The 71546-nt window shown below is 35.4% G+C and overlaps 6 protein-coding genes, 1 long non-coding RNA gene and 1 pseudogene across 9 annotated transcripts; 6 read left to right on the top strand and 2 right to left on the bottom strand.

Moving 5' to 3' along the window:
- The first annotated feature begins 2526 nt into the window (after positions 1–2526).
- Positions 2527–10710, top strand: LOC146957888 (Galactose oxidase/kelch repeat superfamily protein). Its single transcript, XM_085739558.1, has 15 exons — positions 2527–2760; positions 2844–2982; positions 3781–3809; positions 3948–4044; positions 4132–4187; positions 4288–4395; positions 5647–5703; positions 6800–6891; positions 8060–8144; positions 9134–9286; positions 9441–9541; positions 9719–9883; positions 9981–10093; positions 10206–10287; positions 10421–10710. Exons 1-15 carry the CDS (start codon positions 2601–2603, stop codon positions 10484–10486), a joined length of 1503 nt encoding a protein of 500 aa, XP_085595684.1. The 5' UTR covers positions 2527–2600; the 3' UTR covers positions 10487–10710.
- An 8580-nt stretch (positions 10711–19290) lies between these two features.
- On the top strand, positions 19291–21501 carry LOC146957889 (uncharacterized). The gene is made up of 2 exons (XR_015024483.1): positions 19291–20661; positions 20840–21501. It is a non-coding gene; the product is annotated as an uncharacterized LOC146957889 (long non-coding RNA).
- Positions 21502–23673: 2172 nt separating this feature from the next.
- On the top strand, positions 23674–24496 carry LOC146957890 (uncharacterized). Its single transcript, XM_085739561.1, has 2 exons — positions 23674–23840; positions 24000–24496. Exons 1-2 carry the CDS (start codon positions 23745–23747, stop codon positions 24354–24356), a joined length of 453 nt encoding a protein of 150 aa, XP_085595687.1. The 5' UTR covers positions 23674–23744; the 3' UTR covers positions 24357–24496.
- A 579-nt stretch (positions 24497–25075) lies between these two features.
- On the top strand, positions 25076–35003 carry LOC146957891 (protein RAE1-like). 2 transcript variants are annotated; one of them, XM_085739560.1, is made up of 13 exons: positions 25076–25203; positions 25276–25384; positions 25543–25671; positions 26560–26600; positions 30445–30588; positions 30678–30755; positions 30927–31262; positions 31516–31596; positions 32054–32182; positions 32283–32360; positions 32909–32980; positions 33417–33497; positions 34638–35003. In XM_085739560.1, the coding sequence occupies exons 5-13, from the start codon at positions 30454–30456 to the stop codon at positions 34689–34691; spliced, it is 1044 nt and encodes a 347-aa protein (XP_085595686.1). In that variant the 5' UTR covers positions 25076–25203; positions 25276–25384; positions 25543–25671; positions 26560–26600; positions 30445–30453; the 3' UTR covers positions 34692–35003. The 2 variants fall into 2 exon arrangements, with proteins under 2 accessions (XP_085595686.1, XP_085595685.1); XM_085739559.1 differs by lacking the exons at positions 25076–25203; positions 25276–25384; positions 25543–25671; positions 26560–26600 and having other exon boundaries at positions 30291–30588.
- Positions 35004–36171: 1168 nt separating this feature from the next.
- On the bottom strand, positions 36172–41056 carry LOC146957892 (F-box/FBD/LRR-repeat protein At4g00160-like; annotated as a pseudogene). The gene is made up of 5 exons (XR_015024485.1): positions 40936–41056; positions 39544–40344; positions 39271–39408; positions 38803–39089; positions 36172–36747 (listed from the first exon to the last, which is right to left on the bottom strand). The product of XR_015024485.1 is annotated as an F-box/FBD/LRR-repeat protein At4g00160-like (transcript).
- A 4758-nt stretch (positions 41057–45814) lies between these two features.
- On the top strand, positions 45815–46431 carry LOC146957893 (histone H2B-like). Its single transcript, XM_085739573.1, has one exon. The coding sequence runs from the start codon at positions 45902–45904 to the stop codon at positions 46313–46315; it is 414 nt and encodes a 137-aa protein (XP_085595699.1). The 5' UTR covers positions 45815–45901; the 3' UTR covers positions 46316–46431.
- Positions 46432–61654: 15223 nt separating this feature from the next.
- LOC146957894 (uncharacterized) lies at positions 61655–63072 on the bottom strand. The gene is made up of 4 exons (XM_085739574.1): positions 62732–63072; positions 62300–62410; positions 62056–62136; positions 61655–61949 (listed from the first exon to the last, which is right to left on the bottom strand). Exons 1-4 carry the CDS (start codon positions 62972–62974, stop codon positions 61866–61868), a joined length of 519 nt encoding a protein of 172 aa, XP_085595700.1. The 5' UTR covers positions 62975–63072; the 3' UTR covers positions 61655–61865.
- A 2903-nt stretch (positions 63073–65975) lies between these two features.
- LOC146957895 (uncharacterized) lies at positions 65976–67022 on the top strand. Its single transcript, XM_085751287.1, has one exon. It carries the CDS (start codon positions 65976–65978, stop codon positions 67020–67022), a length of 1047 nt encoding a protein of 348 aa, XP_085607413.1.
- Positions 67023–71546: the final 4524 nt, after the last annotated feature.

A 71546-nucleotide genomic window follows, 5' to 3' on the forward strand; every position in this document is an offset into this window, starting at 1 on the left:
TTGCATGACTTTTGCTCCATGTTTTTAACTCCATGAACCGAAAACAATTATTTTCTCCAAGGTATGATCAGAAGTGGAAGTGCACGCATAGATAAGATAGACAAAAATGACCAGAGATAGTGGAAAATAGAGCCAAACGTGGGGCATAATGCGCACTCACCAACGACAAAACACCCAACAGAATGGATGAATATAACAATCATGACTGTAATTTATAGGCCACGATGTCTTGGCCAATAGGATACAAGTTCTTCCTATAAATACCCTTTGTACATACCATTTTCGATACAAAAAACTCAATGTACGCACTTAACGCTCTTTGAATGAGTAAAGAAACTCACAACCGAAAGACAAATTCATTTCATTGACATAATTGTTTGAATTAAAAAATATCATAGTTGAGAAATGTTAATCAAATATTCATCTTTTGCTCAAAAAAAAAAATCAAATATTCATCTAACTTTCAAATTCGGCAACAAATACAGTACAATATTGATTTGTAGTCATTCTAACCACAAACCTTTTACATTTTTTTTTCTTTTTGAGGTACATATATTCTTTTCCTTCTTGATAGTATAGCTCTGCAAAGTTTATTCTAAAAAAAAAAATCATAACAATAATATGAAATGGATTGCAACAATGGTGGATAACCTTTAATTGTCACATAGAATCGCATATAAATTGGAGTCACAACCCTAATTTTTTTTTTTAGTGAGAAAAACTCGGTATCCTCTCTAAGTTTTTTTCTTCTTCATCCACAAAAAATGATGGGCATTGGGTCATTTATTGACTCGTAATCATCCATCCACACCTAGGTCTCCCTCTCTCACTCTAAATGAGTGGTTTTCACATAGCTTAGGTTATTGTTTCGTGACACTTTTTGTGATTAGGTTATTGTTTCGTGACACTTTTTGTGATTTTGTAGTTTTAGTGTGATGTAGTTTGGTTGACTGCCTTGGTGCTTCGTTGTTTGATTTTATGCCTTGACGATGTTCATTTAGTTTAAATCGAGAAATCAATTTCGACCAATTGCATCTTCAATTAATGACGCAGGCCGTCAATGTCCTAGATTCGAAGACATATATATTCCGATCACTTGAATTTCCTTACATTATTAGTAGATATTTTGACGTTTTATATTATTAACTTGGATGTTGTGAGCTTGTTTGTAAATTCGTATTTTTTAACGATGTTGAATTTGTGTTTGTATTTGATGCATTTTATCGATTTGAGTAAATGGATATCATTTTTTAGTCAAAAATCATTTAGAGGCCATGTAATACACTACTTAGAGGAGTTAAAGGCCGGTCCAACATATTATAAAAAAATCTAAAACAAATTTCATAGTGAGAACTTTAAAAAAACATGCCATATAAAAAATGACATTAAAAGAAATCAAGTTTTGCTGTGTCTAAAATTTGAACATAAGATAAGAGAATTTGAGGCTTTTGTCTTAATCGATTGAACTAGACAATTGCCTCAAATTTTGAGGTTTAAAGTCCTAACTTGAAACGAGTTACCTTTTAGGTCTGTCCCCATAGAATTGCATCTTTAACTAGCTCAATATTTTCAAAAATATTCCTTTGTGTATTGTTGATTATGTTTTCAGATTTGTCACATTTGTCATAACAATTGACAAAAATATTTAAAAGAATATGTATGAATTTCGATTTAGAGAATAACCTGCTGTAAAATAAAAGTCCTTAAAGATGAGTTTTTAAATTCACTTAAACTTTTATGAGAACATCTTAAAAAATTAACTAATGTAAGTATGATAATTGTTGATTTTTCTTTTGGTACAATTATAATTGTTAATTTCTATGGGGAACCATAGTGAACCGTCATAAATATTCCTAAAGGCTTAGAAGCCCTCCAGAAAGGCTCTAAGACCTCCAGAAGGGCTCATGCGCCCTCCAAAAGGGCTCCTGAGACTCCGGCGTGCTCGCCTTAAGGCGTCACCCATCTAAGCTTCTAGAAACCTCTAGAAACCGCCTAAAGTACACAAATACCCCTGTTGCTTGGGAACCAAGCAACCGAAACCCAAGCCCATAGCAGGCTATAAATACTACTCTTGAGAGCATTCTCGAGGCATCTAATAATGAGTCTAAACCCTAGAATCCTAGTATTCCTTACCGTACTTTTAGCAAGTACACATAGAAATATCTTTGAGTTGGATAAAACCACAATGAATAACACAACTTTATCATTTATTAGATTTAAAATTGATGCATTTTTAGAGTTGAATGCAAATTTAAAACTTATAGTTAAGTTGAAAAAAATGATTTATCGATGTTCAGTGTTAAAGACAAATGTAAACATATTAAATTATTAAATTCGTTTTCTAACTTCTTAGTCAAACACTCCTGAAAAACAAACAACAAATGAACAAAAATTTCTTAGACAAACACTAAAAAAATTAGTAGCAGTCAAAGCCGATAACAACGTGGTAAAAAAAAATTACCTACAATTTATTTTTTTTAATTTTTAACTGGAGCTACAAAATCTGTTAAAACCTGAAAGAAAAATAAACCCAGAAAAGAAAATAGAATAGAGAACGTTGATCGAATATCGTGATCGGACTCGGAAAATTGAAACCAAAAATGTATTACTGGGTTGGAGCATCATCATCTGATTACGCAGGAACACCTCCTCAACCTCGCAGTGGTCATTCCGCTGTTAATATCGGAAAATCCAAGGTTGTCGTCTTCGGTGGTCTCGTTGACAAAAAATTCCTCACTGATATTCTTGTCTATGATATTGGTTGGTGACCCTTTTCTCTCTTCTTTTGTGGGTTGTTGTCAAAATTTGGAATTTGATTCGTTTTGTATTGTTGAAATTTTCAGAAGCTAAGCTATGGTATCAACCAGAGTGTACTGGAAGTGATTCAGATGGACATGTGGGTCCCACCCCACGAGCATTTCATGTTGCCGTTGCTATTGATTGTCATATGTTTGTTTTTGGTGGCCGTTCTGGTGGTCAAAGGTCTAGTTACTGTTTCAGTTTGTTTATTTCTCACACTATCTTATCATTACATGTTTTGTAGATCACTTAGAATACATTGAGAAAGAGTTAATCTTGATTATACTTAGACCCTATTTGGATAAGCAACTTAATTATATACTTGTACTTATCATATAAGTGCTTATGTATAAGCTATTTCTATAACAAAAGATAAATGGCATGTTTGGATTGTCTTAATTGAGCCTATCTACTGGCATAAGCATTTGTGAGACTGTTTGGGAGAGATTATGAAAACAGTTTATGATATGCTCATAAGTTGTTTTTGGCTCACTTCCATAAGCTCATAAAGATAGCTTTTGAAAAAGCTTATACTTTATATGAAAATTTAGTATGACTTTATTTTATCTTGTGTTCTATAAATAAATTATACATAAGCACTTATATGATAAGTGCTTAATTAAGTTGTTTATCCAAACAGGGCCAAAACGAACTCAAACTACTTTCATATAAGCTATTAGCTGTTTTCATAAGCTATACTAGAGAGCCTGTGGAAATAAGCTGAAAACAACTTATGGGTTGACATGTCATAAGCTATTTCCTTAGGTCTCCCATACAGTATCACAAATTCAAACATACCCTATATCATAAATGAATTGTTAATATTAGACTTAAGTAAAATAATTTTTGCTTTCATAGTTTTTATGGTGAAGATTAATGCATCTCAACTCACATGCTCTTGCTATTTTATGTGTGTATTGCGTGTGGGTGTGCGTGTGCGTGTGCGTATTTGGTTCTCATAATAATGTCTGAATTTTACAGGTTGGGGGACTTTTGGGTTTTGGATACTGGTAAGACATTTTGTATTATATTTGCTGGGTTATTGTTTTGTGATAACTTTCATTTTGTGAGACTTGAAATGTTTGAAATTGGCACTAATGTTTTCTTGGCATGTTGGCACTTGGAATGAACGATGTTGTTTAATCAAGATATATGGCAATGGTCTGAACTAACTGGCTTTGGTGACTTGCCTTCTCCGCGAGATTTCGCTGCAGCTTCATCTATTGGGAACCGGAAGATTGTTATGTGAGACCTATAACATTTGATTTGACTACTTATACCAATTGACTGGATAAGATTAGGACTAAATTAAAACGTTCGTTAATGGTGCAGGTATGGTGGATGGGATGGAAAAAAGTGGCTATCCGATGTTTATGTCTTGGACACAAGTATTTTTCTATCTCTGGGATTTGAATTTTATCTCTTGAAAACACAATTTCCTTTAATGCAGTTCTAACAAGTGGTAATGCCGTCTTCTTACTTTCATAGTATCCCTTGAGTGGACGGAGCTCTCAGTTTCTGGAACATTGCCACAGCCTAGATGTGGGCATACTGCCACAATGGTTGAAAAACGGTTGCTTGTTTATGGTGGAAGAGGTGAAGTCTCATAATTCTCCTTGTGTAAGAATTGATTTGCTTGTATGTTGACATCTTTTATGAGTTTATACCAGTCCTTTTATCCAAATCAAAAGGTCAAATACTTATGGGTGCCCTTAGGGTATTTTCTAAGAAATCAAAAGAAGAATATATTTATTGGAAAGGCATTTTTTTAGATACCAATGTTTCAAACGTTGTCCTCAATAAAGAATTTCTATCTCTTGATTCTGTCCCTCAATTTTTGTTTCTATTTATACTTTCTGATTTTTCTTGTTAAAACAACATGTCTTTGTGCCTGTTTGGTACTGAGTTTTTTCTACCCACGTTTCACTAAAATCACGGCAGCAACCCACTTTAACCAAAAGCTCCAATTTGTAGCTTTAAAAAATCACGGCATATTTTGCTTTGGGAATCCCCCAAACTTGCTTTTTTGCTTCCAAACTCCATCCCAAACAAGCACTTTGTTTCTCAAACAATGATGAATATGTGCATCTTACTACTTTCACTATTATCTTAGTTCCAATATAGGAGAAGATTTGAGTTAAAAAATATAGGAGAGGATTCAGCACTTCCTTTGTGTTTGACTTTAGTGGCAAGAAGATTAATGAAATTTCAAATTTGCATGACTTATATGCCCATTTTCCTTAATGTAGCTAATAAAATTGAACTGGAAGGTCCCCGTGAGCTTAGCTCAGTTGGCAGGGACATGCATTATTATATGCAGGGGCCGGGGGTTCGAACCCCGGACACCCCACTTATTCACCTTGAAAAAGGTGAATTCTAGCCACCAGGCTACTTGACCAAAATCTTATTCACCTTGAAAAAGGTGAATTCTAGCCACCAGGCTACTTGACCAAAAAAAAAAAAAAATTTAACTTGAAAGTGTTGTCAATTTTTTCTATATTCAAAGTACTCTGCTGTCGCACGGCTGACCTTCATAAACCCATCTGAAACTCCAAAGTTCATTCTAAGGTGTAACCACTTTCCCCCACGCGTATCTCATGATAAATTTAACTTCTGAATCAACATTTTTAGTTTAGGATAGTCTCTTTGGGATTTTGGTAAGCACCGGGTGTGCCTACTCTGGAGACTGGAATAACCCCCCAATCCTAATAACCATGTTGCTTTGATTTCCCTAACTTGCATGTAAATAAATGGAGGGAGCATATAGTATATTATTTGTTGCGGATGCGATTTCAATCTCATACGAAGTTATTAATTGAAATGAGTGTTCTTGCCTGACTTTGACAGGAGGAGGTGGACCAATTATGGGTGATTTGTGGGCCTTGAAGGGCCTTATAGAAGAAGGTATGTATACATATTTTTTGCTATATTTATATGTTTATCAAGTAAGATGTCGTTTATTTACTATTTAGTCGTTTATTTAATATGTGGTATGTTGGTTGCTAAATCTTATGAAAGTTGTTGAATTTATTCAAATTTAAAATTAAATGTGATCTCTTGTCAGTATGAAATGTTTTTCACTACTTAGTTTCTTTTCTCTGGATAGGAAAATGTTTGGTAAGTTAGTGGTTATGTTAGTTTCTAGGGTTTGAACCTTGGGCCTCCATAAAACTCCTACGGTATCCCTTCACTCAATATTTTGCTTCTGCACTTGTTGTGCCAATACCTTGCTTCTTACTTCTCCAAGACATCAATCAGTCTAATAAGTAATAACAACATAAATTCCTGCAGTAGAATATTGCATACATGTTTGTAATGTAAATTATTGGAGTATGTCCTCTATCTTAAAGTCCCCGGTTTGGTTGCCATTTAATAGTATCCAAGTAAGAATAACACTTGGAACTTGTAGAATTGATTGAGCACACTTACAGAAGATATATATGTTCAAGTGGTCTTAGGACAGTTTAGTTTGCGAACAAGACTTCAGTCCATTTAGGGGTGGAATAGGCTTCCTTTTTATAGAGAAAATCTTGACTTGTGAATCCAAAGGTGTGTCCTTAAGTTAGCACTTTGACATGTCCCTTCCATACTATATAGAGCATATTTTCTCTAGAAGATTACAACATTGGTAGAAAACCCGACCAACATTTCAGGTTCGTCCAACTTAACATGTCATTAGAAATGGAGACAGGACATAACAGGGACAGAATAGATTCAACAGAATATGGAGAAGATGAAAATGGTAGATAAAAAAGCATAAGTGGTTGAGGATTATGAACACATATGGCAATGGGTCATTGGAGGATTGGCAACAAATGGCGTGTATTCTGTAATGTGTTTTCGGTTGCAAACTACAATCTGCGTCCCTTTGTCTCTGTTTTGATTAGAACATGGTTATATTTGCACTATTTCATACTTTTTTTTATTCTAAATTTAAATATGTGTGGCTCCTTATTCAATTGGCTATGTACTTATAGTTTGTATGTGTTGTGGAGGGAAGAGAATGAAACACCCGGGTGGACTCAGTTAAAGCTTCCAGGTCAAGCTCCATCTCCCCGTTGTGGCCATTCAGTTACAAATGCTGGACACTATGTAATCACATTTGCACAATCCTTATTTATCTTTCTACTTTTGCTATATCTTAGATTGCTTTTAGTCTTTTATTGTAAAAAATGGATGTTTGTACTGTTCCTACCTCATTCGGTAATAGAATAATCTGCATTTTTTTAAAATTTTTTATTGCAGGCTAGGTATTAAGGTAGTGTTTAGCCCAACTTTTTACAACTTAATTGCTGTTCTAAAGTTAAAGATGAAATAAGAGCTTCAAAAGTAAAGTTAAAGTTGTTTGGTGTTTTTTTGGCTTTAAAACTATTTGGAAGTTGACAATTGTTTGGTAAATTTTAATATTGTTGTAAATAAGTAATTATTGTTGTGGGCACATATGATGTTAATATTAGCTTTTCGTATTAGGCCTATTAAACAAGCCCAGTAGTTAGAGCCTAGTCTATACATTCAGATTAGTGTTTCTACTCTTCACACAATTGATTTATAGTACTACAGAATATTTTTCCACAAATATAATTGTTTAAAATTACAGCAATGGGTACAACATAGCAAGTCTTACGATATCTCGAATATCTGGTGAATCTAACAGTATCTTGAACCTTCCATGGAGCATGATGTTAGAGTCTAGAGAGAAGAGAGAGATTTGAGAGAATTAACTTTTGATTGTAGAATGTAAAAACTGAATGTGTTATTGATCTTCTGAGTTCAATAGTGTTTATAGCTACTGAAAACTTGCAAAATAAGCTAATCAAATTAACAAAAGTTCAACTAACACTAACAGCTACTCCTACTAACTAAAAATGCTGTTGATAACTGATTATCTGTTGTGCCAAGCTAGCATAACTGACTGGAAGACTCTGGAAACACTTCACAGTATTCCCGATCGAGAATTTTTTGGACAATGCTCATACTCTCGTCGAATATCTTTTTTTAAAATGTGTTTGGTCTATCTTTTGCTTTTAAGGAGAAGAAAAACCTAAAAAGATCTAAGCCAAACACTGTCTAAAAAGGCTGGCTGTTATGTTCATGTCAGACATGTGAAGGTGGTTGAAGGCTTGTTGCTAGTAATAAAAAAACTAATCCTTATCCCACAAGACTTGTTAATACATCCATATGATTGTATGAATTTACCGCTTTAACTTTGAATCATATCATTTGTTTGTTTCTTTTATTAATGTTGGGGTGGATTTTGCAGCTGTTGATGTTTGGCGGGCATGGGACCGGTGGATGGTTGAGTCGTTATGATATCTACTACAATGATTGTGTTGTATTGGACAGAGGTGAGAACTTCCAGTCTGCCTGTCTGGTATGATGGCAGGCTTATGCTTTTCTATACCGTTCTTGTTTTTGGAACCATGAAATTCTTTCTTTCTATTGTTGATCTGTTCCATTTAAAGTCGACTTGTTAGAGTTCTCTGGCATCATTGCACATTAATTTATAGTTGGGACTGCAAAGTGCTTTGTGGAAGAAAAGAAAACTAAATGAATATGATGCATGTTCGCTACATGAAGGGTGTCTGTTTCTATTTTCTTTCTTCTGTGGTTGGAAATTCAGAGATTCCGGTTTCATTAATCAGAAGTCCTTGGTTTTTTTATTTTATTTTTTATTTTTATTTTTATTTTTATAATAGTTGACCTCTAGTATCCAAGGAGGGCTATTAGCTTCATTTCATGTTTTTATTTTATTTATTTGTACTACTTTTGAAGAATGCTTGATGAACATTAAAATTTATGCAAAATAATAAATATCTGGTTTTCATCTCTTGATTTGGAAGTTTTTTTTCTTCTTTCTTTTTCAGGCTGTTGTTATAATCAGTTTAAGAACCTTTGTGCACTTCACAAATCTTGATTCTAGGAAGTTACAAACGTGTACACTTTCTTACTTGTGGAACCTTATAATAATTGAAACATTTTTGAGGTTCAAGAAGAATTATTTATGTTTCAAGTAAATGAAAAGGCATGTAGAATATTGAATATTTGATGATAATACCTTATTCTTGAAAAAAAACAAATGAGCTAATGATGCAAAATCATGTCTTTGAATGAAAAATTGTGTATGTTACATGTTGCTTTAACTTTTACTGAAGAGGGAAGTTTGCAAAACATGGTATTCAGTTCATATTCATTATTTTGAAACAAATCACATATATTAACCTTCCTTTGTGGTAAATTATGTCATGCAGATAATCAATGATTTTATTGGAGAAATACGAAGTTCAGTTACTTAAATTGTTCGGCAGGCTAATTGTTTGTACTTCTGTTTGTATAGTTTCAGCAACGTGGAAGAGGCTATCCGTAGGCAATGAACCCCCTCCTGCCCGAGCATACCACTCTATGACAGCTATTGGTTCACGGTATCTGCTAATCGGCGGCTTTGATGGCAAATCAACTTATGGCGAGCCATGGTGGTTAGTCCCTCAAGGTATTTATTGTGCTTTTAAGGTCTTCAAACTTCTTGTTGTTATTATTGTTAAATTCAGATACAATCTCATAAGATAAATGTTAAAAGAACTGACTAGTCAAGAGTCAGAGGCACATAAAAAACTAAATTCCCCTCACTTTGCTTGTTTTACCAGATGACCCAATTGCAAATAGGTTAACTGCATCTCCACCTAGAAATATTTCTGAAAGTAAAGATGCAGCGTCACTTAATGGTAACTTTCAACCTCAATTCCAGGTATTGGTTAAACTTGTTTTGCCTTATCTTCATAGCACTTTTTTGTCTTCTCGACACTTCTCTTAATTTGAAGAGAATATCACAAACTTAGGTTAAATTAGTAGATATAATACTTCCTGTCATTTAATAGATCCAACTCAATTTCTTGAATTAATTTATTGCCATCACCTTTGCCAGGAAAACCAAGTAGAGAAGTTTCCTCTCTCAGAATTGCAACGAAGATTACAAATATCAGTTTCACAGTCCAATTCTATGCTTCCAATTGTGAATGAGTTGGAAGACAAAGAGCTTCTTGAATTAGCATCAAGATTAGCAGGTGAAAATGTTTCTGCAAATTCACTGGTAAAGTAAAACGTTCCTTTAGTTATGACAAACTTTTCTGTACGTTGGTATCATAGAAGTAATTTGATTGAAATGGTATTCCATTTCCGATAACAAGGCAATTGAGGCACTCCGCGAACACTGGAAGAAGGCTGAACCAAATATGATCAAACTCAAAGAGCTTGGACCATTGCTCCGGGATTACCAACGTCTAATTCACCGGCTTCATCTGTAAGAACTACATTGTTTATTCATTTTTTAGTTTGTGAGTAATTCATTTTATTTTCAAACTTTACTGATGAATAGTTTGGCTTGTGTTGTTTTCCTTTCTTAACTTCATTAGAGAAAAGAGTGCATCTGACCAGCAACCTGGATTTGATGAACATGTGACGCATCGATTTTTTCATGTCAGAAACATTTCACAGGTATACTTTTTGTGATTAAATGGATTATAAAAGGCAGGGTTATTAGGCAGAGACACTGAATAAACTATTATAATTCTACAAATTACAATACCATTTTTTATTTTCTGATTGTCTTCATTTACTCTTGTTGCAGTTGCGCATGGATGATATACCAAAACTTTTGGATGAGTACAAACAGCTTCCTGTATTATATTTCTGATTGTTACACTTAATTTTATTTTATTTTAGAATTTGTTTAAGTTTTGTTATAAACGTATATATAGAACTATTGACGAACTTTGAAATGTTCTATTCACGGAAACTGAAAAATTAACATAAATATTCGATAGCCAAGTAACGGGTCCAAATCAATGAGTTGTCATTGAATCCCTGTGTAAAAATTATTGATCAGTCGTATGATTTTTCAGTACTTCATTTCAAACATACCATTTTGTTTATCACAAGTTCATTTTGCAGAGTCTTTGAACTTACGACTCTAACGGTGTTTGGTTTTGGAGTTTCAGTTGTGGAGAGAGATTGGTTTAAGAGTAAGGAGAAGAGAAATAAAGCCTAAAGAAGTGTTGATTGCTTTAAGATGTGCCATAAAAAAAAAACAACTACAATGTTCTATATTTGGCTTAGCTTGGTTATGATTCTATATACACACACACACATATAATCAAATATTCAAGGAATCCGAAAATGAAATCTTTCTCATAATAATGATCGAATGGAGTAAATAATTTTGTTTCTCAACAACCCTAATACCCCAATGACGGCTCACCAATCATCTCTTATTTTGACAGACTAAACATTACCTCTATCTCATTTGGGTCTTGTTAACGAGTGTCCCTGGACCACTCTTTAAGGATTCTAAAAGAAGAAATAATTTTATAAAAAAGTCAAAGATTTCGATTTCCGATGCATTGATTACACATATTTTCATGATAAGTTACCATTTAAGGGCCTTAGTCAGTGCCCCGGGGGCATTGGTTAACATTTCTCATCTCATTTTAATAAGGATAAGGATAACCTTAATGGAGTGACGGAGAGAAGAATGAGTAGTTTGGTGAATATTCTTTGCTATTAAATTTGAAGTTGTACTCCATTTATAGGGTTGCTAACTTACTCCTATCTAAAAAAATGAAGGAGTAAGTTAGCAAGCCTACTATCACTTACTTTTGACAAAAATGCCCTCAACATCTTTTAAAAGCATTACTATTTTATTTTCAAGTTATGAATTTCTCTTAATTTCTAGAGTTAATCGACGATGTTGCCGCAAATTGGATCAAATTTTGTCTAAGATGCTGGCTAGGTGCCACTCTTTTTTTTTTTTTGGTTAATTAAGAAATTAGAATAAAAAATTTTGTGCGGTAGTAGGAAAAATGTCAATCATGGATCAATTAATTTTTTTTTTACCAATGGCCAATAATTTTTTGACATTTTTGTTTTGATATTACCAGCAAAGTTTCTAATTGTTTTTTTATTAATAAAATGAATGAACGTTAGTTTGCAACAAGTGGCGTGAATGGTTTTTCTGCAATAATAATATATAGTTACCAATTCAAAGACTATTAGCGCATAATCAATTCAATTCATAAGTGTACCACTATAATTGAAAATGTGGTGACAATGTAGCCAAAAACAAGTCTACCACTTCAGAATATTTTTCCTATTCAGATTAGTGTTTCTACTCTTCACACAATTGAATTATAGCACTTCAGAATATTTTCTACAAATGTGATTATTTAAAATCAGCACGACGGGTACAGCACAGCAAGTCTTACGATATCTCGAATATCCGGTCAATCTGACAGTATCTTGAACCTTCAATGGAGCATGATGTTAAGAGTCCTGGGAGAAGAGAGAGATTTGAGAGAATTATATTTTGATTGTAGGATGTAAAAACTGAATGTGTTATTGATCTTCTGAATTCAATAGTCTTTATAGCTACTGAGAACTTGCAAAATAAGCTAATCAAATTAACATAACTACAACTAACACTAACTGCCACACCCATTAACCAAAAAATGTTGTTGATAACTGATTGTCTGTTGTGCCAAGCTAGCATAACTGACTGGAAGACTCTAGAAACACTTCACAGTATTTCCGATCGAGAATTTTTTGGACAATGCACATACGTACTCTCGTATAATATCTTTTTTTAAAATGTGTTTGTTTTATCTTTTGCTTTAAGGAAAAGAGAAACCTAAAAAGATCTGAGCCAAACACTATCTAAAAAGGTTGGCTGTTCCGTGCATGTCAGACATGTGAAGGTGGTTGAGGGCCTGATTGATGCTAGTAATAAAAAACACTAATCCTTATCCCACAAGACTTGGTATTATGGCAGACTTATGCTTATCTTATCTACACCGTTCTTGTTTTTGGTACCATGAAATTCATATATTCTGGCAGTGATGTATATACATTCCTTAGATTTTATTTTCAAGTGTTAATGCACTGCATTATCTTGGGACCAATCTAAATAGTGCTATTTAAATAGTGCTATTCAACGTGTCCTGTTTACTAATAATTAACGTAGTTATCTGGGTACCTACAGAAGTGGAGTTTTGCCATGAAAGCTGCATGCTGCAGACAGGAGATCACCATCCATACTGATCCAAAGAACTATGAATATGTGATCATCAGTGGGGCTCAGAAAAAAACTGAGCAGTGGCGGAGCTATGTTACTAGGGAAGGTCATGGCACCCCCAAACATTTGTATACATATCATATTATGCCCTATGGTGTTACACTATACATGCTTAATGCTTTATCCCCGTACGGTAAATGCCAATTTTAAACATGCAACCTGAAGTTGCATCTTCGAACATGTTTACTACTAGAGAAAAAAGGAACCCCATCTACTATGCCAACATGAATTTATAGTATATTGGGTATAATATTCTTATTATGTGTGAATAAAATAAAAATGTTTATAATAAAATTAAAACAGAAAAATTTAATCACATCATTTAGCGGAAAATATTTTAATGGTCACAATCATTTGGACACACAATTTGAACACAATTGCATAAAATAGATATAGCTTAATCATATTAGAAAAGCATCGGGGCCTGCGTCAAGGGGATCCTCTTTCCCCTTTTTTATTTTTATTGGCTGCTGAGGGATTGAATGTTTTGATGAAATCCGTGGTGGAAAATAATTTGTATACCGGATACGGTGTTGGCATGTCAAATTCGGAGGTGGTATCTCATTTGCAGTTTGCGGATGATACTCTATTGATAGGTGAAAAAAGTTGGGCAAATGTGCGAGCTTTACGGGCAGTTTTGACTTTGTTTGCAGACATGTCAGGTCTTAAAGTGAATTTTAATAAGAGTTTACTGGTTGGCATTAATATAGGGGAGTCATGGCTGGTTGAGGCGACCTCCTTATTAAACTGTAAAGTGGGTAAAACTCCGTTCTTGTATCTCGGTTTGTCGATTGGAGGGGATCCTCGAAAGTTAGCATTTTGGGAACCTGTGATAAATACCATAAAAACTAGATTGGCGGGGTGGCAAAGTCGCTTCTTATCCTTCGGGGGCCGTTTAATTCTTCTCAAGTCTGTCCTGACATCGCTTCCTGTCTATGCCCTTTCTTTCTTCAAAGCTCTGTCAGGTATCATTTCTCTCATTGAATCTATTTTTAACAAATTTTTTTGGGGTGGGAGTGAGGGTAACAGGAAAATTTCCTGGATTGCTTGGAGCTCTATCTGTTTACGAAAGGAGGAAGGAGGTTTGGGGGTGAGGCAGTTGAGGGAATTTAATATTGCCTTGTTAGGCAAGTGTTGTTGGAGGATGTTAGTGGAGAGAGGCGGATTGTGGTATAGGGTGTTGGTGGCGAGATATGGAGAGGAGGCAGGGAGGTTGGAGGTTGGGGGCCGGAGTATTTCACCGTGGTGGAGAGAGATAGCGAAGATTAGGGACGGAGTGGGTGAGACTGATGGGGGCTGGTTTGCAGAGAGGGTATCGAAAGTTATAGGGGATGGAAAAAATACTCTTTTTTGGTTGGATAGATGGTTAGGTGATGAGCCTTTGTGTAGGAGGTTTGCTCGCTTATTTGATCTTACAATAAATAAGTTTAGTACGGTGTCAGATATGTTTGCTCGAGGTTGGGAAGAGGGCGGTGAGGCGTGGGTTTGGAGGAGACGTCTGTGGGTGTGGGAGGAGGAGTTGGTAGAGGAGTGTAGGACTTTATTGGCTAATGTTGTTGTGCAATCTAATGTTTCTGACAGGTGGCAATGAGAGCTTGATAAAAATGACGGATACAAAGTTAGAGACGCTTATCATGCTCTGACACACGTGACAGGTCCCAATCTTGACGTGACAACGAACCTTGTTTGGCACAATCAGGTTCCTCTGAAAGTTTCCATTGTTGCTTGGCGGTTGCTGAAAGACAGGCTACCAACTAAAATCAATCTTAGAAGGCGTGGTATTGCTCAGGTCACAGACACTATGTGTGTTTCGGGTTGCGGCAAAGAGGAGTCGGCTTCTCATTTATTCTTACATTGTCATGTTTTTGGTTCTCTCTGGCAGCATATTCGATCTTGGATTGGTGTCACAGGTGTTGATCCCGACAATGTCAGTGACCATTTTAATCAATTTATACATTATACAGGTTACTCAAAAGCTCGTTGCTCATTTTTACAATTATTATGGCTTTTGTGCATTTGGCTGGTGTGGAATGAACGAAACAACAGACTGTTCAAAAACACTGAAACACCCATTGAGCAGCTTTTAGACAAAGTCAAATTTCATTCGTTGTGGTGGCTTAAAGCCAATAAAACCACCTTTGTGTACGGTTCTCAAAGTTGATGGTCGAACCCTTTACATTGTCTGGGTATCGACTGATTTTATTTGTAATTATACATTGTGACAGTTTGTTTTGCCGGGTTGGATCTTTAGTACACCTTGTACTGAGGAGTTTTCCAGCACCGATGTTAATATAATTCCATTTTGATTTTTTCAAAAAAAATAAATAAATTAGAAAAGCACATTTTTAATTCTTTTTTCTTTACCTACGGACATGTGTGGGTGCGCGCCTCAATATAGTGTCTCAAATGCTTGTGACCATATAAGATTTCCTGTTGTGAATTCGGACTCAAAATCACACCAATACAAACTATGATGTGTGGAGCAAAGGAAAGTAGTAACCAATATCAAAGTAAACACAAGCAATAACAACAATAACAGCACCTAGATCTAATCTAGGAATCAAAGTGAAAAGCACAAAACCACAAGCAAAAGATAAAGGGAGAAGAGAAACAAAACACACCAAGAAATGTTCACCCAGTTCGGTCCAACTTGACCTACTCTGGGGGAGAGATTGATCTCTCCAATCCACTATCAATGAGCTCTTACAAAGAGATACAAATGGGTTACAAGAAATTAGCTTCAACAAGCTCACAAAGAACAACCCTAATTTCTACCCATTTTCCCAATCTCACCAATGAACAAGACACTCAATGATTTTCACTCACCCAAGGTGTTTACAATGTTTCCAAACCCAAGAGAACTCTAATCAAAGACCCTCAACCCTAAAGTTACCTCCTTTGATTTCCCAAGTTTCTCTCTCTTCAAGCTCTCCTTCAAAATCTGCAAAGAACACTTAAATAGTACTCTGCAACCGTCAAAATCGTGTCACGTTTTCCCAAATCATGACACGTTTGGTGCGTACGACCAACCTTATCCTCAAAACTTGCCCAGCAAGCCGAAAATCGTGTCACGTTTTCCCAAAATCGTGTCACGATTGGACACCCTGCAAAACATGCTCACGGCATTGCAAAAATCGTGACACGCTTCACAAATCGTGTCACGATTCCAAGTTTTCCCAACTTCACAATTTTGAAGCCAATTACAACATTCTCCACCTTGACTTCTAAATTGATGATGATGCCACTTTAACCATCAACCACCAATCCCCTTTTTCTTTACCTTGCATCCAACTACACCAAGTAGCTCCACAAGTCTACACCAAACCCTCTTCAACCACGGAACGTCTCCCGCTTCCTTGAAGATCACCTTGCATCCAATCACCCTTGGTCTTTTAGGCAATCACACAAGCCACATTATACATTCTTCAACCCCCGGAATGCCTTCCGTACTCATGAAGAATTCACATGCTCACAACTACAGCATAACACCCAAGGTGTCCATAGTCGTACCATTCCCGGTGTCACCAACTCCACCTCAAGTTGAGCTTTCTCTACCTCAACTTCCAAATGCGTACACACACTATGCCTTCACCTTGAAACTCCACCTCAAAGGTTGATCACGAGTATTATTCACACCGCCTCTCCAGGCTGATGTTGAGTGTTTAACGTCTCTCCAGACGAACACCGCTCTACAAAGAATCAATAACAAGGTGAGAAACCTCACCTTCATCCTCCCAACAACTCACCACCAAAGCACCCGCATCCTCATACTCCTCGGACACAACTTGTGCGGAGTTCTCATTGTCCTCCGGACAATCCCTCTTGAAGTGACCAAACTTGTGACACTTAAAGCACTTATACTTATCCTTGTTACCGCTCTTTGAGCTTCCTCGGTTACCTCTACCTCCACCATTTCCTCTTGAAACACTAAGGCCTTCACTGTTTTCATCCGCTCTCAAGTCCTTGGACTTGGTCAACTCCTTGGTTCTCAAAGCCGCTTGAACTTCTTCCAAGGTGACAGTGCCTTCTTTGCCATAGAGCATGGTATCCTTGAAGGATTCAAATGATCTCGGTAGAGCACACAACAAGAGTATAGCTTTGTCTTCGTCTTCAAGATTCACCTCAATGTTCTCCAAGTCATCAAGGATTTTGTTGAACTCCGTTAATTGCTCCATCACGGTCTTTGACTCCACCATCTTGAATGAGTAGAGTTGTTGCTTAAGGAATTGCCTATGAGCCAAAGATTTGGTCATATACAATGATTCCAACTTTGACCACATCGACGCCGCGGTAGGTTCCTTCGCGACATCCCTCAAAACTTTGTCCCCGAGGCACAAGACAATGGCACTCCTAGCCTTGTCCACCATCTCGGTCTTCTCCGCTTGTGTCATGGTGACCGGCAACGCACCTTCACCCTTCAAAGCTTTCTCACACTTTTGTTGTATCAACACCGCTTGCATCTTCACCTTCCATAACCCGAAATCATTACTTCCGGTGAACTTCTCGATGTCCCACTTTGAACTCATGGTACTCACTTAACCAATTCACTCCTATGCCCCACGGTGGGCGCCAATTGTTGTGAATTCGGACTCAAAATCACACCAATACAAACTATGATGTGTGGAGCAAAGGAAAGTAGTAACCAATATCAAAGTAAACACAAGCAATAACAACAATAACAGCACCTAGATCTAATCTAGGAATCAAAGTGAAAAGCACAAAACCACAAGCAAAAGATAAAGGGAGAAGAGAAACAAAACACACCAAGAAATGTTCACCCAGTTCGGTCCAACTTGACCTACTCTGGGGGAGAGATTGATCTCTCCAATCCACTATCAATGAGCTCTTACAAAGAGATACAAATGGGTTACAAGAAATTAGCTTCAACAAGCTCACAAAGAACAACCCTAATTTCTACCCATTTTCCCAATCTCACCAATGAACAAGACACTCAATGATTTTCACTCACCCAAGGTGTTTACAATGTTTCCAAACCCAAGAGAACTCTAATCAAAGACCCTCAACCCTAAAGTTACCTCCTTTGATTTCCCAAGTTTCTCTCTCTTCAAGCTCTCCTTCAAAATCTGCAAAGAACACTTAAATAGTACTCTGCAACCGTCAAAATCGTGTCACGTTTTCCCAAATCATGACACGTTTGGTGCGTACGACCAACCTTATCCTCAAAACTTGCCCAGCAAGCCGAAAATCGTGTCACGTTTTCCCAAAATCGTGTCACGATTGGACACCCTGCAAAACATGCTCACGGCATTGCAAAAATCGTGACACGCTTCACAAATCGTGTCACGATTCCAAGTTTTCCCAACTTCACAATTTTGAAGCCAATTACAACATTTCCTCTTATATGGAATAAGCCAATCCAAACGGTGCCTTAGGCTTACTAAAATTTGGCATAAGCAGCTTATAAAATTGTGGTAAGCTGTTTTTATTGATTTATCCAAACGCTTTTAAAAAGGCTTATGTTAGTAGATAAGCTCACATAAGCTCGGAATAAGTCAATCCAAACGGGGCCTTAAGCTTATTAAAATTTGGCATAAGCAGCTTGTAAAATTGTGGTAAGCTGTTTTTATTGATTTATCCAAACATTTTTAAAAAGGCTTATGTTAGTAGATAAACTCACATAAGCTCGGAATAAGTCAATCCAAACGGGGCCTTGGTGTTGGTTAGACATGGGAGAAGTTCCCTTTTCTTGTGACTAAAATGTGTCCGGTTCACGCTAGTAAGTTTGGACGGGAACTTGATGTCATGCTTTTTTTTTTTTTGAGGGAAACTTGATGTCATGCTAAAGTTGCTCCAAATTTGCTTTTTGAACAAACGGTTAGAGTGACATAAAGTCTTGTGTATGTATCTGTTTTGATATTTCAGTTTTAACCTTAAAAAAAAAAACAAAACAATATCAATTAAATACTTATTAAAAAAATCGTTTTTTTGAATGCATAAAATTGAATGGAATGAGCTTTAACCAAAAGCTGTTGAATGCTACTTCAAAAAACTACTTTTCGACAATTTATTTCACAAGCAGCTCTCATCAACTCACGATGGGAACCTTTTCTTTTATTTTTAATTTTTTTCTTCTATTTAATTTTATTTAATTTTTTTGAACTAGTCCATTTAATTTTTTGTAAGAAGGTTCCATTGAATTTAATTATTTTTTAAGAAATTTTATTATCTTTTAATATTTATATTTCAAATGAATTTGTATTTTTGTGTGTGTATTTCATCAAAGCCTCATCTTTCTTTTTGATTTCATGATTGAGATTTTGGCAGAAATTCAATATCAGATTATTTTAAGGACTAGAAATTGTGGTCCAAGATGGACCTATTTGTTACACCAGTTACGGAACCTGATAAATATCACAAATTGTTTGAAGATATGAGTTTGTTAGCAAAATGTTGAAGTTTGTGATTGGAATGTTCCAAACCAACAACATATGACAAACTTGCTTCCGGTTCTGTTGTTAAAATAAAACATAATAACCATCTGGGAGGTTATCTCCCGAACCAATTATTTAGGGGGTAAAAATGGAAATATGGGGGGTCTGTTAGCAATGGAGGGAAGGATATATAATAGCAAAATCCATTCCTCTTCTCATCCACCCGAGCCTCGGAGAAGACAACTGTATTTTCAAAATTTATTTAGGGTTTCTAGATATGGCGAATTCTCAGTCGCTTTTCATTCGAGTTGGAAATGGCGAGGAAAGGGAACTGAAACTGAGATACATCAGCCCTAGAGACGCACGTTTGGTGTCAAAGTTTATGGCTTCTCACGGCGCCGAAATAACTCTGGCTGCTAATATGGATTCTATCGCTGATCTCAGATGCTGGGCATACACCTTCTTGGCCGATATTTTATTTCTTCTCAAAAACCATTCGGTCTTAGATATCCTTGATAATCAACGCTCTTCACTATTTCAGATGGTCGGAACACTTCGGTCGCTCCGTTTTGCTGGATCTTGGGTCGATTCTCTGGAGATTCTGTTTGTCAACAAGGCTGAATATGACTCTTGCCACATGAAAAAGCTTGTGAATCTTGAAAGAAGGTTGATGCTCAGATACAAGATTCTGCGTGCCCAGATGAAGCTGTTCGCTTGCGAGCCCAAAAAATTGTCCAGGTTCAGGCAACGGATCAGACTTGTCAAATCTGAGCTTGCAAATGTTATTGGAAAGAAGAAAACAGTTTCCAATGCTAGAAAGTCATTGAACTTCTTTTATCCTATTTACTGAACCTACTAGAGTCATGCTTTCTTTTGAGTACACATTGTCGTTGTTTTTTTGAACATGCACATTGTCTTTGTTTATTATGATTGTCTTTTCTTTGCTTTCTCTGCATATGTATTTTTATTTTCTTCACTAATCTCTATAAAGATGGAGACTTAAAATGTTAAAATAAGGAACTACGCAAACAGCGCTAGCAAATAGGCAATTGCTTGGTCCGCACCAAAATAGCAACACCTTCGTTTAATTACCCACAAAACTTATTATCACCCCATCCGGGAAATCCCTAATTACTATCCCATCAATTGAACTCCTGTAAAATTTGTATGTTGGTCTTATACTCTTGTTTAGATAGACTTGATTCTGAAATGTTGTGGTTTTTATAACTAGTCATAGATAGAGACAGGTCAGGGAGCCAAAGGAACAAAATGCTGCTATGGGTCCTGCTGTCAGATGGCGAACATGTTTTTGGTGCTACTCCTTCGTTTTATGATTCCTTATTATGATTTGTGAGTATATCCACCTCCTCCTTCTTCTTTCTTTCTTTCAATTCTTATTGTATGTAATTAGATGGTTTGCCCAATTGCAACATGTCATGTGACTGATTTGTTGTCTGGAAGAGAAGCACCTTGTCCACATTAGAATCATTTCTTTCAAGGCTTGATTTCATTTCATTTGTTGTCGCAGCTTCTTTGTGGCAATCTTCTATTTCGAGTCAGTTGCAAGAGAAACTCATTTTAGTTTTGTTCACGTCACCACGTTTTTTGTTAATATGGGTGTGGCACAGGGCCGTAGGGCACTACTCCTGGGACTTAATTATTTCCATAGTACTCAACCAACATGGTAGGTTGATGGTGATATCTGTCAGGATCGCATGATCGATTGTTGGTTACTGACATGATAGGTTGTCTACGATATCCATCAGGGTCTCTAAGATTGATTGTCAGTTATATCTAAGTTCTTGATTGCTCACGGTTGAGGACTTGCACAAATCAGGACTGTTATGACTTAAGATTGTTGTGTATGTTGAACCCTTAGAAAGGATGCTATCTGTTTTAGAATTAATGGTTATGTGGATTTAATACCAAAGAATAATATCATTGCCTTGATGATGTTTTCTCCCTCACTGAGATTGTAAATCTTATCCCATGTTGTTTATTCTTGTTTCGGGTATTAGTATTCATTGGATGACCGAGGATTATGACAATCCATCGGTTATCCAATGCGTCGGTTGGAGCCGGATCACGATTCGAGTATAGAGTTAGGAGTGTCCTATATTTTTATATCTTGTAAGATAAATCGTATATAACTTTTCTTAGTTCATTTATAATGTAAATGCTTAAGTTAAATCGTCGTTGTTTTTAATTTACGAGTTTGAAAAGAAAAGTGTAGATTAAAAAAAAAAAAAAAAAAACTAAATCTCCAAATTTATGACACATAAGTTTATTCCGTATTTAGCTGTGTATTTTAAAAAGTCTCTTTATAGGATTTTCATAGAATTGATTTAGGTTAAAAATGATTCTGACTAAAAATGATTTGTGTTTGGATACATTGATTTGAACTATATAGCAATCAAACACTAAAACTCCAAAACCAACTTTAATCCCTCTAGAAGTGGAACCATACATACACTTAGGGTTCATTCATCATTTTTGTGCTGAACATTTGTCTACAATTCGTTCAATCACAGCTATGTGTTATGGATTTGATATAATTGTAACTTCTCTTAGCTATATATCTTTTCTTACTTTTCATAAATCTCCTACTGTGTTCATTCAATTAGAATCCTGTTATTTCTTCTCTTAGCTATAATTGTAATTTCTTGACTTTTCATGAATTCTTCATCTTCTTTCTTGTTTGTTTATGAAATTAATAGTTACTTTTCGTAACATTGATGTTGATTTCCCAATAGAATCCTGTTATTTCTTCCGTTCATTTGGATTCGGATCAGCGTTGAGTGCACACAGAGTCTTCCCTCTGATTCCGTAATGCCTTTAGATATCCAGTTCTCTTGGCATTCAATTCTGCTTTGTGCTTGGGAATTTCGAATTATCCCAACTTTTTTGTTTTATATATAATTGGAATTTCTGCCCTTTGAATTCTAGCTTCTCAATTTTATTTTTAAGATAAAAGTCGTGATGCTTGTTGAGAATTTATTTGGTTTCTGGTTCTGATGTGCTTAGCTAGGTTGTCGATTTCTTACTGTATCTTATTCATATAATGAAATTTAAATTTAAGTATGTACTGCACTTCCTAGAGTCTGTTTGGATTGAAAAATAGATTATGCAAATGAATAAACTTTTATGTAAGTTTATAAGTTTCATTAATGAAAATTGTATCTTCATAAGTTGTTTTTTTTATAAACTACTTTGACAAACTTATGAATAATACATAAAAACTTATTTATTTACATAAACTCAAAAATAAGTTAATCTAAATGGCCCCAAAGTATAGTTACAAAACACTCTTCTAAAGTCAAAAATAAGACAAATGATGACGTGAACATGTGTTTATATAAGGCGAGACAATCCTCATTTCACAATTTGGTTTTGTGGGATTGTGTTAGATCCAACTGTAAATTTTAAAATTAATAAATTTAAATTACTTTATTAAATATAACAATTAATTTATTCACTAATTTTTTATTTTATTTTCAATCATGTCTTTTTTATTTATTTATTTTCATTCATGTCTTTATACTTTGTAACATTATTTATATTTTATTCGCTAATTAAATATGTAAGTGGTTGGAGGGGCAAAAGTTATGGTGCATAAGTCCTTCCTTATGCACCATGCATAAACATATTACAACCGTCAGATCAGGGACACGTGTTATAATCTTCTCTCATTTCCATTACCGTCATCTTCTCTCTGCATCTGCACCTATCTCAGAATACCGTGCACTTCTCTCTTTCCGTGAATCAATTACCGATTCTACCCATCCATCACTCTCTTCATGAAAACGGTCTATGTTCCACAATCACCACCCACCGCAACCTCCGGCAACTGCAACCGCCAAAGTCCAGCACCAAGCTTCCTCGTCGACACAGTCACCACCGGCTTCTGCTGCTGCTTTTCCTCACTTTTTCGACAAACCTCCTCCACCGGCTTCTCCGTCTTCAGGATTATTTTGATACTAATGCAATTTTATGTCATGCAACTTTAGTTTGTTGCATGTATTTTATGATGAAGTTTATTATTTGATATTTTATGATGCATAAAATTATAGTAAAATAAGTTAAACATTTTTGTTTAAGAAAATTAAAAAGTAGAGTATTATTTTAAAACTAAATTACGAGGATTTATTATTTAGTCATTTAATACTTAAAAAAATAGAAAAATAAGTTGGGTAACCCATTACCCAATTCAACCAAACCCAAAAATTAACGGGTTTGCCCAAACCCACCCAATAGTATAACGGGTGGGTATTTTACCTCATCTAAAGTCTAAACCGGAGTACCATATTTGATTTGGTTTTGGGGTTGGCTAAACCCAACCCAAACCCACCCAAGAACACCCCTACTTGGAAGCGCATATAAATTATGGGGGAAGAAATACGTGTTGAATCAAGTTTTAGGGTATTTGGAGAAACATGTCGAAAAGATCTAAAATTTTGGAGTTACAGTTCCAGCACCTTATGCGAGATGGCGAAGGTCCTTTGCCTTTCGAATTCATGGGCGATAATGAAGTCCGTTTTTGTGCAGAGTTTATTGCTACTCATCGCGACCAAATAACTCTTCCTCCTCCTTCTGAAGATTGTTGCGAGTCTTTCCTCGAATTATACTGTCTCATAGATCATCTTCGCAGACTTCCAATCTTGGAAATTATTGATTACTTGTCCTTTCAGGTGACCCTGACAATACGAAAGCTCAAATTGGCTAAGTTTGGTGGATCTTGGTTTGATTCCCTCGAGAGTCTCATAGCCAATAATCTACAATACAACAGCGAACACCTTCTCCAGCTGGGGGATCGAGAAAATGAGTTGAAGAGTGAGAGCAGCATCGTGGGTGATCGGTTGGTGATATTCGGAGACATGCAGCAGAGAGGTGGCCTTACTAGTGAGCGTGCCAAGATCCTGCGTTACCGCCTCAAATGGTTCGAGAAACAGGAGAAACTTATCAAATCCGAGCTTGCAGCTATTATTGAAAAGAGGAATGCTATATCTCAAGCCAGAAACTCCTTGAATTTCTTTTATCATGCTTGAAAGGCATGCTGTTTATATAATAAGGCCTTATCATTTTATTATTATCACTAGAATTCATATTTTATCATTTCCTTGCGTTTGTAGTTCAGAAAGACAAATTATCTTTTATTGCTATATACATGTTTTATTATTTTGCTAGACACATGTTTGTATTTTCATTTTGCTTTGTGGCTGTAATTTAGAGTTCTGTAGTGATTGCTCATTTTGCTTATTCATGTTTTATCATTTTGCTTATTTCGCTAGACACATGTTTGGAGAAGACATTTGTTTGTTTGAGAATACGAATTGTTGACGACATTGAAGGAGACACTATATGGCTTTCATAGTTTGCAAGTTGATGATGATTGGTTGTGGAGGCCTGAGCAGAATGATGTGTGACCCACTGCTGAACCAAACTTCTGAACTGAACTGAACCAAACTGCTATTGAACTGAACCGCTATGTAGAAGTTATGAACTGATTCATACTTAAAGGAGCAGTTATTAACCGAACCTTTTTGATAAAAAAAAAAAAAAACCAAAACTGAACTTGAACCCAAATTGAACCAAAAACGTTGATTTGTTCACTGTTTTTGCTTTTGAGTTCTTTTACAGTGTTTGTTTGCTAATTTTTTCACTGTATTGTTAGTTTGTTTGCCAAATTGAACCAAAATTTCTATGGGTTTCATCTTCACAACTTTTTAGCTGCAATCAATTCTTTCAATGTAGCTATAATTTGTTGTTTACGTTTTGAATTTGTTATTGGCCCATCGAGTAATCTCAAATGCTTCAAAGCTTGCTCAGGTTCGGAGGATGAAGAAACCATCTTTTCTTTTCTGTTATTCACAAAACAAACTTTGATAATGTTGAGTGAGTATGTTTAAATTGCAACAAGAATACTGTTCTTATTTCTGAAATGTTTACTTATGTGAAACAGTTCAGTTTTTGACAGTTCAGGGCTTGTTTCTCGCGGCTGGAGAAATGGTCTCAATCTGTAATGTGGAAACTGCTTCCTCGTCACATGGAAATCATAGAAGAAATTGACAAACGAGTAAGTTGCCTGTTTTTCCTTGTTTCTCTTCAATAAACTGCATGCATTTCAATGAACACGAGTAAGTTGCCTGTTTTTCCTTGTTTCTCTTCAATAAACTGCATGCATTTCAATGAACTACTGACATATTCATTGTGTAAATCTTAAAATGCATGCAGTTCACTACAATGATAAGTAAAACCTGACTGGATCTTGAGAGTGAACTTTCCAACATGCGCATTTTGGACAATAATCCCCAAAAGCCAGTTGTTCGGATGGCAAATTTGTGTGTGGTTTCTGCTCATACTGTAAGTGATACACTTATTTGATTCTCATCCATCTTACCCTATTGATGTCTTCTATCCTCTAATTTCTCCAAATACACTTATAAGGTTGATTGATCAATGTAACGTACACCATCTAATTTTTGAATGATCGATTTTTGGTTTATTACATTTACGACTTAAATGTGTTGTGTTTAATATGATTTATATATTTTAGTTTAGTTTGATGGCGAGATGGCGGCCACCCCAAACTTTTTTGTCTGGCTCCGCCACTGTGTCAGCAGCTTTCAGACTGGGATTTTTTGCTGGTGTAGCAGCAGGTTTATTTTCAGTTTTAGGGGTGGAGCTTTAGGGATGTGTTTTGTCTTACAAGCTGTCCACCCCCTTTTTTGGGTTACGGTGTTTTTGTGGGTACTGATCTTCGCTTATATACGAGGTCTGATTGTATGTTCCGTTGCGATGGCTCCCCTGTTTCGTTTTATATCAAGGGTTGTTGCCTTAATAATATGTGCTGTTTCAAAAATAAAATAAAAAAATCGCCGCCTGTATACATATGAAAGATCATAACATAGTTTTTAGTGTCTATTTGACTAAACACTATCCTAGCTTTTTTTATGCAGTTGAGAATAGTTGAATTGTCATATTGCCTTGTGATGGAACTTTTGGAAGGAATGTTTTTCATTTCAATAAAACCCCCGAGAATTGCAAGCATGACATTTACCTCTTAACTTACCCTGCAATCTGCACTCTTCCTCAGTGATGCAAAGTTTCTTTCTACTTCAATTTTCTATCCTTTGGCATTCAGTATCTGCTTAATGTGGGGTGTTATTGAGTATGTTGTCTTGTTAAAATTTCAAAAGGCCACAGGTTGGAAGGTAATCAGTAACACTAATTAAGGAACTTATCTTGCAGGCCAATCTTTGGAAAAAGAAAGGGAACACATAAAAGAAATTGTAAGTAACCTTCTAGCCATTTTTCACAACTGTGAACCTAGTTGAAGATTATTTGTGTTTGAATATTTGACATAAACAGTGCCATTGTTCTTTAAACAACCAATGATGCTGCTAATCTCTCTTCTTGCTTAGCTTCTTTTATATCTAAGTCAATGAATTACCGTAAATCATTCTGGTGATCATGGATTAATGATCTAGATGCTAAGTATTGGTCTATAATATACACCCTCCGGTCACTAATATAAGCAAAAGTTTGATTTTTAGATTCATTCATTAAATGACGTATGTAGTCTTTATTATAGAATGAATGAATCTAAAAATCAAATTTTTGCTTATATTAGTGACCGGAGGGTATATAATACTCCGGAACGGATTTATAAGCAAAATAGGTAGTTGAAAAGTTGATGTACGTGGACTAAATTTTTAGCCATACATCAATTTTTCAACTACTCTTCTTGCTTTTATTTCATTTCCGAGGGAGTACTTGTTAGTTATAACTTTCCTTAAGCTGCTTTGTTTTTAAATATCAATTATACATCCTCCTCTTGTAATTAACAACATCCCTTTCTTTCACTTTTGCAGATTTTACAACCACATTTCACAGTTCACATTTCACGGTTCTCCAAACGTGAAATGTGGAGATTTTTTCGTATTGATTGTCTTGGGTTAGTTTAATGGCTATACTGAAAGGGTTGTCTCGTTCATCTCTCCATTGGTATATCATTAATGGTATACATGCGAAGGACTTAATTAATTGCTTCTTTCACCTTAGAATAAATTTTAAAGGAAAAACGGTTTTTACATAAAATAACAAGGGTAAAAATAGAATAAAAAATTGATAAATTAAAAACTCAAACGTTATTTTAAATAGCATTTGAAACATAAGTTTTAAAACTGAAATACGTTATAAGCTTGTGATGAAATAACGTTTATCAAACATGATCTTTTTTTTTTTTTTGACAAAATCAAACATGATCTTATAAACTGTAAGTTCTAAGCTAACATATTTCAAAAAAAAGAAACTATAAACTAACTTGTTGGCACAGTTTGACCTAATGAAAGCGCCAATGATGGGACTATGGAGATGAAATAACTTCAAATGATTTTTGGTTCCATGAATATCAATTTCATAGGATTTGGCTCAGTATTGGTACCTTAAAACATGTTTAAAGTTAGGAGTAGAATAAGTGTCGTGATGCTTCTAAATCAATACTTCAAGTATGGATACCTTTGAACCATATAATAGGACATTTGGAAACGCTAGATATTATGAGGTCTTATTGGAAGTCCTGACCCTTGAATGGATTGAAGTATTAATCCTATGAATTACTTTAACTAGGTAAATAGTTCACTTCTATAGGAAGGGTAATATTATTATGCTAAGATTAAGAACTTAAAAATAAGGCAAGGTAGTAAAATTAATATTTGCTATGACTTATATAAATAGTGATTTATGTTGTTATTGTTATATCATCATATGTTGGAACTTAATCGATGAAAAGTGATTGTGATCAATCAAAACATCATATATCAAGAAAAGTGATAGTAATAATTTGCAAGCATAATAGACTGTTTAGGTTTTAGCTAAAGATGTAACCAAAGGAAAAGAGAAGGCAACCTATCTTGAAGATTATCTTTGATATATGATGTCTTATAAAATTTCATGTTGATTGACTAAGTTACCACATATATAGTTCCCATTGTATCATTTTCTTAGTGTTTAAGACACGTGTATTAGTTATATGTGGTGATGAACCTTAGTTTATTCTAGTTTATGTATCTTGTAATTGTTTAATTAAGACAATTATATATTTTGAAGTGACGAATGTGGATTTACCAATTTAGTAAAACATATCCATTGTCGTTCTCTCATGTAATATTCTAAACAAATTATTTAGGATGTTACATTTTAGTATCGTAGCATAATTTCGATCAAAGAACTTGTAAATTGTGAGTCAGGTTTATGCCATCAATATTTTATAACCTCTTTTAATTTAGTTTATACATTTAAGGTGTTGCAGATCAGTGGCGGATCTTGCTCAAAATGTTAGGGGGAGCTGCAAATACGACTAAAATGTGATCATTGAAATTCATCAGAGATATGTATATTTTATAAAAATTCAATATTAAATTAACACAATAAAAAATAATAAAAATATGTATCCAAGGAGAAATAACACAAAATAAAACACACGATGAGAACCCACAACACTACATTTGTGCATTTTGCAGATAGATATATAGAAGCATGATGGATAGGCTTTTATCGTAACCCATCTCCATTGTCATCTTCTACCCCAATATCTGCTTCTTACATCCAACTCAATAATTTTCCAGCCCATTCATCTTCTTCAACGAGTTTCGTTCAACAACTTCATTCTCTTACTCAAGTTAGAATTGTGAATTTCCAGAAACCAAATCACAATCCCGCACTGTCGTTGATAGGATAACGAAAGAAAGAAAGCTCAAGAGCTTTAGGAAGGAAAGGAATTGAATTTGGAATCTGCGGCGACCGGAAATTCGAGAGTGGCGGCAGAAAGAGTTGTTGTGGTCGCTTTAGAAAGTAAACTTGGGGGTGCCGTGAGGGAGAAGATGACCGCAATCACATAGGGTGAGCACTGCAGTAGTAGTATATAAAGAAAATATGGAAAAATTTGGGGGGAGCCGTGGCTACCTTCCGCTCCCGAGAAGGTCCGCCACTGTTGCAGATGCCTGTAGTTGATTGATCATTAGCGATCCAGATCGCATAGGACTCTCATGTAGCAATAGAGGATCCGGGTCCCTTATTTACTGGCATTGCATTTGCTTGGGAAAAAAAATCAACCATGACATTTGGTTTAAATTTGAATGATATAAATAATAGTTTAAGAAAAAAAAAATCAACCATAACATTTACCAATTAATTATTAATTTTACGTGTTTTTTTATTTTATTTTATAAATCATTGACATTTTATTCAATGTCAAACTCAGTAACTCACTTATTTATTTTTTTCATTTTTTACAAATACATTAAAAATAAATTATAGATAATATAAACAACTTTTTAGAAATCAAAATAAAATTTAAATTTTAGTTCTATCAATATATAAATCACAAATAATGGAAAAATAAATAGTAGGAATTTAGTAATATCTATAATGTTTGAACATCCTTAAATCATTTATTGTTTTCCGTTTGTTTTTCTTATGAGGGTTTAGCTTAGTCCCCCTCTTCTTGTATAATCCCTCTGTTTCACAATACTTGTCTATTTTAAAGAAATTACACATACCAAAGAATCAAATAAATGTTGTCATTTTTGATAAAATTCTTTGTGTTTTTTCTATAATACCCTTACTCATTTATTATTTCATTCTATTATTTCTCTCTACAGTAAATAAGTAAGGGTATTATTGACAAATCAATAATTAATGTTACATTGAAACTTGAAAGTGACAAGTAAAGTGAAACAAAATTATTCTTCAAAATGGACAAGTATTGTGAAACGAAGGCAATATATTTTTTTCAGGATGCCAACCTGGTTGGGATGTCGGTGTTTTCTCGTCTGTGCTTAGAAAAAAAATAATAAATTAATTTTGTTAGAGAAAAAAAACAAAACAAAAAAAATAATAAAATAATTTTGTTAGAGAGGAAAAAAAAAAAAAAAAAAACAAGAAGAACTGAAGTGCTTAAAAGTTCGGCAGAGTTGGTTGTCCGCTTAAAATCTCCGTCATGAAAAGTGCGTAAAACGTAGGCAGAGTTACTAATATGGCGTAGCTATAAATACTCTCACAAACCTCTTTCTTTCTTCACTTCAATTCAAACCCTAACCCTAACCTCTCTCTTTCTCTGCATTGATCAAGAAGTGAACAACAATGTCGAGTTTCGGAGCCACGAATACCAATCCTAACAAATCCCATGAAGTTTCATCACCACCTTCCGATTCTGTTTCCAGTCTTTCTTTCAGTCCTAAGTCCAATCATCTCATTGCTACTTCTTGGGACAACCAGGTCAGTTCCGTTTCGGTTCGGTTTCTCATTCTAGTTATCTCTTTTCTGTTTCTTGCATTCATCATTGATATATGATTACTTCTTAACAGGTTCTGTGTTGGGAGGTTTCAAAGAATGGAACTGCTCTTAGTAGTACTCCCAAAGCTTCTATCTCTCATGATCAACCTGTAAGTGCTGATAATGCATGCTTTATTCAATGTATCTACATTGTTGTTATTGTTGTGTCCGCTCCGTGTACACTGATACTGTGTAGTATTGCGTAGTTTGAGACACAAGAGTACAAGACTAGCATGGGTTGCATTTGAATCTTTAAATTAAAGTTTTGTTTGTTATTGAAGGTTTTGTGCTCTGCTTGGAAGGATGATGGAACAACTGTTTTTACTGGAGGTTGTGACAAGCAGGTCAAGATGTGGCCACTTTTGTCTGGAGGGCAACCGACGGCTGTTGCTGCGCATGATGGTCCCATCAAAGAGATTGCATGGATACCAGAGATGAATGTTTTGGCCACAGGAAGCTGGGACAAAACCATTAAGTATTGGGATACTAGGCAGCAAAATCCAGTGCATACTCAGCAACTCCCTGATCGCTGCTGTGCAATGGATGTGAGACATCCTCTCATGGTTGTGGGAACTGCTGATAGGAATCTCATTGTCTTCAACTTGCAGAATCCTCAGGTCTTATTTAATTCTAAAATAAATTTTCATAATGCTGTTGCTTAGCTTTGTACGGAATAGGTCGGTTTCCAATTTGGTTAACGGGTGCTTGCTTATAATTTTTTAACATCATGTGAAATCTGCTTTTTCTCTATGCAAGTGTAAATCTGTGATTTCTTGTTTTCACTGATTTTTAATATTTGAGGAGCTATTGATTTCAATAAATGTCGATTTTTTATTGTTTTTCTTGTAACTTTTGTGGAATTTTCAACAGAATGAGTACAAAAGAATAATATCACCCCTGAAATATCAGACAAGATGTGTTGCTGCTTTTCCAGATCAACAAGGTTTTTTGGTATGTATGATCACTCCTCACTTACATTCAAATACAGTTATAGAAGTCTGAAGTCTTGATTGATACCCTTTTATTTTATTTAATTCCATCACTCCACTTGGATTGGAGCTTGTATGTGGAGACTCTAATTGGCTCATTGTATTGCAGTATTTAGACAATTAGGTTATCAATGCATTATTTGCTAGAAGGCTTTTGCACTGATACTATTAAATGATGACAACATCAAGGCCTTATTTGTCGAGTTAACTTGAATTTTATGTTCACATTATCCTTTGCTGTATTTGTTTTGTACATTACAAACTCAAACTCAAACACCGTCATTTTAATTTAAACAGTTTCGTGTGTTGCTTTTATGCCATTAAAATCTTCTTGATGTTATTTTCACATAGATCCTTGCTGTATACACGCTGATCTCCATACTGATACTATTGAGGATTGACTATTGTTTTTTCTGTAGGTCGGCTCAATAGAAGGAAGGGTTGGAGTACACCATCTTGATGATGCACTAAAAGACACGAATTTTACTTTTAAATGCCACAGAGAAAATAATAACATATATTCAGTCAACTCCTTAAATTTCCATCCTGTAATACACTTTATATTATCAACATTAGTTAAATTTCATTTGGAAAGTTGTGGATTCAATATTCTTTTGTAGAAGATCTTATTAATGTCTTTGTCTTCAGGTACATCACACTTTTGCAACTGCTGGATCTGATGGTGCTTTCCATTTCTGGGATAAGAACAGTAAACAGAGACTCAAGGTTCTAGCTTTTTCCTGAACATTCTTCTCGTTTGTCTTTTCTTTCTGAATGCGACTTATGTGATTTCAAAACACTAATTTTTTGTATGGCCGAACATAATACATGATAGGTAACTCCTTGTTAGTTTTGATTAGTTAGAGTGTTAGTCTAAGATGTATTTAAAATAAGAGGAAAGGACTAAACAGGTGAGAAAGAGGTGCAAACCCTTGAAGTTCTTTCTGGAGTAGTGTCATGACCAGGGGATTCTTCCCTAGTTTTTTCTAATAGAGACTTCTTTCCTAGTTCTGTCTGTTATTATACCTCTTGCCCGTATTTTTCACGGTGGGGCCGTGGGGAAACTTGGTCTTTAATTTTCTTTTTATCACTTAATAGGAAAATTGAAGGATGAATCCTTTCAATATCAGATATGGGTGGATCCATTTCTGTCTGCTAATTACTATACACTATTAACCATGTATCAATCTAGAAAATAATGCAGTCTTCTTTTCACCTTTGCTTATCTTTATGAAGTTATTTACTGCTATTTCATTTTATAATGTGTTTTGCAGAATATGCAGAGGTGTAGTCAACCCATACCTTGCGGTACATTCAATAATGACGGTTCCATATATGCTTACGCGGTATGCTTCATATTGCTGTTTTAAAAACCGTAGTTATTTACTTTGTATGTAATTTTTTGTTATATTTTTGTTTCTTCATTTATTATAATCAAATAACCAAGTAAAGAGAAATCATATGTATTACTGGGTTCACAGTTTCTAGCTTTATAGTTGGATCATCGAAGTAATTTCAAACCCTTCATACTTATCGATGGACCTCATTTCGCAGAAACATCATGTTTAGACAGTTAATTATAATTGAATTGCCCAAATCCATTTGTCACTTGGATTAGATATTTGAGCCTTGAGGGTTAAACTGTCAATTTTATGCATATGAAATAGATGTTTTAAAAACAATAAAAATAATTTGCTTGCTATTTTATGGACCTGTTGATATGTGCCTTCAATTCAGTTACCATAGTTTGGCTCTGAAACAACTTTTACACATTGTCTACAGGTTTGTTATGATTGGAGCAAAGGTGCAGAAAATCACAATCCAACTACTGCAAAGAACTACATTTATTTGCACATACCACAGGTACAATTGCGCATGCGTGCACACACACACACACACACACACACACACACATGTGCATACTTGTGTTTAATTTGTTGAAGGATCTTCCAATGCACAAATTTAAACTAGTTGGATGGATGAAAATGAATATAAAAGAATGAAACAAAATGGGAAGGACAACAGTGGTATTCTTTCATTTGGTGTATCTTGATTAAGAGAAATGCTATTGTCAAACTCTCAAACACACTCTCTATGTCACACTCCCTTTGATTGGGCCACGTCATTCACATTTATTTGGCTACCGGTTCTTTTTACTAGTTTTTTCTTTTTTTTAACTTGGTTTCACCTCCAATAAAAACAACTAATTCATCGTCTTTTTTCAACACCCAGTTCAACCACCACCACCATTTTTCTCAATTAAAACCACCATAAAAAACTACTCAATCTCGAATTTGCAGCCAACACCCCCCTTTAACAAAACACCACAACTCAACTCTTAAACCACCATGAACCCACCCCTAAACCACATACACTCAAAATCAGATCTGCCATGTAAGAGCACTACAACATTCACCATCAGATGTCACGGTGCTGCCATGGCCACTCACTTTTCATTCTTGTTGTAATGGGTTTTATCCCTATCGGCATGTTCGTATGTATTTCGTACCTCTTGAAATAACAATCGTCCCAATTACAGAAGGCAGCCATTGAATCGATTACATAAGTAAAAAGACTCTATCAATGGCGACAAAATCATCAAGGTCATAAACCAGTGCAGTAGTTATTGCAATCTAGAAAAGTGTGACCAACTTATTATATAAAAAAATAAAATAAAATAAATAAATACATTTACCTGTTGAACCGGTGAACAAGTAAAGGAATTAAAAAAAGCGACGACGTGGCACAACACAGGGGCGTGTGTTGAGAGGCGTGTGTTTGAGAGTTTGTGTTTAGCATTTCTCCTTGATTAATTAGGAACTATGATATGCCTGCTTTTATTAGATTTTTAAGAGGGTAATCCTCACTGCTCCTAGTTTTCACTTGACTTTATTTATCATAATAAATTGAACCGTCAAGTTTATTCTTGTATAGTTTCCTTTCTATTTTTCTGATTGAAAAAGCCATACAGTTTAGGAGTAATTGTTTTTCTCATGTGAGCAGGACAATGACGTTAAAGGAAAGCCACGAACTGGATCAACGGGTAGTAGAAGATGAAGTTTGGTGTTAATGGTTCCGCGATTCGGTGCATTCATGGCATGGATTTGAAACTAGAAGCAAAATATCAGTTGTTTAGTGTTTGGTTGCAACAACTAGAATGATTAAACTCATTCTTTGGTTCTCATCTAAATTTTCTTTCTTAGGTTTGCCAATTTTTCTAATTTGTGTGTGTATTTTTATCACGATTTAGGGTTAGGCTATCACGATTTTATTTTGTCAAACATAGTGAAGTGATGTAAATGCTTGCCTCGTCATTTTTTTCTATGAATGCCATCATCGTTCAATGATATATTTTTCTCACCGTGTTTATATTTTGGGTTATCCTGATTTGAGTCTAGCGTGGTTTAAACAGTTGGAAATTTAAGGTAGAAAACGAGTTAAAACATCAACAAATGAAATTAGTTTTAAAACTTGCCAACGGTACACTGAGATTAAAAAACCACTTTTATTCAACTTGTTTTATCATTTGACAGTGTAGATTCAATTCCCAGCCTGTGCAGTAGTAGCCTCCATCCAAACATTTGAGAATCTGAAACATTAAAAAAAATGTGAACTACTTTTAACAGCCACAAACTCACAAGTTCATGTCTTGTGGAATAGCTCCCCTTCTCTCTAGATTGTCTTAGTAACCTGTTTTGGAATAACTTCCACACCATCACCAGATATTTTTGGAACAAGTTTGATCATTACCTGTTCAAACAGGGTTATGGTTGTGTTATCCCCCCTGTTAACACCTTATATGCTTCTCTCACAGAATATACTCCATAAACCATTCAAGTTCCAATTGTCACTTTGATCCCCTTTGAAACCCTCTTAAGTTCCAATTCCAACTTCTCTCCACCCAACCCTTTCTTTCCCCGCAGACATCCGCTACTTTTACCTCTTTCCCCAATCACATGCACCTACTTTTAAAGAAATGCACAAAAATCCAATGCAACCTAAACGAGCTGCGCATGTGGAGATTGACAAACTGTAGCAAATCTAAAGGGAAAGTTAATAGAAACAAAGGAAGAGAAAGAACTTTTGTTGAAGGAACGATTGAGAACAGAGATATATCTTCCAAGGGTATCCCCTTATATAAAAGACTACACCTTTCACACAAAAATAATTAAGCGTACAAACTTACATATTTCATCCTAATATGTTCTATTTATGCATGGTATCCCCCTCAAAAAGCCTAAACTATCCTCTTACTAACTGTCTAATTTTCCCTAACCAATTTCCCATCACTATAAACCCAACACAAACGCTTAATAAAAGATAAGATCAATGTTATTTGTGTGCTATTTATTCCAACCACTCAGCAGCTAGTATGAAAGGATTATCCAGACCTAACTTTGACCTTATTGTATGCAAGTTTGGCATGTTCGGACTCCATCAATTAAATGTCACCATACATAACAATATAAGTATCTCAGGTCACGGCAGAAGTAGAAACATTAAATGTCACCATACATAACAATAGAAGTATCTCAGGTCACGGCAGAAGTAGAAACATATCATATCACATATCGATCGCATTTAACATACATAGAAAAGACAACCACATCACCCCAACTATAGTTCTAAATTGAGGTCTGCAGACTGCAGTCAACCATAGTTCAAAACTGAGCATATGGTAACAAAAATTGCTAGGTCTAAGGCCTCTGCAATTAGGGTTATGGAATATCAATGACTATGCAATATCAAAGATCACAGCATAATAGCAACTGCAACCACACAATTTTGAATCTCCAAGAACATAGCATATACTACTATGCTACTATTATAGTAGCATTAAGTAAGATCATATAGTTATGCTCATGTCTATCAAAACTTGACACAACTAACAAAATATTATAAAATTGTCTATAGATCATTATCCCTATGGATATAAAGGATTAATAGTTTCATATAAATTTAGATTTTGTCAAAGTGCTTGATTAAAGTCTACTCCATTTAGTGTCAATCAGCTTCAGAATTGAGCATCTTCTATTGCTTCCTTCAGACAATTATTTACTCTTGATCAACAATTCTTGATTAATCCTTCTTCAATCCTTAGTTTTCTGCAGCACTGCTTCCAAACCAGCAATCATGAAGAAAAATATTAGAAAATTGCGTTCAAATATTTTCGATGAAGAGAAAACAAAGTGCAACTATAGTTTTAATTACTTGTTGTTTCAATTTAAGTCAATTCCAACAATCATCTCAATATAAGATATAGGATCAACTGCGAGATTTCTTGGCATAGTAAAACCAAGATAGTTACAATGAATCATAAAAAATGTCATGGATCAATAGATTGTTTGAAAACATTACAAGTAATATCATACTGAAGAAGTTGTCACATTCAGTATGATGAAAATGAAAACAAATTAGAATCTAATATAGCATAGTTTCGCCACATTCAACATAAAAAATAACTTAGATATTAATATAGTCAAACTAACACTAAATTTTGAGTTCACCTTTGTAAGTGGTTACTATTGGTTACTTTCTATGTCAACGGCATAAGCAAGAAAATTTAAACTCAACAAGAGAATATGCATATTTTAGATCAAACCAATCTATGTTTTCTTTTACTCTTTGAAACTATGTATTTCACTAAATCAGAATATATTAAACAATAATAAGAACCTTAAAAAAGTGTGACAAAATTTTTATCACCTTGAATGGAGAGAATAAAAATTAAGCTTTCAATCTACCTCTCTATGATTTGCACAATAAAATAAATTGCCAAAAGTATTTAATCTAACATCATATGTTTTTCTGTCAAGAAAAAGCATCAATAGCTTCAGAATTTCCTACAAATATTGACTCGGTTCAATTTTCAACAGTGTCCGGTTCTATTTTTAAGGATGTTAAACTCGAAGTTTTCAAGAGCACCCCCCTAGATTAGAGTAAATCCAAATGGATAGACTACACTAAAGACGTGAAGTGGTTTAGAACAACCAAATTGGTACACTAACCTAATTTCTGAATATACTAACCTTTTGTGTACTCATGGATTTCTTGAATTCTATGTATTATTTTACTAGAAAAAGAAGTAAAACTAACTAAGATTCAATAACAATCCCTCACAATCACATATTTGGAAAAACAATTAAAACAAAAGGTGAGCCTCAAATTTGAGAAGAACAAAAGAATTCAATAAACATGACTATAAAGATTATACTCTACTCATACAAACACAGAATTTCATTTCTTGCGGAATGGCTCCCTTCTTTGCTAGATTGTCTTTTGTTGGTAACCTGTTTTGAAACAACAAGTTTGTTCCAAACATACTTCATTCTAAAATGGTTGTTGTGGTTGTGTGGCTCCCCCTGTTAACACCTTATACACTACTCTCACAGATTATACTCCTCCGCCAACATCATTCCAGCTCCATTTATCACATCTAGTCCCCCTTGAAACCATCTTTTATCACTCTCTGGCATGAAACTATGAACTCATTCTCCGAATGAAAAAGTTCCTTTCTCCAGTTCCAATTACAACTTCTTTCCACCCTACCCTCTCTTTCCCAACACATATCCACTACTTTGACCTCTTCTTCAGATGTGATGAGATAATCTCAAACATATCTTTTAGTACTACACCTGACCCTCACCAACCCATGGATCTCTCCAAAACAATGTGTCCCACCCGTGTGTGAACTGCTACAATTAGGGATAAACCGAGGCTCATGTTTTGTAATGTTAATCTTTGATACTTTATATTGCCTATAATTCTTTATTAACTATAAATACAATACTATTTCATTTAAGAATTTAGCACATAGATACTTACAAAATGGATCAATTTGGGAATGAAGTCATAGACAAATAAAAATAGAAATAGGCAAGCAAATACTAGATTATTTAAGGAATAGTTTTCGATGACCATCAAATCAGAATTTAGCATACAACAACTCACAAAATGGATCAATGTGGTTATGAAGTCATAAAAAAATGAAAATAAAAATAGGTAAGCAAGTACTCGGTCATTTAAGGAACAATTTTCTTCAACTTATGCACCAAAGACAATGTTAATGACCAAAAAGTTCTAGTTCAAACCACAGAATCTAGCAATTGTATGGTAGAGGCTAATTAACTAATTGAATGACAGGAAAGATAGAGTAACTACTACTTACATGGATTGTGAATCGTTATAAACCGTAAGTTTACACGTTGAAGAGGCCCTTGGGACTGAGAATAAGATTCTTCCTATTTTAGGCTGTCCATTGTTCCAGATTTTCATGGTTTGTAAAACTCTTGCATTCTTCAAAATATAACTTGCTAGCATAAGCTCATCTTGTAGGCCGGATAACTTGAAAAGATTGTAAGTTCTAAGGTGTAATGAAAGGCATTCTGGAACAACATCTGGGTCTACCCAATCTTCTATGTCATCATCTTCTCTAATATCCTCGGGTACGTCATCCTGTTAATAATGCACATAAAATAAAATTAAAAACATAAAGGTGTATGTTAAAAGTCCCACACTGGATGAGACAAGGAAATTTGTCAGCTCACGCCGCGGATTTTGTAGGGTTGAGTCATGACTAACCCAAATTCTAAGAGTGTAGAATGAATAAATGAATCAGATATGATCCTTAACAAACCAGATCAATGTCAAGCTTTTGAAGTTTAGCACAGTGTTGGAGAACTTCTACTAAAAACTGCCATCTATGATCAAGACATATAAGCTCCAGTTGGGTCAAATTATGAAAAGTAGGAATCCCGTCACTACGGCAATGCACCTAGTTCAAATAAGTAAAAAGATAAATCGTTAGAAATCGCGGTTAAAGTCTCACACTCAAATATAAAGGAAAACAAAATACATATCAATACATTTTTGTTTTCCATTCCATCATAAGTAAGTATGATATACAAACCTGATTAATTTCAAAGCGCAGAGAAGCTACATTGTAAACGGCTTTCAACGGAATATAATAATAAGTGCAATTAATATCAGCTTTGGTCAAGTTACTTAGATAAAAGCCCTTCCATTCATCACAAGTTAGAGATTCCTCAGAACCAAACCACACATCAAATGTGAGTATATCCTCGAGAATTGGACATCCGTTTAGCAACAACATAAGATCTCAGATTCTTGGGAACGCAGTATGATGTAAATTAAGGGTTTTGAGTGAAGGAAGTAGAACAGAAGAAAAACCCTCTAGTACCACTTTGAAATAAAAAAGCTTGATAACCACGAGAGTTCTGCAGGTGAGAAGGGTGATGGGCAATTGGGGCGTATTCGTTGAGCTAACATAAAGATAAAGGCACTCAACTCCATGTTGTAGGGCAAAGTTGACCCATTTGATAATACTCTTAACGGGACAGTGAAGAGGATAAGTAACTTCAAGGTGGAAAGTCTTAATGGGTAAAGTGGGATCTCGGGAGAGTAAAACAGAGTACACGAAGTCGATAAAGTCAAGATTGGAGTTATGGTCTGTTACTTGAGTGATGAAGCGTAGAGTATGAACTGAACGCCAGAGATGGTTCCATCTCTTTGAAAGAATGGATGTGGCATCGGCATGTTTGGTTTCAAGGAAAGAGAGAATGTGACAGAGAATTGCGTCCGGTAAAGTGCTGATTATATCCTCCTCCGCCGCCATTGCTTAATTTTCCAAAGACATCAGAGGACTTGAAATGTGAGTAAATGATCCTAGTTGTCACTTGATTCACATTTTCTGCAAAAAAGGATGTAAAGCTTTATATAGACATAGATAAATAGACAGATAATATTGTTCCTAAAGACAGCTACAAACCAATACATCCTAATCCTAAAGGTGCATCCCTCAAATATACAGCAGAGTATTAAAAATCCAACTAAACTACTAACTATAGTGAGATATTTTGTCAAAAAAAAAAACTATAGTGAGATATTAGTAGCTAACAATGTAGCGCCGACACTTGACAAAGAAGACATGTCTAGTGTCCGACCCGACATGTGTTGATATCCAACACCGCCATGACACTGACAGCACTTAGGACAATTATCAAACACCTTAAGTGCGAAAATTCATCTTTAACACAATACATGAAAATCTAAGCTTTTCAAGAGAAAGAGAACTCACATGAACAACAACATTGACTCAAAAACAAAATTCATCAATAAAAATAGCATCTGAGCAAAGATCCCAACAAAAAAATAATCTTTAAAATGAGGGTTCCACCATTAGAGTAACTCTAAGATTGAAACTTTCATAAACCATGACCATAAACAATAGCTGAACAAAACAAATTTGAAGAGTCAATAGAGAAGAATTTGATGAGCTTACTTGATTGGAAGAGAAAACGTGAGTGACGATGATTGGACAGTAGTGATGTAACAAGAGCCAAGTGACTCGTACTTGGTGAATAAAGGTGATGGGCCTCTATATAGATGTTATAAATGGATTCCACTTAATACATTATACTATTTTATATTTCTCAATTATTTAAATCACTAAATTACATTTTCTAAATATCCATGCCACTCATTCAAAACTCTAAATTGGGTCTCACCTGAGTACACAATACACCTCAAATTTATAGTTTAAAATCAAATTCTAGTTTTATACTATTTTTTACATCAAAAAAGTATTAAAGAGAGGGTGGCAATGCAGAACCACCCAACAAGTGAAATATGCGACACAATGTCATAAATATCTGCAAATATGTGAAAGATACTCTAAAAAAAGAGCCGATATTTATGCTCTTAATAGATACACATTGGAATTTTCCCTTCCCACCGTTGATAATTAGCTATTACTTTTCCTACCTATGACTTTATTGCGCGTCTTTTTTTAAAAAAAGTTACCCTTTATTTTGATTATGTAATTCTAATCATATTTAAGAAACTCGTATTACCCAAATTTTAAAATAACAGTAGCGTGTATTATTAAGATTACATAATTAAAAATAAAATAAATGTTAATATACATAAAAGTAAATAGACAAACATATACAAATTCTCGTTTTATTAATACATAAATATTTTGCATGCTATATTTACAATAAAATTGGAGTTTATTGTACAAAATTGTTAAACACCTAATGTTAAATATCTAGTGGAAGAGGATTGAGGGAGATGGAGGGGGGATGAGAAAAAGATAGAGGGCCAAAGAGGTTGGGGTAAGGTTTGTTTCATCTATAGGACAGAGAAAACTTTGATAGTCAACCTTACATCTAGATATATCAACTTTACATCTAGACAAACGGTACAAATTTACAAAGTGACATCATCACTTTTGACGATTCATATAATCCCTGAAATATTAAAGTAACTTTTTTGTATGAAACGTCGACGGTGAAAACGCATTGTACAAGAAAAGAGAATGTGAGATGATGAAGTGAAAATTGTGAAGGATTGATGGGTATTTGTAAAGACAATTTGTGAAGAAAGAGTGTATATAGTGTAACGATTCGTAAATGAGGGTAAAAATACGTGTGATGATTGATATGACCGGTCAAAAAACGTGTTCAGTGATTTATTCTTGCTGAGCAAATAATGCTAAAACTCTGAATTAGTTCGAATTATATAATCTGAATTTCGACCAGAAATGTTCGGTTTATATATTATGAAATGATTCAAAATTATGTTAAAGTTCGCACTTTATAGGGTGAGGGATAATTCGGGATATAAAATATAAACCTATATTTAGTACAAGATTTTAAATTAGTGTGGTCTACAAGGTTTATGTGGTCTACAACGCACAAAAACTTATATAAATTAGTGTAAACCACACTAGGCATATGCTTGTTTTCGTATGTTGTAAACCGCACCAAATCATCAAGGACACTTCAGTCATTGATCTGAACACCAACCTAGTTGTAATTTACTGCAACAAAGGGAAACCCCATCTCTTTAGGGTCTGAAATGATGTCACGCTCTCCAAGTTAAAAGATTAGTTGGATCAAATCAATCATCAACTCAATCATAGAGCCGCAAGGATTTTTTGACGGTGTTGAGTATCGATGTCCATCGATTGACTCAACCGGAAGAGTGAGGTTTAAATCTCAAGAACGACGACAACTTGAGAACCATGTTCTTGATATTTAATCAGTACAGTAATAAGGGATTGATCGAGTTGGACACTTCATTAGTCAGATTCGTTGAAGAAATTAAAACAAGTTTGATCTGATCTAGGAATTACGAAGAAAGGCCAATGAACTACGAAGAAATGTTCATGAAGTACTCAGGGCTTTACCGAATGAGCCAGACGAAAAAGATAGATTGGCTATTCTGTGGTATGTTATGTTTTGTTTTATTATGTATTTTACCTTTTGAATTAAGTCGTTTGGTGTATTTGAGATGGTTACTTTTAGTGTGTCGTTAAAATTAAACCTCTTGAAATACTTTGCCTTTCATCGTTGTTTTGTGGATATAAGCATGAAAAGGTATTTATGAACTTGATCATAAGGCAGTTTGGATTATATAATCCGAAATTTTGTTGGGATTTTCGGCATGCAATCTGATCCATCTCAGATTTTAGACGGTGGCATTACACCAAACGTTTGGATGGTTTGTGGTGTGTTTAATGTTGTTTTTGGTCGGTTTAGTCATTGTAAGCGTTTTCTTTGACCGTAGTTAAAGTCTATGATAGGTTTTATGGCTATAAACAGCCTTGCATATGCTTTAACGCACTCATTCATTCTTCACTTTCCTCATATTTTAGTTAGGAGTGTTTATGATATCATGGTCATTGCCGATACTCATAAGATCCCTAAAATTGCTTTGTAATTTATGCAGGGATTATACGACAGTCGATAGATATCTTTGATATCAGCTGCAACACATTTTTTTATTTTGTTATATTTCAGATGGATTGTAGAATATGAAAATTCATATAATACAGTTTAGCGTCACCATCGTCTCATCAGTCAAATGAGGAGAGTTAGATGTCTCTTCATACCACTTCAACAAATGCCGATAACAAGCGCGCGGTTAATTATCATATAGTTCGTATGAACAAGAACATATTAATATAGTTAACTCCCGTTAATGGTGTACTTTAATTTCAGACAGAAATTTTATAAAAAAATCAACTAAAATTAAAAGTAAAAAATAAAAAATATATACAAATCCTAACAATTAAAATAAATAATGAAAACGTATACAAAAATAAAACATATACGGAATAAAGAAATTTGAAGTCTCGTATATTAAAAATGGTTGAGATGCGTGTAATATACCAACTTCATTTGGGCGTTTATTTATTTTACGGACTTAAAAATTATTTTTAGAAATAATGTATGATATTATTTTTGGTGGTGGCCGAGATTTGAACCCCGGACCTTACATATTTTATGCATTGTCCAAACCAACTGAGTTAAGCTCACGATGACAAATAATGTATGATATAAGAGCATCCACAATGGTAGCTCCCTAACAAGGACTCCTTAAATTAGGGGTGGCAAAACGGGTCTGACCCGCCGGGCCGGCCCGTTTGGCCCGCTATTTTTGGCGGGCTGAGTCGAAGTTTTGAACTCGCTTTCTATAGTTGGCTCGACTCGTCTCGTCTCGTTAAAATACGGGGCGGGCACGGGGCGGGGCCGGCCGGCCCGCTTAACTCGTGTTTCAATTTGTTATTTTGAGTCTTATTTTATGTTTTTGGATTTATTTTGGTTGTTAGATATATTTTGAGACTTATATGCTTTTGGATTTATCTTGGTTGTTGAGTTTATTTATTTTGAGACATTTTATAATTTGGTTGATGGATTTATTTTATGATTTGTTTTATGTTGCGCATTTGCCTTATTTTGCTACTCCCTCCATTCCTTTTCTTTTGATGTTTTAGCTCTTGGCACAAGTTTTAAGGAGTAATTAAAGTATATAAATATTTATGTGTTTTTGACTAAAATGTCCTTATTTATCATTAAAATCACATGTGATAAACCAAAGGTCGCAACTACTTTAATAGTTTATGGTGTTTTCCAACAGGGGTAAACTTGAGAAAACAATAATAAATTCACTAAAACATCAAAAATTTTGGAATATAATTGAAACTCTAAAGCATCAAAAGAAAAGGAATGAAGGGAATATTAGTTATGATGTTGAATTCGACAATTTGATAATTATATTGTTTTTCACAAATTTACTTGCTACCTATTCTTTTATATTTTTTTACTATAAAAGCAACATAGTTTTTTTTGTAACAATTAAGTTGTAAATAAAAATAAAAAAAAAGTTTTTGGTTGGCGGGCCGTCCCGCCAACTCGCAAGCCCGCCACTAAACCGGGCGGGGTGAGATTTTGGACTCGGTCACAAAATTTGACTCGGCTCGTCTCGTCTCGTTTTTAGCGGGCATAGACGGGGCGGGCCTAAATGGGGCGGACCGGCCCGCTTTGCCATCCCTACCTTAAATGGACCCCATGTGACACATCACTTATTTATAATTTTTTAATAAAAGTACCTATTAAGGATTCAATGACTCCAATGACAATACACTAATAAGGACTCCAATGAAAAGTATTTACATATGTCCCACTATCTCTACATCATTAAACAAAAATAATTTACCTATTACTCCTTTTTACAAGTGGGACCAAGTAGTACACATTTTATTACTCTTTTATGCAAGTGGGACCAAGTAGCACACATTTTATTACTTTTTTAAACGTGAGACCCGTTAGTTACGCAGAAGAGAGAGAGTCCCTATATAGTTGTCCGCTCTTTAACAGTGACTCATTTTTTCTTCCTCCAATGGAGGGTCCTTAACAGGGAGTGGTCCTTGTTAAGTAAGGGCCCCCCATTGAAGATGCTCTAATACAAAGACGGAGAGTTTGATTCTTAAATATAATTTTTTTTAATCCATTAAAAAAAGTATATTTTTTTTTGAATTGTTTGGCACACTTTTCAGTATTCCTAAAAAAAATTGGAAGTAATATTTCTTTATTCAAAACAAAAAAAAACATTTCTTTATTCAAAAAAGTGTTAAAAATTTCTTTATTTATGATTTTTATTTTTTCCCCTAAAAAAATAAAATTTTATAAACCGGCAAGCCTTCAGCACCAAAATTCAAAACCACCGCCAAAAACTTCCGAAAACAAAATCAAAATTCAAACACGATACTCGATAAAAGCATCCACGTCATCGATCCGCGCACTCTTCAGTTCAACCAATCAGAGCCCACTAGCAATCCCTATATAAACGATTACACACCACTAACCCAAATCACAACTCAAACACTCTTCTCCTCTCTATACCTGTTAAACTCTCTTGTCTCTTTCGTTTTCGTTTCAGTTTTTCGATTTCGTTCAACAATGGCACCAAAGGGAGAGAAGAAGCCCGCCGAGAAGAAGCCCGCAGAGAAGGCACCAGCAGAGAAAACCAAAGCGGAGAAGAAGATCCCAAAGGAAGCATCCTCAACCGACAAGAAGAAGAAGAGAAACAAGAAGAGCGTTGAAACCTACAAGATCTACATCTTCAAGGTTCTCAAGCAGGTTCATCCTGACATTGGAATCTCAAGCAAGGCTATGGGGATCATGAACAGCTTCATCAATGATATCTTTGAGAAGCTTGCTCAGGAATCTTCCAGACTTGCTCGATACAACAAGAAGCCTACCATCACCTCTCGGGAGATTCAGACTGCTGTTCGTCTTGTTCTCCCTGGTGAACTCGCCAAGCATGCTGTCTCTGAGGGAACCAAGGCTGTTACCAAATTCACTAGCTCTTGAATGCGATACATTTCTCTAGTTTATATAATTAGGGTTTATGTAAAGTTTATTTTGGATCGCCTCTTATTGGTGTAGCAATGAATTACAAAATCTAATGAAATTTCATTTTGCCCTAATTTCTTTTCAATTTTTACTGCTTAATTTTTGTTTTTAATTTTATTTTGACTTTGTTTCAATTGCTTCAAACTGTTATCTGCAACACATAACTGTCTTGGCATTGTTTTTGAATTTTTCGATTTTCTCAACTTTATAAGATGCTAGCTTATATGTTGATGATAGTGTTTTACACAATTATACACATAAACTGTCATCTCAATGGCTTATTGTGTTTGACACAGCCAGATCTAATTCTCTTTGGTGCTTGTTATAAATTTCGTGTTGTGTTTTTAATGTCACTGTCAATGTAACAAGCTTTGCTTGTTTCTGTTGTTTTTTGCTGCATATATTACAAACCTATGGTTGCATCCTCTTGACCCCTCAAATGCAAACACATGCTAAATCACAGTGAAAATTGGGTTTGGTCATTTGAGGATTAGTGTTATAAGCATGCATGTAAGTTTTGTTGCTTTGTATTTTGGTGTATTGGCGTCATGATTAAGCGCTGTTTTCTTTTGTGATAGCCATAACACCCTGCTAGGTAGTAGGTACAATCATGTTGACTATCTTGTAATTATACTGGGCTTAATCTCTATGTGTCAAGGTTGGCCAAATTGCTAGAAGTTCTAAAATATGGGCTACTTTTTGATGGAATTCAAGAGTAAACTACACTAGTATTACTTTGTACAGTGTTGAAAAAAAAGTGGGCTAATGTTGATTCTTAGTTTCTTACCAAAGCATGCAGTGTGCACAATGTGATATTCCAAACAAGGGTTGTAAAGTTTGCCACACAAATTTGTTTTTTTATTTGTTAGAAACACAATCACATTTTACTGTTGCATACACTACATTCAACTAGGATCTGTTCTCTGATGAGAGAAGACTTGGAAGATTATGTTAGGACTACTAAAACTCTGCTAATGGTTTGCCAATTCCATATACTTTACTCGATATTTTTGCTTTTCAAAGTTTAGTTTTTAATTTTGAAGTTCATCAGGATTTTGAAAATAAGTTCAGGGCAGTAATACAGTACCTTTATTGTTGAAATCATATGGTCCTTTGCAAATTTGTGATGAAGAGGATAAGAAGTGTAGAAATTGTGTGGGTAGAGAATATGCACTTAGTGGCGTGGGATAAATTTTGCCATCCTAAGAGATTTGGTGGTTTCGGACTCCATTTGGCCAGGCCTCTGAATCAGGTATCGTTAGTGAAAGCTGGTTGGCACCTTTGTAGTCATTGTAATGATCTTTGGGTGAATACTATTCGAGCAAAATACATGTGTGGTTCTGATTTGATTCCCAAATTGCTCATTCGGGGTCTGATATCTGGCTTGGTATATGCAAGGATGCGGATATGGTTCAATCTAATATTGTGTGTATGGTTGGTAATGGAAAAAATGTGAGGTTTTGGCTTGTTCCTTGGGACCCAATTGCAATAAGCTTCTGCAGTTCTCTCACCAATTTTGGAGGCTGATCAACAAACCAAAGGTTTGTGACTTTGTTTAGCAAAAGGGTGGATGGAACATCACTACAGTGCAGAAGGTTCTGTTGGAACAAAATGTGTTTAACAATGAACCTTAAAGGGTTTTGATGATAACAAGGTATTAAAAATTGTAAATTGGACTAGCTAATATTTGTTCAAGTGTACAGGACCATAATTATAAAGTTACATCATCATTGGTTCTGAATGAGCAAATAAAGAGCTATGGAAACAACAAAAATTTGAAGCTTGGACGCTCCTGAAGGCAACTTGCTACTGAAGAGAAAAAGCGCTCCTGAAGTCAAGCTGCTCCTGAAGAAATAGCGCTCCTGAAGTAAGCTGCTCCTGAAGAATAGTGCTTCTGAAGACAAGAGGTCCAGAAGCCACATCATCAGAAGCTGCGTCATCAGAAGCTGCAGAAGTCATATCATCAGAAGCTGCATCATCAGAAGCTGCCTCATCAGAAGCCATTTCACCAGAAGCTGAATATCAACTGGATTTGCAAAGAATCAAGAATTGAAGAATTATCAATGCAAAAGCTGTCTATTGGATTCGAAAACACAAACAAAGGATTAGTGGAGTTTGCAACGGTCATTTCAAAGGTGTTTGAAGGCGTGTGTTTGCAATTTGGACGAAAGCGTTGACATTGTACTTTGTACGAATTGTACAACCACGTTCTCCACTACTCTGTTTTGTGTCCGCGCTACAGGACAAGAAAACAGCTCCAGAATACGGTTTCGCCTGCATAGATGTTCCTTTGGATAAGGAATGGATTTCAAATTTGTTCTTCATAGGACAACAGCCAAATCAGGCAAAAGATTATTGGTGAAAGATCAAGCTTCAACAACGACTCTTTGGTGTGCTGGCAATTTCACAACGTCTCTCTCACACCTCTATATAAAGGAGTGAAGACCTAGAGAATTGGTAATGCAAGAACGCTGAACGAAAGACTCACAAGATTTTCACAAGTACCAAACCTCTGCTGAAATTGTTCTGCATTCACTTAGAATTTCTGTGTCTCAAAGTCATATCTTAGAAATTCTTAAGTCCATTGAGTCTGTATCTGATTTGTATTGTGAGCACCTCTGATTGTATATCAAGTGTTCAACCTTAAACAATTTTCTGTGTAATTTTGTTTAGTTAGGAAGTCTCTTGCAGTTGTGCTTGAGCAGGAAGTCTCTTGATTGTGTTCTTGAGCAAAGGAAGTCTCTTGCTTGTGTGCTTGAGCATTGGAAGTCTCTTGCTTGTGTGCTTGAGCATTTGTAATCAGATATTACTCATAGTGAAATCTCCTTGGAAGTGCAAGGGGGACTGGACTACTTCCGGATTGTGGAAGGAACCAGTATAATTGCTTTGTGTCGTTCTTCTTCTCTCTCTCTCTGTTTTATTCCGCTGCATTTAGATTCTGATTATCACTTCAGAAGCTGTCTCGCTTAGCTTCTGATCAGTGTGTTCAGTTTTTAGGAGAAACGAAGAATTTTTCTAAAACACAATTCAACCCCCCTTCTTGTGTTTTTCTCACCTTCAATTGGTATCTAGAGCCTTGGTCTGTTGTGTAACACTTAACCGTGCAACAGTCAAAGATCTGAGAAAAACATGTCTACTCCTCCTCCTACTGGTTCTAGTGATACTAGCTATAAACATGTCTCACATGATTATAGTGATAGTAAGAAAACCAGTGTTGGAAAAGTTCCAAAGTTCAATGGAGATGCTGAAGAGTTCTCTTGGTGGAAGACCAACTTTTACAGTTACATCATGAGCCTGGATGAAGAATTATGGGATATTCTGGAAGATGGTGTTGGTGATTTAGTCCTTGATGAAGAAGGAGCTGCTGTGGATAGAAAGAAACATACTCCAGAACCGAGGAAACTCTACAAGAAGCATCATATTATCAGAGGAGCTCTTGTCACTGCCATACCCAAAGCAGAATACATGAAGATGAGTGACAAATCCACTGCTAAAGCTATGTTTGCTTCTCTCTGTTCAAATTATGAAGGGAGCAAGAAGGTCAAAGAAGCAAAGGCTCTCCTGCTTGTACATCAGTATGAGCTATTCAAGATGAAGGATGATGAAACCATTGAGGAGATGTACTCAAGGTTTCAAACCTTAGTTTCTGGGCTACAGATTCTAAAGAAGAGCTATGTTGCTTCTGATCATGTAAGCAAGATACTCAGAAGCTTACCTGCCAGATGGAGACCAAATGTGACTGCCATTGAGGAAGCTAAAGATTTAAACACTTTAAGTGTCGAAGATCTTGTTAGTTCTCTCAAAGTTCATGAGTTAAGTCTTAATGAACATGAGTCTACTAAGAAGAGTAAATCAATAGCTCTTCCATCCAAAGGCAAGTCATCAAAAGCTCTCAAAGTAGTTGAATCTGAAGAGGAAGAACAGTCAAGTTCAGATTCTGAACCAGATGCTGCTGAAATGGCCATGCTCTCAAACAGACTTCAATATCTGGCCAAGAAGAACAGAAAGTTTCTCTCCAGAAGGGGTAACTCCAGAAGCTCAAAGAAAGAAGATCAGAAGGGATGCTTCAACTGTAAGAAGCCTGGACACTTCATTGCTGAATGCCCTGATCTTCAAAAAGAAAAGTCAAAGGACAAGTCAAAGAGGTCTACATTCAAACCAAGCAAACTCAAGAAGCAGATCAAGCAGAGTTTAATGGCAACCTGGGATGATTTGGGTAGTGAATCTGGATCTGATAAAGAGGAAGCTGATGAAGATGCAAAGGTAGCTGTTGGGTTGGTAGCAACAGCAACTTCAGAAGCTGGATCAGATTCAGACTCAGAAGATGAAAATGAGGTATATTCCAAAATTCCCAGAAATGAACTTGTTGAGTCACTTAAAGAACTTCTTACACATTTTGAAGTAAGAACCAATGAGTTGAAGGATTTAAAAGAAAAATATGCTGATTTGGTACAACAGCAAAAATCAACTCTATTGGATCTGAAAGCTTCTGAACAAGGACTTAGGGGCTTTGACTTCATGTGTAAAACATATGAAGATCAGCTCAGGTTCTTATGTCAGAAGCTACAAGAAAAGTGTAATGAAAAACCTTTAAGTAACCATGAAATTGCTCTTGAAGATTTTATTATATCTGGCATTGACAGAAGCAGAGTGGCTTCTATGATTTATAGCATTTACAAGAACAATGGCAGAGGAATTGGTTTTCCAGAAGTGAAACTTGAGAAAACCAATCTAAAATCTTGTTGTGAATGCATCAAGGAAGGTCTGAAAACATTCTTTGTACCAGAAGGGGCTGAGTTGGAAACTGTTGTTCAATCAGAACCTGAAGCTTCTAGTTCTAAGGCTAAGGTTACTTCAAAGCCAAAGAACTCTAAGTCAAAGGCTATGATCAAATCTGATTCCAAGACCTCAAAGGTCAGGATCCTGAAAAGATCAGAACCTATTCCTCAGAGTCTGGTGAAACCAAAATCTGGGGTTCTGAAGTCTAAGTTTCAGAAGAAGACAGTTACTGCTTCTGAAGTACCAAAACCTAAGGTGATGGTTAATCAGAAGCAACCCAACTCACAGCACAAGGTACAAGAAGTGAAGAGTAAAGCCTTAAGTACTAACCTTCCAGGACCCATAGAACAATGGGTACCTAAATCTAAAAATGTCAATGATGCAGGTATGTCTAAGAGCAGTGCCAAAGCAAAGATCATGGTACCTAGACAGTGGTTGCTCAAGACACATGACAGGAGACAAGTCCATGTTCCTCAGCTTAACAATGAAAGAGGGAGGAAATGTGAAATTTGGAGGCAACCAGTCAGGCAAGATCATAGGTACAGGAACTATTGGTAACTCCTCTACCTCAATTAATAATGTATGGTTGGTAGATGGTCTTGAACATAACCTTTTGAGCATTAGTCAATTTTGTGATAATGGTTATGATGTGCTTTTTGAAAAACCCAACTGTACAGTAATCAACAAGGAAGACAAATCCATTGTGTTCAAAGGAAAGAGAGTTGACAATGTCTATAAAATCAATTTTTCTGAACTGGCTGATCAGAAGGTGATGTGCCTACTATCAGTGAATGATAAGAAATGGATGTGGCACAGAAGGTTGGGACATGCTAACTGGAGGTTAATCTCTAAGCTTAGTAAGTTACAACTTGTGAAAGGGTTACCAGACATTGACTATTATTCAGATGCACTCTGTGGTGCATGTCAGAGAGGGAAAATTGTGAAATCATCTTTTAAAACAAAAGATATTGTTTCAACCTCAAGACCTTTAGAATTACTCCATATTGATTTATTCGGACCAGTAAGTACTGCATCCTTATATGGAAGTAGATATGGATTAGTCATTGTTGATGATTACAGCAGATGGACTTGGGTGAAATTCATAAAGAGTAAAGATGTTGCGTGTGATGTATTCAGTAGCTTCTGCACTCAAATTCAATCTGAAAAAGAATCAAAATTTTTGAAAGTCAGAAGTGATCATGGTGGAGAATTTGAAAATGAGCCATTTGAAGCTTTTTGTGAAAAACATGGAATTTTCCATGAATTCTCTTCTCCTAGAACACCACAACAAAATGGGGTTGTAGAGAGAAAGAATAGAACTTTACAAGAAATGGCCAGAACCATGATTCATGAAAACAATTTACCAAAACATTTTTGGGCAGAAGCAGTGAATACAACATGCTATGTTCAAAACAGGATCTATATTAGACCTATTTTGGAGAAAACAGCATATGAACTCTTTAAAGGAAGAAAACCCAATATCTCTTACTTTCATCAATTTGGATGTACATGTTACATTCTGAACAACAAGCTCTACCTAAAGAAATTTGATGCCAAGGCCCAAAGAGGAATCTTTTTAGGTTACTCTGAAAGGTCAAAGGCATACAGGGTGTATAATTCAGAAACACTCTGTGTTGAAGAATCTATGCACGTTAAATTTGATGACAAAGAGCTTGAAGATAAAACTTCAAAGCAAGGTGAAAGTTTTGCAGAGATACAGGTTCCTAAAGCTACTCCAGAACCTGATCAGATAGCTGAGTCTGAAGATAGTCCAGAAGCTGAACCCACATCAGAAGCACAAGATGAAGCTGCTTCTGATGAAGCACAAGATGACTCACATCAAGAAGATCCTCCCAGAAACACATTCAAACACAAGTCTTCACATCCTGAAGAGCTAATCATTGGAAACAAAGATAGTCCAAGAAGAACAAGATCACATTTCAGACAAGAAGAGTCAATGATTGGACTAATCTCAATGATTGAACCTACAACAGTTGATGAAGCACTTTCAGATGATGGATGGATCCTAGCTATGCAAGAAGAGTTGAATCAATTTCAAAGAAATGATGTGTGGGATCTGGTACCCAAACCTCAGCACAAGAACATTATTGGAACAAAATGGGTATTCAGAAACAAGCTGAATGAGCAAGGTGAAGTAACAAGAAACAAAGCCAGACTTGTTGCACAAGGGTATAGTCAACAAGAAGGCATTGATTACATTGAAACGTTTGCTCCAGTTGCAAGATTGGAAGCAATCAGGTTACTTCTTTCCTATGCAGTTAATCATGGCATAATATTATATCAGATGGATGTCAAGAGTGCATTTCTCAATGGTGTCATAGAAGAAGAAGTGTATGTTAAGCAACCTCCTGGATTTGAGGATATTAAATATCCTGACCATGTTTTTAAATTGAAGAAATCACTATATGGCTTGAAACAAGCTCCCAGAGCTTGGTATGATAGACTAAGTAATTTCTTAATCAAAAATGATTTTAAGAGAGGACAGGTTGACACTACACTCTTCAGAAGGACCCTTGGGAAAGATATTCTTGTTGTGCAAATATATGTTGATGATATAATATTTGGTTCTACTAATGCATCTCTTTGCAAGGAATTTTCTGAGTTAATGCAGGATGAATTTGAAATGAGCATGATGGGAGAGCTGAAGTTCTTCCTTGGCATTCAAATCAATCAATGCAAAGATGGAGTCTATGTTCATCAATCAAAGTACACAAAGGAGCTTCTGAAGAAGTTCAAACTTGAAGATTGTAAAGTGATGAACACTCCAATGCATCATACGTGCAACCTGAGCAAAGAAGATGAAGGAACTAAAGTAGATCAGAAGCTGTATAGAGGTATGATTGGTTCTTTGTTATACCTCACTGCATCTAGGCCAGATATTTTATTCAGTGTATGCTTGTGTGCAAGATTCCAATCAGATCCTAGAGAATCTCATATGACTGCTGTCAAGAGAATCTTCAGGTATTTGAAAGGAACAACCAATCTTGGACTCCTTTATAGGAAATCCTTAGATTATAAGCTAATTGGATTCTGTGATGCTGATTATGCTGGTGATAGGATTGAAAGAAAGTCAACCAGTGACAATTGTCAATTTCTGGGTGATAATCTTATATCCTGGGCTAGCAAAAGACAAACAACTATTGCTATGTCTACAGCAGAAGCAGAATACATTTCAGCTGCAAGTTGTTGTACACAACTACTTTGGATGAAACATCAGTTGGAAGATTATCAGATAACTGCTAACAGTATTCCCATTTATTGTGATAATACTGCTGCTATTTGTTTGTCTAAAAATCCAATTTTGCATTCAAGAGCTAAGCACATTGAAATCAAACACCATTTTATCAGAGATTATGTTCAAAAAGGAATTTTAGATATACAATTCATTGATACTGAAAATCAATGGGCTGATATATTTACTAAGCCTTTAACTGTTGAAAGATTTGATTTTATAAAGAAAAATTTGAACATGCATTACGTGTCTGATTAGATGTTTGCTTGCTCCTGAATAGGATTTTAGGTTCTGAAGTTAGTTCAGAAGCAGTAGTCCATCAGAAGCTCTTTATTGAGGTTCTGAGGAAAACTCGCTTCTGATGACATCAGCATCTGAAGTCCAGAAGCTGGATTTATTGCTTCTGAATAGTTGAATTAGTGGAAACGTTGGGAGTTACTTTTTAAAAGTAACTTCTGGCCCACTAACTTGGTAGTTACTCTGTGAACTTCTTACGTGGCCTGTATGTGTTGGTGTATAACTAAAAAGGGCAATGATGATTTAAAAGCTTTGAAAGTACTTTTCACGCGCCCCCAATTTTGTCATTAATGTTATGTTTGTTTGTCTCTTTTGAATTGCAATCGTTTTACTTTTAACACTTTGTCAATTCACACACTACTCACTCACAACAAACACATTTGCTCTCAAACCTCTTGCGAAGTAAGCGCATTCTCTCAACCTTAGAACCCTAAAATCTTCATCTTCTTCAAATCTTCGTAAATCATCAAATGGCATCATCAAGCTCAAAAGTTTCAGAATCTACATCAAACAAGCAAAGCGTATCAGAATCTGGGTCCATCTACAAAGAGAAGACTATGGATATTCCATGGGAATCCTTAATAGTTCAAGTAGAGTCACCGGTGGATTTTGCTTCACTCAAGAAGTATGAAGTAAACATGGAAGGTTTGATAGAAACTCAGATGATGTCTGAGTATTTCAAGATGCTAAATGGGCCAACATATGTGAACTTGGTCAAGGACTTTTGGTTAAAAGCTGAAGTGTACAATGAAAAGCCTGCAAAAGTCGTAAGCAAACAAGCGGGGTCAAAGAAAGGGAAAATGGTCATGGATATGAATCCTACATCATTTGATAGCTTAGAAATAAGGTCTGAAGTGATGGGCATTCCTATAACCATCACTGAGGACGTTATAGCTAAAGCTTGTAGGATGCATGCAGAGGGAAGATTCCAAGAAATAGTCAGGAAGGAAGATGTCCTGCTAAAAGGTTACTACAACTCTCTTCTGGGTGGGAAGAAAGATGCCAAGCCTTCAGAGATGGAGATTCACAACAGAATGTTGGTGAAATTCAGTAATGATTGCTTCTTTCAAAGAGCAAGAGGGTCTGACCAACCCAACAACCAACAGAAGCTAGCAATTTATTTCATGACCAATCTTGAAAAGATAAACTTCCCCAGATATGTAATGGATCATCTCTGCTGGGCCATAAACGAAAGCACTACAAGAGGAAGAAAACAAGTACCCTATGGAAGATTGCTTTCTGAAATCTTTCATCAAGGAAGGGTGCTGGAGTTCTTAAAAAGGACAAGGAGTGCTTCTGATAAATGTTTCGAAGTTTCTACTGCTGAAAGGACTATCAGTAGCAAGAGCTTATGCTCTATGAAGTTCATCAAAGAAGCCCCTAAAGATGAAAAGTGGTTAGAGATGACAACTGCTGAAACTGAGATAATCAGGGACTTTCCTCCCATCTTTAAGGAAAGTGACTCTGATTTCCTAGTTCAATCAGTAGCTGAGTACGTCTTGGAGGAAGATGCAAGGTCTCAGGAGGAAGCTGCTCTTGCTAAAGGGAAAGGCAAGAAGGCCAAGGCAGTTGCTGTGTCAGAAGCTGCTGTTTCTGAGGCACCTGAAGGGAAAAGGGCCAGAACTAGTTCTGAATCAGAAGCTGCTCCTACTAAAGGAAAGAAGGCCAGAACTAGTACTGAGTCAGAAGCTGCTAAACCTGTTTTTATCAAGGAAAAAGGAAAGATGCAGAAGGTTGGTGCTGCTTCTATTCCACAGAAGAGGAGAAAAGGTAAGGCAGACTTGGTAATCACTCAAGAGCAGCTGGATGAAGCTCTTGAAGAAATAGAGAAAGAGGAGGCTGATCCCAAGCTGAAGAAGAAGAAGGCTCCCCTTCAACTTGTGAGTCCTATGGTTGAGATGACTCGAATAAGGAAAAGGATGGCAGATGAACGTGCTGCTGATCTTATATCAGAAAGAAAGGATCAAAAAGCTCAATACATTCATCAAAGAGATGAAAAGCTCAAGGCTTTGGGATTGGAGGACTGTGATAGGTTCTACAAAGATAAACTGGCTGAAGTAAGAGCCATTGCTGGTAAACCTACTGAAGACAATGAGGAAGACGATATGATGCTCGTCTTTGAAAATGCTCCAGAAGAGGGAACTTCAGAAGCAGTTTCTCAATCTGCTGATCCACAGAAGATCACTTCTGAAGCTGACCCTGCAGATCAGGTAATCCAGATTCCAGTCACCTCTATCCCCACTTCACCCTCTTCACCATCAGCACCTGAACAAATAGAAGACACTTCTGTCTTAGACAATCTTGCTCTCCACTACTCAGGTGAATTACCCATAGACAAAACTTCAGAAAAGGCCTCTGAAACAACTCCAGAAGCAGCTGCTTCTGAAAATGTTGTTTCAGAAAACCCCCATCAACAAACACCTGAACCACAAAAACCCACTACACCCCCACAATCACCAACAGCTACCATTGACCCCCAACTCAACACTCAAACATCAACTTCACCACAACAACCACCAACTGAAATTGAACACTCCCCACAACCAACTCCCATGGATGTTGACATCTCTCTAGTCAATGTTCAAGCCTCAACCACTACCACTCACATTGCCTCTGACCAGCCTTCATCTTCAAACACTCAAACACACTTTACCATTCCAATTCCTAACCCTTTTCAAGATTTGGAAATCAGTGATTCTGATCTTGAAATCCTTGAACAACCACCCACAAACATCCTGGAATCTGGATATATTACTTCTGAGCTTCTGACAATCCTTAGTCAATTGCTTAATCTTGTGGATCAACGAAGGACAATTGATCTCACAAGTGCATATGAAGACTCCTGGGCATCACTTCAGAACCAGGCAACTGAGCTAATTGAAAGCTTAAGGGCTAAGTGCATCAGAAGCAAGGAAGCTTCTGTCAGGAAGTTAATGGAGCATCTGAATCAGAGTCTCAGAGTAAGAAGTTCTACACTGCTCCTGGCAAACCAGCCTTTCTTCTCAGAAACGGACTACTTGACCAGAGAAGCCAGGTTGTGTAAGCTTCTGAAGAAACAGATGGCACAGCAGCAGCAAGAAGCCAGAGAAAGGGAACAAGCTCTTCTCCAGAGGCAACAACAGCTTGAAGAAATGTTGCAGAAGAAAATTGAAGAAATGGAGGAGATGAAGAAACAACAACAAACCAACCCTTAGTTGCACACCTTAGTGTTATCTTTTGTTTGTTGTTTGTTTTATATTCTTAGTCCTTGTTTCTGAAACCATCTTGTTCTACTTTTCTATGCTTTTGAATGCTTACTGCTTCTGACTGTTTAGCTGCTTCTGACAATTGATATACATGTTCATATATTTTGCTCTGACTTATTTAGTTCACTTTCTTTTATACTCTCTCCTGTTTGAGTTTTTCTCATATCTTTTTGTCTTTTATGCTTAAATTTATTTTAATTTTTTTTGATAATGACAAAAGGGGGAGTATATGTGACAAGTATTTAAAGGCTCTGAGCCCCATTAATGGCATTTGAAATTTTTGAAAACCTTCTATCATTTTTTTTACCTTATTGGTATAAGCTATGAACGAACGAAGGAGTATCAAAATTCAAGTAAAATTAATTGAACCATTCTTCTTATCTAAGTTAATTCTTTCAATGATTCAATTTTGTTTTTAAGCTCTGATAATATTATTGCGCGAAAAATGAATTTAATTAACCTGGATAGAACTTAGGGGGAGCTTACAAACCTCATCTTAAAGACTATCAGACTCAGGGGGAGTTTGAGCTTACAAACCTCAGATTCTGAGCTTACAAACCTCAGAACCCCAAAGTCAACTTGTTAATTAGATTAACAACAATTGATCAATTTTAAATACTTTTGTTTGTCATCATCAAAAAGGGGGAGATTGTTGGAACAAAATGTGTTTAACAATGAACCTTAAAGGGTTTTGATGATAACAAGGTATTAAAAATTGTAAATTGGACTAGCTAATATTTGTTCAAGTGTACAGGACCATAATTATAAAGTTACATCATCATTGGTTCTGAATGAGCAAATAAAGAGCTATGGAAACAACAAAAATTTGAAGCTTGGACGCTCCTGAAGGCAACTTGCTACTGAAGAGAAAAAGCGCTCCTGAAGTCAAGCTGCTCCTGAAGAAATAGCGCTCCTGAAGTAAGCTGCTCCTGAAGAATAGTGCTTCTGAAGACAAGAGGTCCAGAAGCCACATCATCAGAAGCTGCGTCATCAGAAGCTGCAGAAGTCATATCATCAGAAGCTGCATCATCAGAAGCTGCCTCATCAGAAGCCATTTCACCAGAAGCTGAATATCAACTGGATTTGCAAAGAATCAAGAATTGAAGAATTATCAATGCAAAAGCTGTCTATTGGATTCGAAAACACAAACAAAGGATTAGTGGAGTTTGCAACGGTCATTTCAAAGGTGTTTGAAGGCGTGTGTTTGCAATTTGGACGAAAGCGTTGACATTGTACTTTGTACGAATTGTACAACCACGTTCTCCACTACTCTGTTTTGTGTCCGCGCTACAGGACAAGAAAACAGCTCCAGAATACGGTTTCGCCTGCATAGATGTTCCTTTGGATAAGGAATGGATTTCAAATTTGTTCTTCATAGGACAACAGCCAAATCAGGCAAAAGATTATTGGTGAAAGATCAAGCTTCAACAACGACTCTTTGGTGTGCTGGCAATTTCACAACGTCTCTCTCACACCTCTATATAAAGGAGTGAAGACCTAGAGAATTGGTAATGCAAGAACGCTGAACGAAAGACTCACAAGATTTTCACAAGTACCAAACCTCTGCTGAAATTGTTCTGCATTCACTTAGAATTTCTGTGTCTCAAAGTCATATCTTAGAAATTCTTAAATCCATTGAGTCTGTATCTGATTTGTATTGTGAGCACCTCTGATTGTATATCAAGTGTTCAACCTTAAACAATTTTCTGTGTAATTTTGTTTAGTTAGGAAGTCTCTTGCAGTTGTGCTTGAGCAGGAAGTCTCTTGATTGTGTTCTTGAGCAAAGGAAGTCTCTTGCTTGTGTGCTTGAGCATTGGAAGTCTCTTGCTTGTGTGCTTGAGCATTTGTAATCAGATATTACTCATAGTGAAATCTCCTTGGAAGTGCAAGGGGGACTGGACTACTTCCGGATTGTGGAAGGAACCAGTATAATTGCTTTGTGTCGTTCTTCTTCTCTCTCTCTCTGTTTTATTCCGCTGCATTTAGATTCTGATTATCACTTCAGAAGCTGTCTCGCTTAGCTTCTGATCAGTGTGTTCAGTTTTTAGGAGAAACGAAGAATTTTTCTAAAACACAATTCAACCCCCCTTCTTGTGTTTTTCTCACCTTCAGGTTCTACCTGTGACTATCAGATCCTTTGTATCGTCATATCATGATAACATTGATGACTCTCTTGCTAGGAAGTTAAATAATGATGGTGATTTTGATAACAGATCAGTCTATCCCTTATTGAAAGATCTGGAAATTCAGCATCAGCAGTGCATTTTCCCTTGTTGTGGTTGTGGAAAGGTCCTGAGTGACTAATGTGTTTCCTTTGGAAACTTGCACGTGAAGCTAAATGAAATGCGTGTGAAGAAAATTATGGCCTCCGATGATCACTGCTCGGTCTGCCAAATTGATACAGAACCGCTGCTGCATGTTTTCCGCGACTGCTCTAAAGCTGCTGCAATTTAGACTGCTATAGCAGAAAATCCGGCGAGTAAATTTTACAAATTGAAATGGCAAGAATGGTTGTCACAGAATCTGCGGAATGAGGAACATTAGAGTGTTACATTTGTGGTTAGCTTGGATTGCATTGGAAAACTCTAAATGACGTGATATTCAATAATGCCTCGGTTAGTGCGTTGGATGTTCTTTACTAGGTAAGGAATCAAGTGGATGAAACTAGAAACTGTCAAAGGCTGCTGGATTTCCAGGTTCAGAAGAGCTAATTCGGGAAACTCTAGTCCTATTCGATGGAATTATCCTACGGAGGATTGAATGAAAGTTAATTGTGATGGTGCAGTTGCCGGTCAAGGGCATATCAGTGCTTGTGGCGGTGCAATTTGTAACTGTGAGAGGGAGTTTCTGTTGGGATTTGTTGAGAATATTGTAACATGCACAATTACATCAGCTGAGTTGTGGGCAATCAGATGAGGTTTGAATTTAGCTATCTCAAGAGGGTACCAATTAATCGCGATTGAATCCGATTCTTTAGTGGCTGTTAATCTCTTGAGAAATGGTTTTTCTATTAATCATCCTTGCTATGGCCTTATGAAAGACATTCATCATTTGACAACTAAAGTAAGTTTTTCTCATACTCACAGGGAGGTGAATCAGTCGCTGACACATTTGCAAAGCATGGTCTATCTCAAATTGGATTGTTGCGGATTTTTGAGTTCCTGCATGATTTTATTTCTTTTGCTCTTTTAGCAGACAATTCGAGGATTATTTCCCCTAGAGGCTTTTAATCTTGTTTTGCTTTCTGTTGTTTGTTGGGGTTTTAACCCCATTTTGTCACACAAAAAAATGGTGCGCATCCCATGGTAACTTTAAGTAACAGTGTTAGGATAACACATGCTACATTGTTTAATATATGCCCGTTAAATTATTATGTCGTGTCGAACTGTCTACGAGGAAGGAAGTTTCAAAATATTATCTGCAGTCTATGAATTATTGAATCAAACCTATGATAGGTAGTATTAAATTATTTAACATGTCAAAAGACAATTATTAAGGGTAGGGATATTTCTAACAACACTTGAATATCTATTTTAAGAATTTAAATTTGCTTGTACTAGAAGTATTTGGACATCAAATTATTGAACTGTGTATTGTGGTTACATGTTAAAGTCATCTGTGAGGACAAATTATCCATTAGTATATTAGTTCTTACCCCTTGATATCACTCAAGTTCTTTATGGAAACATTTAAAGATTACATCACATGCCATTCAGCAGAGTATAATGAAAATTGCTAATGCTGTTGAATTAAGATACAATTACAAGGAACAATCAAACTAACTTTGCCTTTCTTTTTTACAATCAATCAAATGTGAGAATGTTAAACTTTATTTTGTTAAGTTCACAAACAAAGCAATCTGAATAACATTTAAATACAAGCCATTGGAAATTGAATAAGCCAAGCTAGTAAACGCAACACACACTGCCAGAGATTATTGTTTCAGTGACACAGACTCTATGGTCTTGCATAGCTCCTCCAGTTTCTTCATCCTTATTCTTTCACTCTCAGCCAGCATCTATTAATAAAATAAAAAATTGCAACCATGGAAAGAGATAAAATATTGTTACCATGGTAATTGGAAACGAAGTCATAAGTCATAACACAAGTGTTGAGTACTATACCTCAGTTAATGTCGCTACCAAATGATTCTTCTCTTTGTTCTTTTCATTGAAAGCTTCCAAGGCTTCTTTGTACTCTTTCTCCTATTAAGTAAATTTTAAAGGTTAGTTTTCACTCTTAATGTATTGCTTAGTCATATATGAACAAAGTAATTCCAAATTTACAAGACAAATCAAGGCAGAATACTAGAAGCTTGATACTGATCGTATTAATATTATTCAACAGAAAATAATATGGCTGTCGTACCTTTTTCTGGTAGTTCTGTCCAAGTTGCTTTACGTCTTTGTTAGCCAAGTCAATTTTCTTACGCACCATTGCGACTTCCTTCCTCATAGGATCTTCCATCACTTCAAGCTCCTAGATTATTATATGACAAAATGAATATGACATTAGTAGTTAGCATAACCAGTAGAATTTAATTTCAATAACTGAAGCTTTCTATTGTCAACAACATGGGAATAATAAGTAATATGTCTTAGTTTAAGACATTTTGTTCAAGAAATGATGGTCAGCAAACTAGATTGGATGATATTTTAAGTTCGGTAAATCAGACTTAAACTCAAATCTGGACTGGAATGTTTGATCTTTATCGAGCAATCAAATTTGTTGACCGCGTGACTGCATGGATTTCCTAAGAGAGATGGTCACTTATGTTTATTTTCTAAACACGGAACTTACTTCCCAAATGTGAGCCAAACGCCTTGTCTCTTCTTCAGCACGTCCAAGTTGAAGTTCAACTCTCTCTTTCACCTCCATCTTTTTCCTCTCAATCTCTTCTTCCTTAGCTTGTAATGTAGAAATGGCCAATTTTGAAACATCCTCATCTTCACACTCTTCTGTTGAAAACCTCCCACTGCTTCCAATACTCCCAAGATTCTTCATTTTCTGCATTTTGCCTCTCTTGCTGCAAATTAGACACATGAGTTTTCTCAAAGACTTACTCCTGCTGTTATCTTATGCCTATGTGAGTTAGCAGAAGCTTGTTTTGCTTTCACTTCAATATTCTATCTGTCCATCTCAACAACTTGTTTTCTTTTAAGACTTTTAAAAGCAGTAAGAGACACTAAAAAGCTCTTTGCCACTTGCCTTTATTATGAGAATCTGAAATAGAAATATTGCATGTATTTGGCTGACATTATACTATATATCTGGAATTAATCTGTTATTGAATCCACAATTAACACCTGCTTTGTGATGAGGTTTTATATTGGTGGCCACTAGTAGATACTTTAAAACCATTGCTTTTCTCAAAAAGGCAGTTACAATCTTATATTCAAAGTGAGATAATAGGTACCAACTTAGATTCCTTCAAGCTAAAGATATGTATTTAAGGATTTGCTACAGGCCTGCAGCCATGGTAGGATCAAAATAGTTTTTAATCACTACTTAAGTTTCTTTGATCAACATTTTAGACAAGAAAATATAATAACCTTTTCATAGTTAGACCAAATTCTGCCATTTAAATAGTTTTTTTATCTATTCAATTGAATTTCAAAGTATTTTTATTTAGATATTTATATTTTATACATGTGGCCAAGCAAGAGATACTTGCTTACAAACCATCAAATGAATATTGAAATACTTACATTTTTATATAGATAACCGTTATTTTTAAAACCAACATGTATATAATGTAACGGAAGAGGTTAGACTCTCACAATGTGACGAACAAAAGTTTGAATACCAATTGAGATAGATGTCCATATTTAGTGTCTGTCACATCTTGAATATGATAAACTCATCAAGTGGAGTAGCCTATGAGAAACCAAAATGAAAAAAATGGATTGGATACAAAAAGTTTACGCCATTAACTAAAGGACAAAATACAAGTGTTTAAGTTATAATAATAATGAAACGTTTGCGCTGTTACCATTTTTCATCAAATTATAATTTTTAATTAGTTTTTATTAAAAACAAAATATCACAAATAAAAAACCGCAGGGTTCTCCATCTTCATCATTCTTCATACATCAACTCCAAAAATTGAAGAAAACATGCATCACGGTTTCTTCAAACCATACCCTTCTTGTCTAATTACACTCCATAAAGAGGTGATTAATGGTCTCCTCATTTTGTTGATCACAGACACTACAGGGGACAGTTTCACACCTTTGTTAAAAAGAGCAGCTTTAATCGAAAGTCTCTCATGCATAATGCACCACATATAGTGAACGTGACACAGGATGGATGGTCTCGATGTTCCATAGTTTGGACCAAACCGTCCTATCATTTAATCATGTAATTGAGTTCAAAAGGTTGATGAGCTTTAACAAATATAAATCATTATATAGAACACAATTTTTTTATAATGTACAAATCTATACACGTTAAGAAATTCAAAATAATAAGATTATATTAAGATTTGTGCATATTTTTTTTTGAAAAATGCAGTTTGTGCTTATTTTTTTAATAAAAAATTATTACTTTTAATTTGTTGTAAATATATTATAATGGATGTCCACTATACTATGTATGCAAAGTTGAAAATATGCATGGTGCCATAAATGGTAGTGGGTGAGGCAATGGATTATCACCCTTATAAATAGAAGGCTTCAGTGAAGAGAAAAATACAGAGATGATCAAAGCAATAATATACAACTTCTCTCACTTTTCTCTCTTTGTTCTTCATTAATCTATATTTTATAACACGTTATCAGCACGATTGTTTCTACCGGAAGTTTTACAGTACTGCTAAGTATGTTACCTATACTCATCACTTTAATATTATTGCTTAATATTGCTATGTATATCATTTATCTTTATCATCTCAATATTATTATTATCTGCCCCGGTTATAGAAAACTGGCAATCTGTCAAGTGATTTATAACTAGAGTGACTATTATTATTATTATTATTTTACCCCATATATACTATTTTATCACGAAAGATAATTTCGAGTAGTGATACTAACTTTTATATTTAATGGAGGTCTAAAACCCCATATATACTATATTATCACGAAAGATAATTTCGAGTAGTGATACTAACTTTTATATTTAATGGAGGTCTAAAACCCCATATATACTATATTATCACGAAAGATAATTTCGAGTAGTGATACTAACCAAAGCTATACGATCCCTTCACACCAAAGTCATCTAACCAAAGTGTGAAACTTGTAAGTGAATACAAGAATTTCTATAAGTTCTGTAATCTTTGACAAACTATAACATGCTTACTATTTGAAAGAAAAATGCAACCTGTAATAAATGCATTTGAAAAATGGTATTGTAAAACTCATGTGTTATTTTTTTTCCCGCGTGTAGTTCTTTGTACCATTTGAAAAAACAAAATCATGTCTTAACTTAGATGATATTTAACACTTAAAATATTTTTCTCATTATTCAACGGTTATGAACAGTGAAATCAACGGTCATGAACAGTGATGTTAACGTTCATGAACAGTGATTTCAACGGTCATGAACAGTAAATTCAACGGTCATGAACAATTTTTTAACGGCTATGTACAGTGGATTTAACGGTAACAATAACGGTCATTTTTATAAAATTCACTCTATAAATACCTCACATTCATTCATATTTTTTACATCTCAAAATATTTACCCATACTTACAAAATGGCTAAAATCCTTTTCCTATGCATCACTCTATTTGTGGTTATTGTATTCTTCTTCTTTTTCACTCATATTGAAGAATTAGGAGAAGATTTTGTACTATTAGCTATAATTTTCGTTTTACCATTATTAGTCTTTGCTTGTATTATTACTTTTTATTTTCGTGGAGGCTTAGATTAAAATATTATATTGTCATTAATCGTTGCTATTAAATAAAATGGTATTTTTATTTTTGTCATAGTATATATATATATATATATATATATATATATATATATATATATATATATATTTATGTATGTATGTATTGAATGATGATTATGCTCTTCTGTATTATAGATTGAATCATGTCGAACCTTGCAAAACTTGATTTTGAGGCTCTTAATATTTCTGGAAAAAATTATCTGGCTTGGGCCCTTGATGCCAAAATTCATTTAAATGCCGAAGGGCATGGAGATACTATTAAAGAAGGAAAAGTAACAACTGATCAACAAAAGGCTAAGGCCATGATATTCCTTCGTCACCACCTTCATCAGGATCTAAAAAATGAATACCTTACCATAGAAGATCCAAAAGTTCTTTGGGACAATTTAAAAGAAAGGTTTGACCATCAAAAAACTGTCATCCTTCCTAATGCTCGTAACGAATGGATGCATTTGCGTTTACAGGACTTTAAATCTGTAATCGAATATAACTCGGCTGTATTTAAAATCACTTCTCTATTGACATTGTGTGGAGAAAAAGTGACTGATGCGGAGATGTTAGAAAAAACATTCTCCACTTTTCATGCATCTAATGTGATCCTGCAACAACAATACCGCGAAAAAGGTTTTAAAAGGTATTCTGACTTGATATCGTGCCTGCTTGTGGCAGAACAAAATAACGAGCTTTTAATGAAAAATCACGCGGCCCGTCCCACTGGTAGTGCTCCATTCCCAGAAGTGAATGTAGCAACGCATGATCACCATGGACAAACTCGTGGTCGTGGTCGTGGTCGTGGCCGTGGACGTGGTCATAGTCGTGGACGGGGACGTGGTCATGGTTTTAATCGTAATCACAATGGAGATTACAAAAACACATTTTCTCACCAGAAGATGAAAAATGTTGGAAGGAATGAGATTGGTCAAAGCAGCAAAAGTAATGAGAATATTTGCTACCGTTGTGGAGGTAAAGGTCATTGGAGTCGTACCTGTCGTACGCCAAAACATCTTGTTGATCTTTACCAACAATCACTTAAGAATAAAGATAAAAAGGCTGAAACTCATTTTGCATGTGAAAATGATGAAGATGATTATGGTAATATCGATATTACCCACTTAGACGCTGCTGATTTCTTTGTTGATCCTGATGAAAAGATTAATCATCTAACTAGAGATGAAAATATCCAGGAATAGAACCCCACCAATAAAATGTTTAAGAGTACCTTTTATTTTCCTATAATAAAAGGATTTTATGTTATGTTTTTATCTGATGATAATAAAAGTTTTACAGTTTTATGTTGTATTTATTTGTTTTATGTTATGTTTTTATCTAATGATAATAAATGTTTTATAGTAATTCTTATATTCGTACTTATCTCTTATTTGTTCATTTTTAAATAGAATGAGTATTAACATTAACCCCAATAATGGAGATATGTGTCTCGCTGATAGTGGAACAACTCATACAATTTTCAAGGATAAAAAATATTTCTCTTCTTTTCTAAAGCAACAAACCGGTGTTAGTACTATATCTGGAAGTTCAAAAATAATTGAAGGCTCCGGAAAAGCTAATGTAATATTGTGTGGAGGAACGAATTTAAACATTGAGAATGCATTATATTCTCCCAAGTCTCATAGGAATTTATTAAGTTTCAAGGATATTCGTCTAAATGGATATCATATTGAAACAAGAAATGAAGGAAATATTGAATATCTTTATATAACGAGACATAATTTGGATAAAATAAGTGTAGTGGAAAAGTTACCTGCCTTTTCATCTGGTTTATACTACACTTATATAAGTGCAATTGAAGCACATGTGATTGTAAACCAGAAGTTTACAAATCATAATAAATTTATTGTTTGGCATGACCGGTTGGGCCATCCCGGATCTATAATGATGCGAAAAATAATTAATAATTCTTGTGGTCATCAATTGAAGAGCCAGGAGAATCTTCAATTTGATAAGTTATCATGTACCTCTTGTTCACAAGGGAAGTTAATAATCAGGCCATCACCAACAAAAATTGGAAGTGAATCTCTAAATTTTTTAGAGCGAATACATGGTGATATTTGTGGGCCAATACACCCACCATGTGGACCATTTAGATATTTTATGGTTTTAATTGATGCATCAACTAGATGGTCACATGTTTGTTTGTTGTCAACTCGCAATCAGGCATTTGCGAGGTTGCTAGCTCAACTGATTCGAATAAGAGCTCATTTCCCTGATTATCCTGTCAAGAAAATACGGCTTGATAATGCCGCTGAGTTCTCATCTCAATCATTTAATGAATATTGTATGTCCATTGGGATTGACATTGAACATCCTGTAGCACATGTTCATACACAAAATGGACTTGCGGAATCATTTATCAAGCGTATACAATTAATTGCAAGACCACTTCTCATGAGATGCAAATTGCCCATTTCCACTTGGGGACATGCAATTTTGCATGCTGCATCATTGATTCGCATCAGGCCAACAAGTTATCATAACTCCTCCCCTTTAGAAATGGTTCTGGGTCGAGAACCTAATATTTCCCATCTAAGAATTTTTGGATGTGCGGTGTATGTTCCAATTCCTCCACCACAACGCACTAAGATGGGTCCTCAAAGAAGGTTGGGAATATATGTTGGATATGAATCTCCATCTATTATAAAATATCTCGAACCAACAACAGGAGATTTATTTACAGCCCGATTTGCTGATTGTCATTTTGATGAATCAAATTTCCCAATATTAGGGGGAGAGAAAATGCAGCTAAAGAAAGAGATCAGTTGGAATGAATTTTCATTATCTCATTTTGATCCTCGAACTAAACAATGTGAACTGGAAGTTCAAAAGATAATTCATTTGCAAAGTTTAGCAAATCAATTACCAAATGCATTCACTGATCCTAAAAGTGTGACTAAATCATATATACCAGCTGCTAATGCTCCAATAAAAATGGATGTCCCTGTTGGACAATTTAAAATTGCAAATGAGTCTGAACCACGCATGAAGCGTGGTAGACCTGTCGGTTCCAAAGATAAAAATCCTCGAGCAAGAAAAGGAGCTAAAAGTAAAGATGGTCCAAACGAGGATATAGAAACTTTAAAAGAGCCTTCTAACATAATCAATATTTCAGTTCCAGAAGAACCTAATCAGATATCTGAAATACATGAAAATCAAGAGATCTCAATAAATTATGTCACCAATGGAATACAATGGAACCGATATGAAGTCAATGTTGACAATATTTTCGCATATAATATAGCGCTAAATGTAATAAATGATAACGAGGATCAAGAACCAAAGTCTATTAAAGAATGTAGACAAAGCGAAAATTGGCCAAAATGGAAAGATGCAATTGAAGCAGAATTAAATTCTCTTAATAAGAGAAAAGTATTTGGACCTGTTGTCCGAACACCTAAAGATGTGAAACCAGTTGGATATAAATGGGTGTTTGTCCGAAAACGCAATGAGAATGGTGAAATTGCAAGATATAAAGCAAGACTTGTTGCTCAAGGGTTTTCCCAAAGACCCGGAATTGATTTTGATGAGACATACTCACCTGTAGTTGATGCAACTACTTTTAGATACTTAATTAGCCTTATAGCTCATGAAGGGCTCAATTTGCACATGTTGGATGTTGTTACAGCCTACTTGTATGGCTCACTTGACAGTGACATCTACATGAAGATCCCTGAAGGATTTAACTTGCCTGATGCAAATAGTTCAGGATCTAGGGAAGACTACTCCATAAAATTAAATAAGTCTCTCTATGGGCTAAAACAATCTGGACGCATGTGGTATAATCGCCTCAGTGAATATTTGCTAAAGGAGGGATACAAAAATGACTCTGTTTGTCCATGCATTTTTATGAAAAGATCTGGAAATGAATTTGCTATAATTGCTGTCTATGTTGATGACATAAACATTATTGGAACTCCTGAAGAGCTTCCAAAAGCCATAGATTGCTTAAAGAAAGAGTTCGAGATGAAAGACTTAGGAAAGACAAAGTTTTGCCTTGGATTACAAATTGAGTACCTAAATGGCGGGATTCTTGTGCATCAAGAAGCTTACACAACAAGAGTGTTAAAGCGTTTTTACATGGACAAATCTCATCCATTATCTACTCCAATGGTTGTTAGATCCCTGGATGTGAAGAAAGATCCTTTCAGACCTCAAGAAGAAGGTGAAGAAATACTTGGTCCTGAAGTACCATATCTCAGTGCAATAGGTGCATTGATGTATCTTGCTAATAATACACGTCCCGATATATCATTTTCTATCAATCTATTAGCAAGATATAGTTCTTCACCCACACGAAGACATTGGAACGGGGTTAAGCATGTACTTCGTTACCTTCGAGGTACAATGGATATGGGATTGTTTTACCCTAAAGTACCCAAACTAGAATTAATTGGTTATGCAGATGCAGGTTATTTGTCAGATCCTCATCATGGTAGATCACAAACAGGTTATTTGTTTACAAGTGGAAATACAGCAATTTCATGGAGATCTGTGAAACAGACAATAACAGCAACATCATCAAATCATGCAGAACTTTTAGCATTACATGAGGCAAGTAGAGAATGTGTTTGGTTAAGATCCATGATTAAGCACATCCAAAAGAATTGTGGTTTATCTTCCGGAAGAATGGATGCAACAATAATTTACGAAGATAATACAGCATGCATCGCTCAGTTGAAAGAAGGATACATTAAAGGAGACCGAACAAAACATATTTCTCCAAAATTCTTTTTCACTCATGATCTTCAAAAGAATGGTGAGGTCAACATTCAACAAATTCGTTCGTGTGATAATCTTGCAGATGTTTTTACAAAGTCACTCCCAAGTAAAGTTTTTGAGAAACTTGTACTAAAAGTTGGTCTTCGTCGTCTAAGAGATACTTGCCTTCATGAGGGGGAGAAATAAATGTATTCTGCACTCTTTTTTCCTTCACCTAGGTTTTATCCCATTGGGTTTTCCTGGTAAGGTTTTTAATGAGGCAGTTCACACTCAAAAGGATATTGTACTCTTTTTCCTTAACTAGAATTTTTGTTTACTGGGTTTTATTTTAGTAAGGTTTTAATGAGGCATATTTTCGGTGGACATCCAAGGGGGAGTGTTGTAAATATATTATAATGGATGTCCACTATACTATGTATGCAAAGTTGAAAATATGCATGGTGCCATAAATGGTAGTGGGTGAGGCAATGGATTATCACCCTTATAAATAGAAGGCTTCAGTGAAGAGAAAAATACAGAGATGATCAAAGCAATAATATACAACTTCTCTCACTTTTCTCTCTTTGTTCTTCATTAATCTATATTTTATAACATAATTGTTTTAATATGTGCAACATTGCACATATTATTAAACAAACCCATAAAACAATTGTTCGTTAATTACCGAAGCCTTTCCTTAAAAACCAGAAGTCTAAGGGAAAAAAAAAAAATTTCTATCATTCATTAAGATTGGTTTGACTTTGAATGCACCACTTCAATTTATCCTTTAAGAAATTGTAAGCAGATTTAGTAGAGAAATGGCATTGTCTATTTGCTCTCTACATTGTAAGATAAGATGTGTGTTAACATGGATATAGTCATATTAGTCATATTTGCAGGCATAGGTACTTTGCCGTTTTATGCTATTAACATGAATGTTGTGAGTTTGTTCACAAATTCATCCTTTTTGTTTTTAACGAATTTGAATTTGTATTGTATCG

The sequence above is a fragment of the Medicago sativa genome, chromosome 1, assembly GCF_051527215.1.
Source record: "Medicago sativa cultivar Bolivia chromosome 1, Bolivia_mono, whole genome shotgun sequence".
Classification (NCBI taxonomy): Eukaryota; Viridiplantae; Streptophyta; class Magnoliopsida; order Fabales; family Fabaceae; genus Medicago; species Medicago sativa.

What these genes read in the sequence shown, in the direction of transcription:
- LOC146957893 (XM_085739573.1), top strand. Translation starts at nt 45,902, where the DNA reads ATGGCACCAAAGGGAGAGAAGAAGCCCGCCGAGAAGAAGCCCGCAGAG.
- LOC146957888 (XM_085739558.1), top strand. Translation starts at nt 2,601, where the DNA reads ATGTATTACTGGGTTGGAGCATCATCATCTGATTACGCAGGAACACCT. An exon ending in TTGTGTTGTATTGGACAGAG is followed by an intron (nt 8,145 to 9,133) that starts GTGAGAACTTCC and finishes CTGTTTGTATAG; the next exon opens with TTTCAGCAACGTGGAAGAGG. An exon ending in ATGGTGGTTAGTCCCTCAAG is followed by an intron (nt 9,287 to 9,440) that starts GTATTTATTGTG and finishes TTGTTTTACCAG; the next exon opens with ATGACCCAATTGCAAATAGG.
- LOC146957895 (XM_085751287.1), top strand. Translation starts at nt 65,976, where the DNA reads ATGTCGAACCTTGCAAAACTTGATTTTGAGGCTCTTAATATTTCTGGA.
- LOC146957894 (XM_085739574.1), bottom strand. Translation starts at nt 62,974, where the DNA reads ATGTGTCTAATTTGCAGCAAGAGAGGCAAAATGCAGAAAATGAAGAAT. An exon ending in GTTTGGCTCACATTTGGGAA is followed by an intron (nt 62,411 to 62,731) that starts GTAAGTTCCGTG and finishes ATAATAATCTAG; the next exon opens with GAGCTTGAAGTGATGGAAGA. An exon ending in TGGTAGCGACATTAACTGAG is followed by an intron (nt 61,950 to 62,055) that starts GTATAGTACTCA and finishes TTTTATTAATAG; the next exon opens with ATGCTGGCTGAGAGTGAAAG.
- LOC146957890 (XM_085739561.1), top strand. Translation starts at nt 23,745, where the DNA reads ATGTCGAAAAGATCTAAAATTTTGGAGTTACAGTTCCAGCACCTTATG. An exon ending in AATTCATGGGCGATAATGAA is followed by an intron (nt 23,841 to 23,999) that starts GTCCGTTTTTGT and finishes TTGTCCTTTCAG; the next exon opens with GTGACCCTGACAATACGAAA.
- LOC146957891 (XM_085739560.1), top strand. Translation starts at nt 30,454, where the DNA reads ATGTCGAGTTTCGGAGCCACGAATACCAATCCTAACAAATCCCATGAA. An exon ending in TCAACTTGCAGAATCCTCAG is followed by an intron (nt 31,263 to 31,515) that starts GTCTTATTTAAT and finishes AATTTTCAACAG; the next exon opens with AATGAGTACAAAAGAATAAT. An exon ending in GTTCCATATATGCTTACGCG is followed by an intron (nt 32,981 to 33,416) that starts GTATGCTTCATA and finishes CATTGTCTACAG; the next exon opens with GTTTGTTATGATTGGAGCAA.